The 71,755-nt window shown below is 44.0% G+C and overlaps 3 protein-coding genes across 4 annotated transcripts; all 3 read left to right on the top strand.

Annotated features, from left to right (window-relative positions):
* The first annotated feature begins 18,175 nt into the window (after positions 1 to 18,175).
* On the top strand, positions 18,176 to 21,405 carry cav2 (caveolin 2). The gene is made up of 3 exons (XM_077021996.1): positions 18,176 to 18,465; positions 18,753 to 18,940; positions 19,974 to 21,405. Exons 1-3 carry the CDS (start codon positions 18,316 to 18,318, stop codon positions 20,122 to 20,124), a joined length of 489 nt encoding a protein of 162 aa, XP_076878111.1. The 5' UTR covers positions 18,176 to 18,315; the 3' UTR covers positions 20,125 to 21,405.
* Positions 21,406 to 22,505: 1,100 nt separating this feature from the next.
* On the top strand, positions 22,506 to 29,510 carry cav1 (caveolin 1). The gene is made up of 3 exons (XM_077021995.1): positions 22,506 to 22,815; positions 23,527 to 23,694; positions 26,798 to 29,510. The coding sequence occupies exons 1-3, from the start codon at positions 22,783 to 22,785 to the stop codon at positions 27,137 to 27,139; spliced, it is 543 nt and encodes a 180-aa protein (XP_076878110.1). The 5' UTR covers positions 22,506 to 22,782; the 3' UTR covers positions 27,140 to 29,510.
* A 4,147-nt stretch (positions 29,511 to 33,657) lies between these two features.
* On the top strand, positions 33,658 to 71,317 carry LOC143527072 (hepatocyte growth factor receptor-like). 2 transcript variants are annotated; one of them, XM_077021992.1, is made up of 23 exons: positions 33,658 to 34,075; positions 34,357 to 34,489; positions 35,687 to 36,014; positions 37,229 to 38,402; positions 47,310 to 47,489; positions 50,176 to 50,310; positions 51,043 to 51,222; positions 51,740 to 51,900; positions 52,672 to 52,774; positions 52,954 to 53,090; positions 53,297 to 53,461; positions 54,518 to 54,623; positions 59,001 to 59,219; positions 60,505 to 60,651; positions 61,721 to 61,877; positions 62,350 to 62,490; positions 62,902 to 63,138; positions 65,697 to 65,777; positions 67,234 to 67,415; positions 67,544 to 67,653; positions 67,843 to 68,008; positions 68,785 to 68,921; positions 70,320 to 71,317. In XM_077021992.1, exons 3-23 carry the CDS (start codon positions 35,875 to 35,877, stop codon positions 70,528 to 70,530), a joined length of 4,269 nt encoding a protein of 1,422 aa, XP_076878107.1. In that variant the 5' UTR covers positions 33,658 to 34,075; positions 34,357 to 34,489; positions 35,687 to 35,874; the 3' UTR covers positions 70,531 to 71,317. The 2 variants fall into 2 exon arrangements, with proteins under 2 accessions (XP_076878107.1, XP_076878108.1); XM_077021993.1 differs by lacking the exons at positions 33,658 to 34,075; positions 34,357 to 34,489 and having other exon boundaries at positions 35,872 to 36,034.
* Positions 71,318 to 71,755: the final 438 nt, after the last annotated feature.

The following is a 71,755-nucleotide window of genomic DNA, read 5'->3' as shown; positions in this document are numbered from 1 at the left end:
TTACTTTCCAGTCACTATCATTAGCTTATTCACAAACACCAGTAACCACTAATTTGAAACGTATCATATTTCACCGACTATACTTTGTCGTACTGCCATCCGAATGCACAACCCAATTAGACGGTGTGTGTTTGAAGCAGAAGCTGATAGAGTTCCTCTCCCTTGTCTGAGCACGCTCTGAGCACGCTCCATCACGAGCAGAATGTGGACCAACCTCATGCAGGCAGCACAACCCTTATCCTGCCTGAATTGTTGACCTGTGGCTATGAGCCGCCTTATGTGAATCCTTGGTTGAGCAAGTTGAGCCTTCCACAGTAGAGTTGGCCAGGGGGCCTGTGGGCTGCTTCCCTGGTGCCTGTTTCCGTGACTCCTGTAGGGCCTGTAGAAGCAGCCCTGCCTCTCACACTCACCTCTTTCACTGCTCGCCTGGAAAATTCCTTTCCCCAATGCCTCTGCGTTTAGGAGGGATGCGCGTGTACCCATGTGAACCTGCAAACACACACACACACACACACACACACACACACACACACACACACACACACACACACACACACACACACACACACACATACACCCATAAACATATACATGCAGGCTCATACACTTGCACATAAACACATGCACAAGCCCTCACACATAGATCACACCCACTATGGGCCAGTATCCAGATAGTAGGGCAGTGGTTTTGAAAAATTGTTGTAGTTCATCTTTTCATAATTAAAAACCTTTGATGCTGTGGTCAGAGAGGCATTCTCATTCATCCTGAATTCATCTCCTGTAATATTTTAATTTTTATGAAATGTAAATAATTTGTGAAATATGTGTGACTGCAATGCTAACATTATACAACTGTGTGAAGTACTTTGATCCATATTAATACAATTAATATTAAGCACATTCAACAGGTTGTAGAGGGCACAACTGGTGTGAAAGTACCATGAATGTGTGAATAAAATGAAACGTACACTGCAACAACCTTGCGTTAAATAATCTCCACAATGTTCAACAGTCCTTGCACCTTTTTGTCTCTGCAGTTTGGTCAAACCCAGCCATCTTTCATGCAGACACATCAATAGCTGAAGCCTCTATCTCTGTCCAAGAGTTTGCTGTCCTTCCATGTAATAAATTTTAAGAGTCCACATTGAACTCCAAGGAGCACAAGCAGACATTGCATGGTATGTCCTTCCTACGGCTTTAACCAGAGACAGGACTCAGCAAATGAAACTTGTGGACAACAGAATTGGGGTGTGTGTGTGTGTGTGTGTGTGTGTGTGTGTGTGTGTGTGTGTGTGTGTGTGTGTGTGTGTGTGTGTGTGTGCGTGCGTGTGTGTGTGTGCGCGCATGTGTGAGTATGCGCAAGTGTGTTTGAGTAGTCTAAATGAGAGAAGAGAAATATAGAGAAATATTTCCAAAGCCATAGACAACACTTTTAAAACATCTTCCAGATGTAATAGGCAGATGCTTGCTTTCGAAACAAGGTTTGATTCATATCACCCCACCCCTGTGAAGCCTAGTATATTTTTTTATGTTTTGTGCAGACATTCCACAGATTCCATCAGACCAACCCCTCTTAGAAATAAACAGTATTAGTCACTATGGAAAAAGAAAAGCCTTTGTAATAAGAATGATAGGGTTAGGGAAATAATGAGAGTAAAGAGAATTTCCTCCTTACTGAATACCAAGGGAAATACCATATATTTGAAGTGTGGAAATTGCATAAAGTACACAGAGGACAAGTACAAAACACACACACACACACACACACACACACACACACACACACACACACACACACACACACACACACACACACACACACACACACACACACACACACACACACACACACATGTACATTTTTGATTTGGTGGTAATAACACAGCTGCCCCCTTAGGTAACCCCACATGCTGACCCATCTGTACTTCTGGGTTATGATGTGAGGTCATTAAAGCCGGGGCTCAAGTTCAGCTGCCCTGATCTTTGTAATGGGCAGAGTTGAAATCCTGGAGGAAAAAGAACCACTGCAGTGCTGGAAATAGCTAATCTTATTAATCCACCCACCTGACTTTCACCCCTTTAACAATCTTTCACCTCTTCAATCCAAATGCACAGATTACTTTCCTAACCAATTTCAGAAAAGGTACTACAAAGCCAAGCATCTTAAAGGCCGATTATGTGTCTCTGATGAGGATTGGCCCTTTGTCTCTCTTGCATATCCTTTCCCTTCTTTCTTGCCCTCTGTGCTGAGCTCTGACCCTGCCCCCTGGCTCTGATACACCACAAGCATTTGAATCTCAATGGGCCGTCATGTACTCCGTCGCACCTCACTGAAACGCTCCTTGGCCGTCTTTGTCATCTCTCTCCGTTCTCTTGATAAGCCTGTGCACACTTGCGTGGTACAGTATGCCATGACTGGGGCCGTCAGGCACGGTCAGCCCGCCTATCTCCGCGGGATCGTTTTTAACGCCGCCTGTCCGAAAACACATGACGTTGTTTCCTCGAGCTACCGCCGACCGCACAGGAGCACAATGCGAGCCAGAGGATGAGGGTGTGTCCGTACAGGGTCTCAGAGGGAAGATTTATGTTCTTAACTCCAGCTGTGTGGTGGACTTCCATGTTCAGAAGGAGGAATTTCCCCATGATATAAGAAAGAAGAAAACCGAAGCAACCCCCCCCCCCCCCACCCACACACACACACACACACACACACACACACACACACACACACTACTCCTCCACGACCCCATACACCCCCACTCCCTTCCAGCTCACACAGAAAAGCAGGGATGTCCTCAGATAATTTTAGCTCCCTGACATCACTTAATAATAATGCCCAACATCTGTTTCTCCTTTCACTTCCAGCAGACATAATTGGCCACATCACAGCCAGTCCTTTGTCCCATGATCAAACATACAGCGTGTGTGTTTCTGAGGGTGCGTACTACAGGAGACAACTGCAGGCTTACACACGCGCTAGGAATCCTACCCAGGGAGTGTTAGCGCTGCTCTGCTAGCACTACTCCACTAAGAGGCTGCTAATTACACTTAAGCCATCGTATCTGTAGGCTATCTGGCTAAATTTCTTTGGCATTTACTTTTAATGCTTGCCAGCAGTGTAGAGTGGCATAGCTGTTATGGAATGTGTTCGAAATGTGATTTGTGCTTGCTTACTTGTGATAACTGAATCATAACTGAATCAGATACACGTGCAGATGAGTCTGTTAACACTGTATGAAGGGTGTGTACGAAATTGTAGGTAGTTTCCTAGTACCTCGGAATGCTTACTTAAACGGGCTAAAGTACAGGCTATTAGACTGTACAGTACACATCAGAGAGGATATCCCCCTCCATGAGAGCTCACATTCATCACTGCTTGAATTTCCCACCTGAAAACTGCGGCAGGAAAGAGTGTGTCCCCCCAGCATTGCGTCATGGCTGAGCTGGTGTTGCCACAGAAACCCCAGAACAGCCAAACACAAGTGTTTGCTTGGAGAAGGAGGGAGTTTGAAGTTGGGGATGTTGTGGTCTTGACAAAGAGTAAGGTTCCTGCAAGCTAAACACTCTCTGCTTTCTCTCTCTCTCTCTCTCTCTCTCTCTCTCTCTCTCTCTCTCTCTCTCTCTCTCTCTCTCTATACCTCTCTCATTCACAGAAACTCTCTCTTACACTCTTCTTTTTCATGTCTCTCTTTCCTTTGGCTAATGCTGTGTCACTGTATAGGTACATGCGACTATACACCAATTTCAGATCCAGTGTGGATATTTGTAGGATCTCCAGAAAACCTCGAACTTCAAGCCGAGTCCATTAATCAAGAATGTGGCTTACAACATCAAAGCTAACCATACCCCTTCCTGTGGTCAGGGTCAAAGCCGTATTGTGTCCAGCCATTCAAAGACCGGCCATCGTCCACCAACGTCGTCATATCTCCACACTTCCCTTCCCATGTGAGGGTTTGTTGACACTGGAAGACATTTCTGCCTGTTATTTACACTCAGTCCATGTGCTGTGCCACTTGGTTAAAGCTTCCTCCCCTCTCCTCTCTCTTCTACAGAAGTTTTGACTGTACGAGTTCCTGCTATTCTACTCTGCTCTTCAGTAAATAGTCCTGAGCATCTCACCCCCCCCCCCCCCCCCCCCATTTGTGGCAGAAGGGAACTTTGTTTTTCAAGGCTAGAATGACTCACTTGCCCCAAACAAGGGGAAAAAATGGGGCTGACATTCTCTCCTAATGGTGTGTGCTATGCTGACTTAAGGACGTTGGGAAAGAGAGTGTGTAAATGGGCATTTTGACTATGTCATTACATGGTGGTGCTTGGAAGGGATTGTCAGGACTGTGTGTCCCTAAAAGCCAGTGACTGATACTAATAGGTACGGAGCATAGATAAGAGTGGTGTCCCGAGGGTGAGCCCCCAGGTGATAAAGGAGACACTGTCTACTTCACTCTGATTCAGCCTGGAGTGTGTTTGTGTGTGTTTCATTGTATCCAGGCAAAGGCGGCCGTGAAGTTTCCATCCCTCGGCTCGGAGCAGCACTTTCCTGAACCACGGCCAGGAAAATGTGTGTTCGCTTGGCAGCGGGGTTGTGGGAAGACCATGGGGCAGAGCACTGGGGGAGTTCTGAGGCAAAGGGCTTTATATAGCCTCATAGGCCCTTGGGACACCTTCTTTTGTTTGTGGGGGAAGGAGGGGACCTCAATGGCATACATACAGTGGGAGCTGAAGGAAGTTAGAGAGAACTGAATGAAATTTGGCATTGAAAGGTGAGGGTTTATGATTTGTCACTGATTGCTTGTACAACTGTTGTGGACTCCTGTCACTCTGGTAGGCTGTACTCGTATTGTCCATCAAATCCGGTGGTCCGGAGGATGGAAAGGTAATTAGGTGGTGTTGTTGCACGGAGGTCCGAGCTGGGCTCGATGTGCTGAATGATCCGTTTCCATGGATATGTCTCCAGGGACCGAGTGTCTGGAGGCTGCAGATAAGACCTTAATTTTGTGTTCAGCAGCATGACAAGAACAAATGGCACTTCCCGGCCTTTATTAATTATCGACCTTGCTGAGACTCTGGTTCAGGAGTTTGGCCAGGGACGCAGGCCCCTCCTTTCATTCGCTCTGTTATCTACCCTGCATAACTTCCTGAAGTTGGAGATGAACGCTCACTAAGGCCGCACCAAGGCTCAGTGGAACTTGATAGTAAAAGAGAAAGATTGTGACCCCTCGAACTGATGCTGGTTCTGGATCGTATCGGTACTGCAGAGACGTGAGTGGAAAGTGCACTATGATTAGCGCTGTGATTACTTAGATAACTAAAACATGTACGGAGGTTGCACATGGTGAGCGTCTCCGTAGTGCCATTACTTGTGGCAGGAACTGATCATTAGAGGAGAAATGTTGTTGGCAAACAAAGCGCTCTCACGTAGCGCTGATCTGACGCAATGTGGCACATCAGGAGATCAGCAAAAGCAGCCAGTGCTTCATATCTTTTGATGGTATGATGGTTGACAGATATAAGAGACCAGCACGTAATCGTATGGTTTTAAGCACTGCTTACAGACATATTCCCTGCCAAACATGTTCCCAGTTTTCCAAAGCTTTTATTTGCAGTTACAGTGTTCCTCTGTGACTTCCCTGTGGTCTTGAATATTCCACACTTCGCAATGTTTACAGTAACGACAGCCTGACCTGCAGTGCACAAGGCTGCAACAGATGCAAATCGTCTAGGTTTTCCTATGTACACACTAGTTCAACCTCACAAGCACCACGGCTGATTCTACCTTTTGATACTATCAAGCAAATCCCATCATTCCAGTTCAGTAAATACCTGAAAAATTATCTCGTCCTCAACCCATCTGAGAAATGATCCTTCTCTCCCTCTTTCTCCAACGCTGTGATGATTCTACATCCACGTTATTGTGCCTAAGAACCTGCCATGCTCCCGGGCTCTTGCAAAGCAATGGACCTGTGTCTCTAACGGTGAGAAATCCTTAGCTAATGTACCCAGGCATCACTCGAGGTCAGTAAGGAGACTCTGAGCTGTGCCATGTTTTAAACAGATGCTATGTTTTGGCTGCCATAGCAACCCTATATTTGACCCCTCCCTGTTTTGTTTTGTTTTTTTCTTGCTCTCCCTCTCCCTCCCTCTCTGCTGAGCGGTGCCCGTGGCTACAGCGGGGCTGTACGCCAGCCAATGACAGTGCGGTACACACAGGCACGTGAAGGCTAATCCCATTCTTGCTGCATGGCAGTTCAGCAGACAGGAGACCAGGATGAACAAAAGTCGCATGGACGGACTACAGCAGTTCCAACATTTCCAACATTTCTCCATTTGCCACTCTAGCTGATCACTTTTGCTAATCGATCACTGTTGTTTGGACTCTTGTAAGGTTAATAAAGTTTAACGAGGCTTAAGGCTCCACGATCCAAATAAAGCTGGAAGGAAAGAGCATTTACATCTCGACTGGGTTCCAAGACTATCCCAAAATCTCCTTAAATGGTTTTGGGAGAACCCAACAACCAGTTGATATGGAAATAGTATTCTGTCAAGTGGGGAAAAAAAGCTTTTGTGTACTCGCTGTTCAGAATTCCATGGTTTAACATCCCTGGAGGGCTTCTTTTCTAGCTCTTTGGATCCAAGATCAAACTTAACTGATGAGCAGCACAGACGTGTGGCTAAGAATAGGCCAAAGCTAAAAATATAGATTTACTCCCCACCCAAACACTCACCCCATGTGCAGTTCATCGAATATAGCTGAAATGTAATAGACGCTACGGAGCTCTGAAATCCTTCAGAGAGGGACTGTGACGTTAAAAATATGTTGAATCTCTTTGTTTTTGTGTATGTATATCTCTTTAATTATGGTTATCTGTCATAAGGGATGAAACATGTGAATGACGGTTCTGGTGAAGCTGGGATTTGGCAGTCAAGTTAAGGGAAAATGCCTATGTAATCTGAATGTTTGATGTGGGTTATTACGACTTGTCTCATTACACTGATGTTTTTATAGCTTTAATAGAATTGAAATGTGGTACGTGTTCTTGCTTGACTTTTTGCAATCAGATGTAAGCTACCATGAACCTGGAAGTATAAGCTCATTCTTGATTAGCAGATAGCTCAACATTCTCGTTTTGCTTTGCAGTATATCATTTATATTCACAATTCACAAGCCAGGCATTTTATATTTCTTAGAAGGAGAGAAAGCAAGATTATTTGTCTAATATACAACAGTGAAACACAGGCCAGACAAACTGCTACTGACAGGCCATTACTGATGACTCGAGCAAACCATTACTGATGTGTTATGACATATGACACCAGCTATTCAAACTCCTGAACAATGAAAGTGTTTGAACAGTGTAAGTGTTCTCCACCTTTGCACACTGACAGGGCTACAACCTGACCACACCCCTCACTCTGTCCGTCCAACAGGGGCAGTGTTTAGCCTGACGCTTGTTTTTGTAGCAGATTTGACAGTGCTGTTTGACTGTCAGCAAATTGTGAGCCAGTTCTCAGACTGGTCAACAGTTTTGCCCTCTCAGCATATTCCCCAGCTGACACACCACAAATACACAACAACAAATGTAAGTTCCTCGTCATTCTTATCAATTCCAAAACCTCCATAACCTCGTTAGCATTGACCATTTTAGCCTTGATAATAGCTACTAATTCCACCTTTTCCAGTGATTATCTTGTTTTTCTCATATTGTTGCATGTACTGGGATGGTCTGTGGGAGAGGCGATCCCATCCATCATCTGTCTTCACATCTTCATCACATCCCCAGTCAACTGGAAATGGAGTGCTAAGCAGCAGTCTCGTCACTCTGCCCTCATGGGGAGAGCTTCACTTTGAGCTCACTGAGCCCCAATGCTCACCCATTCACTTCCAGGTCAAAATTTATAATAACACAGGAAGTGTGGGGTCTATTGGCAGGGGTTGGTTTCCAGTGCCTCCCCCCCACCCCCCCATCAAAAGTCCTTCAGTATTACATCATCAGTGTGCACAGAGAAACTGCTCATTATTATGCCAATAGTCACATATGACAACACTGTGGCAATACTGACAATTTCAGACAGTGAAGGAGGAAACGATGATTATGAAGATGAGGAAGATTGCCCCAATCATTCAAACAAAGCCCTTTCTTTAGGTTCTTACCCAGGGGAAAGTCCATGCTGCTTGTATGCACAACTGCCATTTACCACAGTCCTATTTATCTCCACGTTAACAAGTTCACAGTAAACCAATGGCAAGGCAGCTTTTCCTCACATGGGAACAGGTGTAAGGTCTAACCTTACTGTATATGAGTGCCATCTGGTACTTGGTCAGTTAGAGAGCTTCAGATGTGCCTGGCTCAGGTGTGTCCCACAAGTATGCACAGATGCTGTAGTTGGTGCTACACTCACCTCACTACCTGCTGGGTGCTGCTTTACAGTAGTGGCAATTAGAATTAGAATTCAAATTAGAATTAGAATCTTAGAATCAGGCAATTAGAATTATTAATGGAACTCTTACATGTGTCTCACAGAACCCCACAACCTCACCGGATGACACCTTAGAATCAGCCTGGAAGCGCATATTCACATACGCATTTACTTGTAATGCCTCTATCATTTAACTCGTTAACTAGATTGCTATGCAAAGTTAACACATAACGTTCATGCAAATGTGAACAGTGGGAGCACCTACAGAAAAGTTTTTGTTTACATAGAAAAAGCACCCGATTAGCTAATCTTTTGTGGAATTACCTGCATCTGACATGCAGATAGATGTTAACATCATTTCACACATTTTCCTTATCTCCATTACGAACCATATTTTGAAAACAGTGTTACTGATTCTGGGACGTAAAGCACAAAAACACCAAAATGCCACAAAAGTTCTTAACATTTTTAACAAGCTGCAAACTCTCTTTGAAAGGGTTCTTCACATGGTTTGTGGTGTTTAAAGGTTCCTCACATGGTCTGAGGTGTTTAAAGGTTTCTTCACATGGTCTTATATGTTGTGGGCACTTTATGTATTTATTGTGTATTTATTTGTCTCCTTTATGACAAATAAATACACAATGATGTCCTTATAAAAGTTCCTAAAGTTCCAACCTGAAGGTTTTACTTCAGCCAGTTGTTGCCCTAATATTCATAACTTATATACCCAACACTGTTATCTAGGACATTCTATATGCACTTTTATTGTCCTGCAAGTGTGGCACTTTTATTTTCTTGCATTCTATAGGCATTATATTGTCCTGCAAGTGTGGCATGGTGTTCTGTCACCTGATCTGAAAATGTCAGTACTCCTTTACTGGAGTTGCATTTCAGTGGATCAACAGTGAATTCTGAAGCCTTAGACCATGGCACCACCAAAGCCAGCCAGGGGAAATCACACTCCACCCGTCAGTCCCTCCCCCTGCTACATGAAAGCGGTGCAGTTCACCCGATGGAGAATCCCCAGACAGTCCCTCTCAGTCGGCTCTTCTTAGCTGGGTTGGCAGGCTTCCAGATCCGGGCGAGGATAACAAGCACTGTGCTGTCGATCCAGGTCACCTGCTTGCGTTGTGCAGTTCACTCTGGGAGAGCCGCAGATAGCTCTGCTGATGGACAGAGCATCCACTTCACGTGAAGGCTAAATAAATGAGAGAATCAAGCTCTCATCAAGAGCCTGGGTCAATGTTTGTGGAGCAAAATGGAGGGTATGGAGGGAAGGGGAGTGCCCCTTCCCCAAAAATAGTCTCAACGGAGTCGTTTCAGCGCCACGACTCACGGGTGAAGGAGCAAGGTGTGCTGCCTGATAGAGTTGTTTGGGAGAGAGAGAGAGAGAGAGAGAGAGAGAACTAGTGAGTGAGGAGAGTGAATGAGAAAGAGAGCAGGAGAGAGAGAGTGAGGAAGAGACAGATGAGAGAGATAGAGGAGAGAGGGGAGGAGAGAGAGAAAGGGAGAGAGAGAGGAGAGAGAAAGAACAAGTGAGTGCATAATTAAAGGCAGAATTTAGCCAGGGGATCCTGTCATTCTCCTCTCTGCAACCCTAGTCAGGACTTACAGAGAGCTTGTTTGTTTGACTACTGCTGGGTCTGTTACCAACATGGTCACCACCCTGTAGTCACACAACAGGAAGAGAAAACCCTATGTCAAAAAGTAAAAGATAACAGGCCTTTTAAATCCATAATAGTGCTGAGCATTACCCATGGGCATTTTGTACAGTATTAGAACACACTAATGCTTTGTAATATCTTTGTTACACTGCTCCCCTTTTAAGGCAACAAAACTGAACTCAAAGGTCTTCTTGCATAAGGGTATCCCACATATCTCAGTGTAAACATGTCTGGAAATCTACAAACTCTGAGGTGGTTGCCACCGAGTTCTCTCCCACAGTCATGCCAGAGGTCCGCTGATGAAAACTTCATCAGCCCGTTTGAGTGACGCCACAACCGTGGAGACTGAAGTGGAATTAAGTTTTACATTGTTCATATTAAGAGTGAACAAAGAGAATCACACAGGGATGGGAAGTAAACTCACTACAGTGTACGGTTTCAGTCACCTCCCTCCACTTGCTTAATACACCGATTTCACAGTCTGACAGAAGAAATAGGAACACGGTTGCTATTGGAAACGAAATGCTTAAATGCTAACAGACGGGAACAGGAGGCGTTCAGAATACTGGGAGTCATTGCGGTTTGGATCGTCACACTGACTCCGACTTGGTGGCATTTGTTGCTAAATTCCTCTGGGCATTTTTTCTCATTTGTGCGTAGTGTATGACTACAGTACATCAGTATTTGCTGGAACATCATAAACAGCACAGAGGTTGCCTTACCACCATGCTACAGAGAAACCTTCTGGCAAAGAGCAGCTTCAGTAATATCTTAGTTTGCAAAGACAGCAACGTATGTGAAAAGCAGACTTATACCTCCACACAGCCCTGGCGTTTTGAAATGTTCATCTTTCCAAAGCTCGAGTCTGTGGAAAAATAGTCATCCTGCACTTTGTGAGCATGTACTCGACCTGTAAAGAGGATGAGACTGCCGTAAATAAACAGCTAGGCTGTCCCAAGACAAGACTGAGAGGGAGAGGGACGTCCCTGCCGCTGCTTGTCTCACCATGGCAACCATGTTTACCCTCGACATTGACTGAACTTTTCTACAAGTGATTATCACACCCAACAACCACAAGGCACTGCAGTGATTTCGGTGGGTTTCCCCTGCTCTACGTCTTCACATGCTGGGTTAGAACCCAGCACACTGTGCTGCTCCTGGGATGCATACAACATTACCTCGTCAGCCTCACGTCATGCAGGGTGGACATTTTCCATTCATTGTAGTTTACTTTCTGTACTATTACACAGTCTTCACATACAGTATTCTCTTAGCTCAGAATATTGTACATGAGAATTCCTCAAACCCTAACACACTGCTTCCTCTTGGGTAATCCTCCAGTATTCTGGATATTGCTGCATTCATTCTAAATAATATTTCCTGTGATGATAGAAAAACCATTTAGTGATGCCAGTCAGCCTGACAGCTGGTGACTCCACTCCGCGCTGAAGGAGAGGACGGGGAGGTTGTTTGTGTTCGCGGCCTGTGTCTGCACATCCCGTCTTCCTGAGCTGTCAGTGCTGGGGGGGTGTGCCCTAGTCTTTCTGTAGAAAAGCATGTACGTCTGTATATTTCCACTCTCCTTCATTTGCTGCCACACTTCAACGGAAGTCTGTAATCACGTATCTCCAGGCATGAATTTACCAACCATGGGTGTTACACAAACAGCCCAGAGGATCTCTGGCATGAACTCTCTACCTGTCTCAGGTTGCCGTGGGTGTAGCAGGGGATTAAAGTGAGAGAAGTGCTGGATTGTGAGCTCCAAATCCACAATGGTCCTCCACTGTAAGGTTCTAATATTCTACACAATCGTTCATGAGAAGTGGTAGGCTGGAATTGCACCAAAAATATTCTGTTGTATTTCCTTACATTTACTAGTTACTGATAACTTGATATCTTGACGTCTCTGTTTAGGTGGCCGAACTGGTTTGATTTACTGAAGCACTCTTTCATAGTTTTCTTTAAAAGTTAGTAACGAGTAATGCCTAGTGGAACAGTAAACCATTTTCAAAGGGACCCAAGTGTGCCAGGACTATTGTAAGAGGGAGGGAAGGAAGCTAACAGGAGCCCACGTGAGGCCCTCAAGCAGCTGCATGCCAGCAGGCTCCGTGGCCCTGTGTGCTTACATACGGTTGCCTACTCTGTGTGAGTTACACTGGAATGTGGAAGGAAGGGCCAGGCACGCTCTGAACTTTCCACCAGGCAGAAGAGGAGATTGTCAGAACTTTGACAGGCATGTTCCTAACATACCCCCCACACACACACCACAGAAAACCCTGTTCTTACAAATTCTACAGGCAAACTTTGTGACACTCTCATCGAACAGGGCTGACACGTGCTCCAGGTGTCACACAGGTGTGTTCACAGGTGCTCCAACACAGATGGAGAGACTGGGAACATTTTGAAAACTTTATTGTACGATAGACTCAGGAAATTTGACTTTCTGTGCCAGGAAAGAGGCAGATGGTGGCAGTATATTTTGACACATGCTGTCTGGTTACATGCGATTGCAAATTTCTAAAACTGTTGAAATACCACTTTTTTGTCTCAATGGGCTACGCAATTTATAGGTCTCAACTTTCATCTAGAAATTCAGTGACGAAATAGCCATATCTGGACCTGAAGACTCCTGCTATGACTGGCTGTACATGCCAACAAGTGCCCATTTGAGCAGGAAAAGATATTTTTGGCTGTGTGAATGAAAGAACGCAAAATGGCTGACGGTGACACAGGCCGCAAAGCAGCCACACTCATCTGTCACTGTCACAGAAAGTGGAAACTTTCAAAGGTCACTCCAAAATTCAGTAAAACTGAAGTGGGTATGAAGGGGTACCTTTCATTACCTCAACAAAGGGCCTAAAGAGTAATAGTGAAACTCCAGACACTGATCTGCACCAGTGTTTTATGTCACTGTATATTCCTCATACAGGTAAACTGTTTCACTTATAGTCCACAGATTCTCAGAGCAGGGCTTGAATGTTGTGTCCAGTCAGGAAGTCACAGCTGATGGGGACTTCACTGACAGTGTTGTTTTCATCCTCATTAGGCAAGAGGAAGCTTGCCTCTGAATTCCACAATATTGGAGTTGATCCCACAGGGATGACGCACTGACTACGGAATTTCAACCTTTGGCTAATTTATTAAACATTGTCAGAATGTCAAGAAAAGCAGATAAGGCAGACATAGTTTCAGAGATCTATACTGTGTAGATTATAATTATTTCAATGAGAGGCTTATAAAACCAAACTGTACAACTCAAACTTTATACCACATAGCGCAGTGTGGATTATAACATGTATGACAGTTTGGCTTCATTCTATGATAGTGGGTTTATTCATTTAATTCCTTATTAAAGGGTCTTTGTTGTTCTGAATGAAGCAAATTCAGTGTCAGTACTGGTTAAGAATATTGACAAAAATATATATATTTAGCCTTTCAATCAATTTTCAACACACACACACTGTGCGCTGCAGCTGTAGTCCTAGTGGGGTGTATCCCGGGGGATCCTGCCTCTGTGGGCGTAGTCCACTGCTTATATTTCGCCTCACTGTCCTGAGCTACAAAGGCCTCTCTCTTTTGTCCTCTAATTGTTTTTGACACATTGGGATTATTGTTTGGCAGATGCTATTTGCACCCGGGTATATGCAGCAGTATGTGTTATTTGCACCCGAGTATATGCAGCAGTGTGTGCTATTTGCACCCGGGTGTACATAGCAGTGTGTGCTATTTGCACCCGGGTATATGCAGCAGTGTGTGCTATTTGCACCCGGCTATACGTAGCAGTGTGTACTATTTGCACCCAACATTTTGATTTATCAAAGATTAGTACTATTTTTTTTGTGTTCCATTTTACTTACAAATTATTTTACAAGAAGTGAAGATACTTTTATTTGGGGTTATGGGGTAGACCTGTTTGAATTTTGTTTTTCACTTGTGAGTCTTTTTCTTTACCATGCTTAGAATTTAAATAGCAATTTAATTATCCTAAGTCGCTTACCGCTAATGGCAGTAATCACATGGTAAATACTACATGTAATATACACTGCCAGTGATAAATAATGTTAAAACAAAATGTAACACAAGTTAATATCCAGAGGTGGGACCAAGTCAGTGTTTTGCAAGTCTCAAGTAAGTCCAAGTCTTTATCCTCAAGTCCCGAGTCAAGTCTCAAGCAAAGACAGTCAACTCAAGTCAAGTCTCGAGTCAAGACAGGCAATAGTCAAGTCAAGTCCCAAGTCTGAAACTTGGAATTTCAAGTCCTTTCGAGTCTTTTTTTAAAGGCACCAACGCTTTACGAATGCTACGCTGATGCATTTCTTTACTCGTTTGTTGGTGTCCTCCAGCCAAAAGATGACAGATCATTTACATTTTATCTTCTCTTAATTACATAAATGTACTTAAACAAGAATGTTTCGTTACATCATTTTACACGAAAATAGCAAGCGTCATCGTAAGCAAGATGCTGTCATGGTTATTCTAAACATTTGGATAAAATGTTTAAATATAGACTAATAAAAGGTTAGGGGGTTATTTTTTCATTGTTTTCTGTTATTGTGGGGTCACGGTGTAGGCTACTATTGTTACCTGGAGATTCAGTGGGGTCACATATTCTGATGGCTGCTGTCAGAATTGGTGACCCCAGTTAAAAAGGCTCACCTGTACATCCCATTCATGATTTCTTTGTTGGCTGCAATGGTGAGGGGATGGTAAATCTTGTTTAAGTACATTTATGTAATTAAGAGACGATAAATGTAAATATAAACATCTGTCATATTTTGGCTCGTGGACACCAACAAAACGAGTAAAGAAAGTGCATCAGCGTAGTTTACGTAGCATTCGTAAAGCGTTTGTGCCTCTGAACAGAAACTGTGAAATAGCGCCCCCTGTGGTCACAAAACTCGTCGGTCACAGAATCTGGTGTAACGACGGTCTGCGAAGGACGGAAATGAAATTAATGGGGCGCACTTTATAAATATGCGTTTTAAAATTTAGATTTGGGGTAAAAAAAAATCAAGTCTTTGCAAGTAAACAGGTTCAAGTCCAATTCAAGTCCCAAGTTATTGGTGTAAAAGTCCAAGTCAAGTCAAAGTCTCTGAATATTTTTTCAAGTCAAGTCAAAAGTCTTAATATTAATGACTCGAGTCCGACTCGAGTCCAAGTCATGTGACTCGAGTCCCCACCTCTGTTAATATCTGTCTGTAGCACCCTGATATGTACATTGTATGTGTCACGTTATGGTCCCCGACCCCTCCCTTTGGGCGTGTGTTTACGTCGTCTGCGTCAGTGGATCTCCGTGGGTGCAGTTGCGTCCTGTGATAATTAGTCTCACCTGTGGTTCGTCTCGTCATCACGTGGGGTTTATGTAGTTTGTCTATTTAACGTGCGTTCGCGCAGTGTCTTGTGCTCGTCGTTGTTTGAGTCTACGTGTCTCTATATGAGTGTTAAACGTGCACTGTCTGCGCTATATGTGTAAAGACAAATAAAGTAACGTCTGTAGCGAACAGGATTCTGTGTCTCGTCCTTCACCCAGTCGCCAGCGTTACAGTATGATGTATACAAATATTCTTCCTGCCAGTACATTATCAGCCTCTTTAATTTTATTTAATTTCACAGAATGCAGAAGACAGATTTGACTTTTTAATTCATTTTTTCTGGATGGTTTGTACATTTTTTAGAAATAAATTGGGGTTTTTATTATTTACATCATGTTTAAATAAATTTTTAATTTTGTGCATTGGATGGTAGCCCTCTTCATAATCTCAGTGCTCTCTGGAATTCCTCACAACTGTCGAAGGAGTATCCTTCACAAATGTTCTTTAGCTTTTCTTCCTTCTTGGGAGAAAACACAAATATTAGCTTATATAAAATAGTCATTACATTGTAAGTCTGGCATATTGACTCTGTCATGCAAAAACCTTAATTCAAAAGGACTGTACATCTTTTGTTATACACATTCATGTCCTTTGTGTGTACTGAAACAACACAAAAATAGAGAACAAAAAGACAAAATTATATAATTTTACACAAAACTCAAAAAATAGACTGGACAAAATTGTTTTTGTAAGATAGGAATGCGACTGTCACGTAGGGCTACGCCCCCCTCTCTGTCACTTCGGGTTCCTGTCCTCGTGTCTGTGTTGTTCCCTGCGTGTCTGTCTCCATGGTTTCCCCTCGTCTGACACGCCCGTGTCATCAGTGTCTTCACCTGTGTGTCTAGTTTAGTTCTGTGTGTGTCTAGTTTAGTTCTGTGTATTTATAGTCCCAGTGTTTCACTTATCGGTTATTGGTTGTTTTGTTCTATTTGGTTAGTTTGTGCTCTTGTTATTCATGCTCTTTGGTCGTGTTGTGCTCTTGTTATTCATGCTCTTTGGTCGTGTTGTGCTCTTGTTATTCATGCTCTTTGGTCGTGTTGTGCTCTTGTTATTCATGCTCTTTGTTCAGTGTTCTACGCTTCCTGGTCTGTGAGTTCTACTCATTTCGTTGCTCAGTCGTCTGTGTTTTCTGTAGCCTGATTTTCTAGTTTGTATGCGTTTACCCCGTGTTTGGTTTAAAGTGTTCGTTCGGTGTCTTAGTTTAATTCTTAGTATCGTCATGCCTGTTTATTTGTCAAACCTGGATGGCTCGCCCGTTATGACCCCTGCCTGTTTGAACGACTTTGATCATGATCATTCCTCTTAATAAATCTCTCTCTCCTCAGCGTTTGTGTCCGCCTCCAAGCTCTGTAGCGCCAGTTAGTGTTGCCACCTGTCCCGGTTTTCACGTCGCTGTCCCGGTTTGTCCCGGTTTTCCTTCATTTTAATATTCGGTCCCGGCAAAAAATAAAAATCATTTAATGTCCCGGTTTTCACTAGGTTAGTTCAAACGACCATTTAGACTGTTTCTGCACACTTGAAATCTGTCTTTTTTTCTCGCTGTGTCCATTTTACACCCCCCACCCGGTAACACTTTACGTTCGCCACTATTATGCTCCTATTAGCTCAAAAATATATCAGTGTTCGTTGGATAATAATTCTCACACTATTTCTTAAATATATATCTTAAAATGTAAAGTTAAATTGAGTGATGGACCTTTATACATAACTATTAACCAAATTCTGCTTACCGTTTCCTACTGTCTCCGTTTCGGTTCCTTTGAATTTGCGCCTTTTCGCTCCCGCGCGTTCATTGGTAGACATGCGCAGATGGGTTCGCTTTCTTTTTTTTTAATTAAGGGGTGAAAATAGCCTCGCTGTGTGGCAAATGCTACTTGTACCCGGGTGCAAATAGACACTCCGTTATTGTTTACCTTTCAGTCAGTTCATGCCGACACCGACTTGAAAGTACCACAAGGTCTTGTGCCAGCACACAAGCTGAACTCACTACTCATAAAAATACCTAAACAAAAGCGCAACTTCCAGACACCCTAATGTGAAACAGCAATGCAATGCTCGTTGCTTTTATCAGTGACCTGACTGCTCAGTTCTGAACACACACATTACAGAGCTGAATACAAGCACGAGATCAACCCACACAGACATCAATCCAGAACAGAATACTGTAATGCCTGGAGTGGTGCACAAGTGTAATGGCGACTATAACACAGATAATGTATGGGACAAGTGCATTAAAGGGAATGCAGAATAAGGTGAAACACCCAGATCTTGTGGTCATGGCAACCCTGATGATGTGGGACATATCGTTTTGGAATTCTACCACTGCACATCTTTATATATGTCATATTGAAGCAATTTAGCATTAGTGGTACTGTGTATCACAATCATTATATATTGGTAAGAAATGCAAATTTGCAATTAGTAATTATAGGTCTACACATTTTTAATGTCACTCATTAAAGTGAATCAAAATAATACACTAGCTTACCACTTTCAGACACTCTTATTCAGATAATTTGTTATTAAAACTGCAGATCTCCATTTTATCCGTTATTGTGTGGCCTGATATTGTCTTGCACGAATTGCCTTTGCATGCAAAGTTTATTTAATGAAATATGTAACTTATTACAAGTATGCAATACGTTTTACGCTGAAAGCGACTTCAAAGGATATAAATCATTATCGGTAGCTATCATACATTCTGCAAGTGAACCGTGCAGGTGAACGCGCAGATCTTCGCCTGAGTCTCCGTCTATTACGCTGCTGTCCGCGCGGGGCGTGGGTCTGTAGTCCCATGTGCGCGCACAGTCCGCGAGCACTTAGCGCAATTGAAAGGAGCGCGCTGTGTTGCTCGGAAAACGAAAATGGGGATTGCAAAAGAAAAGGGCGAAACAAGTGTCTTAATGGATGAAGATCTGTTCAACAGATCGATCGAACCCTTTCTTACAATGAAAGAGAAGGTGTATACACCGGTTCCGGACAGAGACCCGAATAATGTTAATGCGCACTTAAAGGTAAGCGCACAATTTTATCTCAATGGCCGAAAATGAATCTAGCAAAAATGTTTTACTATGCAAAACATTACTTATGAAGCATGTTGCTAAGCCTGACGGACTCATTAGTGTTATAATAAGAGCGGTAAATATTGTACAGTAAATTGTCGAGCGCCTCCCTCTAAGCGGTGAATAACTACTGCGTTTATTTTAGTATGTTAAGTGTTTTCAACGCACAGTGACACTAATCGCCCATTAGGAGTCCCGTGAATACTCCGCGCTCTTTTGGGGTTTATTTTATTCAACAGGTTGGCTTTGAAGACGTCATCGCAGAACCCAGCTCCACGCACAGTTTTGACAGAGTATGGATAAGCAGTCACGCTGGTTTCGAGCTGGTGAAGTACGTCTTCTACCGGCTTCTCACCACGCTCCTCGCCGTCCCCTTGGCATTTGTTGGCGGGATTGTTTTCGGCATCCTCAGCTGCATACATATTTGGTATGAAAAGGCTCCTTGTTGGTTAAAGTGGTTTGACTCAGGGGGCATGTTTTCCACCACCCCATTTCAGCATATTTACCTTGGCTGCTAACCACCTAGATAACGAGCACCCTTAGAAAAGAATAAAGAAAAAACAGAACACTTTTAATGTATATAAATTATAGTGGGTTATATTAAGTATGCAACAAATCACATGTTCTTATGGATATGAATACTTCTTTATCAGTTGAGAGGTGGATATTTATTAAGGTGTCCTGCAGTGATGCACATTCTGTGACTAAAATGTGTGGCCAAACTGAGTAGTGCAATGGGACAGAACTCTCTTAACTCTCAGCATCCTCCAAAGCTTTTACACACTTGAGCACAACAGAAGGTGACTGTCGTTCAGGAGGTGACCACCTCAGCGGTCCTGGGTTATCTTCACCCACTGCAGCTGTTCAGAACCTACTGGGAGCAGAAACAGAGCTGTTTCCGTAAGCCTAGGCTTAAGCCTGGGAGAATGGGCCAGATAAGATCAGGGCTCAGTTTGTGTTTCAGCAGTCCAAAAATGGCAAGGGTGGGAAAAAAAAAAACCAAATGTTTTCACAAATGCTTCCGCGCTCTTCAAGCACAGTGTAGAACCTGTAATGGTGGTAGTCATTACACTTTATCACATGGTTGCAGCGTGTAAATAGCCATTCAGATACGTTAAATGCCGCTTAAGAGGTGCTGCATGTACAGCCATGCAGTGTTTTGTGCACGGAGAGCTCACCTTTGACAGTGAGGACTGGCAGCACACGCATCGGTCGGGCTGCAGATAGAACACGATGGGAACTAGGGATGCAAACTCAGGCGTACGACCACCAAACACCATTAGTTATTCCCACGCACTGCAGATGAAGACAGCTCAGTACACTATGCCCAATCCGCTGTGAGCATATGGCTTCACATACAGTGAAATGCTCTTATAATCCCTGTGTGGTTCCTGACGTTAGTGATGGATCGGAGTGACGGCGTGTGGGGTAATGAGACTTCTTTCCTGTGTGGTATGCAGGGTCGTGATGCCAGTGGTCCAGAGCTTCATGATGGTGCTGCCCTCCACCCAGGTGATCTGGGCCAGCATGACAGACCTGTTTGTTGCACCCTTCTTCCACAGCATCGGCAGGTGCCTGTCTTCCATCAACATCAAGACCGCACATAACTGAAGACCACTGTGTTTTGGACCAGGCCATTTATTTGCACACATGTTCTCTCCATGACTCAAGAGCCTGACGTGGGGGTGGTGGGGGGATTGGGTGGGACCGGGGGACCCAAAACCTTTTCAATCCACTTGAAGCTCCCGGGACTCGGCTGTTAGCTGAATCCCCTGTGTTTGCTTTGGTGTGGGATAACGGTTCATCCACAATGGCTTTAAAGTAGGATGGCATAAATCTAACTACAGAATGCAAGGGTTTAAAAAAATCTGATTTTCATTGACATATTTACCATTCCATAATATACATTTCATTGTTCTGTAATTGAAAGTATGTGACTCCTATTTGACTGTGTCAATAGGTAAAAGGTTAAAAACACAGCTCTGGTACGTCACCTGGTACAGCAGGTTGCACATGTGTCAGTAGCACTAAATTCATGGGCTTGTTTCCCAGTAAGTACATGCACTTTGCATAAGTGTTTGTCAAATGCTATAAATGTTTATTTAATATATATGGGTGTGTGATTAAGCTTTTCTGTTGTAACTTCAAATGTACTGACTAAGGCAAATTTGTATGTTTATACCAGTGTGTATATTATTGCATAAATGCTAAGCGTCAGCTTATCACATCTTTGCTGGCCTTTCATCTGACCATTTAAGGATTTCTGTTTCTGCATAGTTTTAGCTAACATAGTCAGTTAGCTGGAGTTATAACTACTTTCTGTTGGATAATACACTTTTTTATATTTGCTAAATTAATATTTATAATTAAGAAGGTGATTTGCTTTCATTATATTTTGGTTAAGTTAACCTTGTTATTGAGGTTAGATTTACATGATTTATCAGTGTATGCTATACTGCCTCTGCCTCTGGACATATGCCAGTATAGCAGAATGCTCTGGACACTAATATGTCTTCTCCACTGCTATAACCAAGGACAATGATTCATTTAAATAATATATTGCTACTGAGTTTAGCAGTGTACTTGCCTCGCAAGGCTACATTTGAAATGCTGTCAGCTCAAGACATTTTTTTTAGCAGCCTCGAGGAATAAAATGGACAACTTGTTTGTTCAGTGCACAGGAGGCCTTCAGGTGTGCTCTCCTCCTCCCTGCTGAATGATGTAATGTTGCAAAAATCCTCTGCACAGTGGAGCTCCCCAAACCCGGCCTTTGTGATCAGGACAGACGTGTTGTTGGTTCACCAAATGAAAGATGATTTCTCAAAGTAAAATTCCTGTTTGTGTGCTCTTCTGTGGCTGCTGGAAAATGTGCAATAAATTAAGAGGCAAACATGAATGTCTCCAGTCTTAATTTTGCCACGGGCTACATACATCTGCGTTATCTGTAGATGGATGAGACAAGTTCTCCTGCTGTTAGCCCAAAGGGAATTAGCAAGATGATAAAGGAGATTGTTACAATGTATAGAGTACCATGTAGACGCTGCAGCTGTGTTTAGGGTCACTAAACTCACTAGTTCACTAGTCTAGTCTTGATGCAGCATCAAAGAACTGAATTCATATTCACCATGGCTGTCTGGTCAGCTAACAAAAAGTTTATTAGTAACAAGGATGGTCAGTACACCAACTGTGAAGGTGTGCGAGTGTGCACTAGACCATCTCTAATGGCACAATCAACATTTACATTTGTCATTTGAGTCTAATTTACCCCTGGGAAAGGATTCCAGCAAGGGTACACTGTGTTCATTCATCAGTGTTGCTTTTATGGTCTTATTCCGTCTCTTGCAACATGGCCTGCTCAGAAAGACCCAGCCACATCGCGTACACACCCTCCCTTTGACAAAAGCCAAGCTTTGCATACTGCCTCACATCCAACCACTAACACTGGATAAAAAAATAATGCCGTGTGTGTGTGTGTGTGTGTGTGTGTGTGTGTGTGTGTGTGTGTGTGTGTGTGTGTGTGTGTGTGTGTGTGTGTGTGTGTGTGTATGTGTGTGTGTGTGTGTGTGTGTGAGAGAGAGAGAGAGAGAGAGAGAGAGAGAGTATGTGCGTGTGTGTGTGTGTGTGTGTGTGTGTGTGTGTGTGTGTGTGTGTGTGTGTGCGTGCGTGTGTGTGTGTGATGAGCAGGAACACTCACTGAGTATCTGTCTTTTAAATGTGTGCCGTCAACATGAAAGATACGTGCTTCAGAAACATTTCATCCTATTGGTGTCTGCGCCATTAGGTAAATAACACAGGAATGAAACCAGTTTTAGCGTAGTCGTCATGTTCCAGGCTCAACGTGTTTTTAAACCGAGGGGCTCCCACAGCAGAGGTTGCTACAGAGCCAAATTATGTGCCCAATTGGGGAAAATTCACGTCAGTATCTCCATCACTAGCGTTGAACTTTTTCTTGAGTGGCAGGCTAATGAGGGGTTACAGATTCATTCATTATAGTGAATGCTTGTCTGTACAGGTGACTGCGAGCGATCTGTCCGTTTAAGAAACGTGACTAGTTCTTTTAATGTAAGTCGCACAGATGTAATAGCTACAGGCAGTGCGTTAAGAGTGCTAGCCTAAATCGAGGACATAGATTAGTTTTCGGTAGTGTTACTGTCAGTGTCAGTGAAGACTCCCTAACCAGTGCCAACGCCTCCCACAAACTGCTTCCTCCGTCAAGTCATTGTACTACTTCGAAAACTTCATCTGATTGCACTTCACGCGAGGGACAGCATGACCGGCGGACTTAAGGATAGCGAAACAGAGGTAACACTCATTTCCAAACATTTCCAAACAGGAATACTTCATGCATTTCGAAATTTTATTACACCAGACTAGCCCTAACTATTTCAGTGCTAAAGTGAAGTATTGCCCTTTTATTTCTATCTAATCGAAATACGACCGAATCCACATCCCAGGATGTGGAGTGCAGCGTATTTGCACATCTATCAGCTACTGGCACAACTCCGTGCTCACATCTCGAGCGTTATCACTTTTGGCACGTACTCGTGAACACCCTGCGTGAAGCCTTTGACAGGCTGAGTATCACTCCCCTCTAGCTGACTGGTCACGTTAACATTATCGCATGTCTTTTCAAAATATCAGTGTAATGTTTTCTTTTTTTTCGTGCGACCACAAAGCTTAACGAACCCATTTCAGTTTTTATAAGCTGAGAACGTCTTTAGGCTTCGCAATCTACGCATGCGTACGTTTAACACTCGTATTTTTATTAGAGTTTAGAGGACATAAAACAATTCTGCGTAAAGTATTTTTCTGACAATTCTGTACTGTGATTGCCTGGGGGAGCTCGTGTGCAAATCGATTGATGGTGACCCCTTGCGGCGGGTCCTCTGTTAGAGGGGTGTGGTGCTGCGCTTCTATCCACTTATAACCATCCCATGCCTGGGTAACGTGCTGAGTCGCTCCTTCCCATTCCTCCTCATTTGAACTTCATTTGTGTTTTCTTGGGACCTGCAGGAATACATTCATTCGCCATTCATCAGAAAACAGGGGAACATATATAAACCAAACAACAAAGATATGGATAACGACAGCATCAACGAGAAAACTCTGCAAGATCTCCACACTAAGGAGATAGACCTGGTCAACCGGGACCCAAAACATTTAAATGATCATGTAGTGAAGGTAAGTCATTAAAATATACTTCGAAAGAACGTGTATCACAAATTAGCTCGGACGATGGCTGATGAGTGAAAATAATAATATTTATTTTTAGAAAGTAAAGCAGTGTGAAAATTATTTTATATTGATATGTTACACATATTTCTGTCAGGTATAAATACTTTCGGTTACAGAAGCATGTAAAAGTTTACAATAAGTTGTATTATTCTCAAACAACAACTAAAACTGTTTAGCAAATGTAAAAGCCATTCGCTATTCCGGCCATGTCCCGTTGCTTCTGGAAATGATGACTGTTAGAAACTGGTACTGAGTCGCGAGATGTTTTGAACCATGTCACGAGCCCGTGAAACCAGCGCTGAAAGCATCGCGTGCGACCGAAGCGCGCAGCAGTGTTCCTCACGGTCTGGATGCCGTGGCACGGTCTCTACCCTGTTTCAGCGCGCTGCAGTAGCTCTGTCCAAACTCAGCACAGCAGTCAACAACCGTAGCTCTCTTTTAAAAATAGGGAATGCATTTAAGTTGAATGATTTTAGCGGAGTTGTTTTTCTGATATTCTTAAAATAAAATGTCCAGTGTGTAGTCATTCAGACAGTAGGTATACCTGAACTACAAAAAGCCCAGTTAAACCTGTTTTACCTGTAAATTCCCTATTGAGTGTTTTTAAAATATGAAGAGATCCTATATCACTCAGCGCTGTTACTAGGGAATAAGTTCAGGGATGCCCTCTGACAGGACATATGTCCTCTAATTAAGGAAAAAGCACACATCACATGAGGAACACCCCCCCCCCCAATACTCCCTCTCTCATTTTTTCTCTCCCTCTATGTCTCTTTTTCTTTTTTTCCTCCTGACCACTGTGATTCTGAGTCATATTCCCTGAAGTCAGGCAAAACTGAAAGTTCTTACAATTTGTTCACAAACTCAATTTCTAAGCAAAACAGGCCGTTACATTTTGTCTATAAATTTTTAGTTTATGTATTTCACTGGTAAATGGAGGCAATAATATGTGCATGCTATCTTGTGGTCTTCGGAAGGGGAGGTGAGCAGGGAATTCCCATTTACATTTCCCTCACCGTATTACTTACTTACTCACTTACACACACACACACACACACACACACACACACACACACACACACACACACACACACACACACACACACACACACACACACACACACACACACACACACACAATACACATAGGGTGTTCCTCTAGGCTGGCATCTGGATCTTGGTCCCTTGTGGTTGAGCCGAATCCACTATCCACATCAGTTGCACCACTGAGGAAACACTTAAGCAGCTTTCCCTTCGAACAGAACATTTTCCTCTCATAAAAAATAACTTTTTATAGCACACTGCCGGAGGATTTCTCCCCAGGCTCCATTTAGTGCACTGACCACGGGCAGACCAAGAGGGGGCGCTCTTGTGACCGTCTGCAAACACTGCCATGTGCTTTATTGTGTTTAGTTCTGTATAAGAATTAAAATCCTTTAGAGATGCTTTATTAAAGTATGATGTGTTAAAGTAAACTCATGTGAGAGTGATGTGAGCACTGTTACATTTTCATTGAGTGTTTTCAAAATCATTAATCAAATTCTATAAGTTATACCGTTACTAAATCTAGCTGCTCTGAAGTACTTGCCAACTTGTCAAATAAAGTTTTAGAGTATTAGAGTATTAGAGTTTGTAAAATTACTTTACTTTTGTACCAATTTATTGTTTAGATGTCAAAACGTGAAAATCCTTTATTTGCTCAGGGGCCATGTAGGCTACTGCAGTTTCACTGAGATCAATAGTTTTCAAAGGGTGTAAACTGTACACTCATCTTGTCCAGATACAAGGCAGATTTGAGTTTGGAACAAAATGTTTATATATAGAAATCAAACCACATTGTTTTCATCTGCTATACAGAGCTGCTTTAGCCACAGTGGTTTCAAGAGGTTTGACATATTGTAATCTTTCATTCTGGGTGTTTTCCACTTTGAAGCCACTCCCTTTTCCACTCATCTGGACTCTTTTTCCCCAAACACCAGTGAAACATAATCTGCTTGTCCAGGTCATACATAGGAACTATGCAGAGAACTCCCATTACCAATGTAATGTTGTCTCCAAAGGTCCACAAACGGAAATGCACTGTACCAACAGACATAAACAAGACATTACAAGATCTCAGTTGAATTATAAATTCCTATTGTTTATGAGAGCTGTGTGAATTCATTGTGTTCAAGAAAAAAAAAACTGTTGGTTTAGCTGTCATGTATCTTGACTGCTTTAAGTCTGTAGGTGATCTATAAGTGCAGCTGTAGGCCAGAAACCCCTCCATCCATACAACACACACTCAGAATGGAGCTGTTAGGTAATATAGCAGCGTAGCCGCATCTCTGCAGGTTCTGAAGGACTGTGGGTGTCGGAGTGCATTTTCTTTTAGGTAACATGCCACAGAGCCTTTGCTTATGTGAGGAAGCAGGTGCACAGACCTCTGGATGGCTAGTGAGGTCCAGGAAAGCTTTAACAGAACCATGCGCCTTTAGCTGGCCCCTGCCTGACCGTGCGCAGATAACTTCTCTACATGTTAGCTCTTAGTGTCAGGCACATGTTCAACTTTGGTGTGATTTATGAAGTGCCATGCTGCAGATGGAGCCCTGAGCATGAGTCAGGATGTAATAATCCCACAAGGCCACTGCACTGTGTAACGAAGCTGTCTCTGTGGAATGTGAAGCATTCCTGGGCTCTATACTAGATACTGGTACAGAGATATTAGTTTCCTCACCAACGTGTTCTAGTTTCCAGGCCTTTGATCCCACATTAAAATGTATTTTTAGCTGCTATTTTTCATGGGTCACTTAATTGTATATCCCACTATTTGACCAGTAATCCAAGCAAACTCGTATCTACATATTCTCTTACAGACAATGAACTTTATGCACGTCTACTCCCCAAAATTCAGTGTTATATGAAATCTGTTATGTGTCAGGTACGCCTTACTCAATGCTTAATAATTCATGATCACGATGCGTAAAAGTGCACTGTAGAACCTTGATGTCATTGTACTGTGTTTCTACGGCCACTGCCACTGTTAACTGGACTTGCCACGCCCCTCCAGGTGGACTTTGAAGATGTGATTGCAGAGCCTGCAGGAACCTACAGCTTCGACGGTGTGTGGAAGGCCAGTTTCACCACGTTCACCGTCACCAAGTACTGGTGCTACCGGCTGCTGACGGCGCTCGTGGGCATTCCACTGGCGCTCATCTGGGGCATCTTCTTCGCCATCCTCTCCTTCCTGCACATCTGGGCGGTGGTGCCGTGTGTGAAGAGCTACCTGATCGAGATCCACTGCATCAGCCAGGTGTACTCCATCTGCGTGCACACCTTCTGCGACCCTCTGTTCGAGGCCATGGGGAAGTGTTTCGGGGGCATGCGGGTCACCACCACGAAGGTGGTGTAAGGAGGCAGGTAGAGAAGTGGGAAGCCAGGGGGCGGGGCTGAGGGCGGGGCAGACGCGCAGAAGGAGGGAAGTTTAAAACAAAATAAAGAAAAATGAGCTTCTTGTTGAAGAGGTTTAGCAGAGGGGAATCAGGACGAGGGGCAGCATGCCATGTCCCTGTGGTGACGTCCTCTTAAAAGTCACCCCTGTCCTTCTTTTTTTGTCTCTCTGTCCATTATCTTTGTCTCTAATTTGGGATTGTCCACCGTTGGCAAAAGATGTATTGAAATGATGTTAGGTATAATCATGTTAGATGTTATGTCACCAAAGGAGCACCTGATCGGCCTGTCTTATATTCAGTTTGGCTTGCTGGAGCTGTGAATCTCTAAGAGCTTTTATCCCTCATCTGTTCATGCGTTCATTTGTCAATCAAAACTTCTATTGTCCTGTTGAAACTATGTGTCTTGCCTTTTTGACCCTTTCGCTTGTGCCACATCAACTATGTCACTATAGTTTAGCAAAAGTTGTGTGTACTTTTTTCTTTTTATTTGTGTGTGTCCTTTTAATTGGTGGGCGTGTTCCTGCTGACTTCGAGACTGCCCATGACACTGCACGCTGCCCTTGCTGTACGGGGGTCCTAACATGAGGCCACATAGCTGACTTCAGCGAGCCTGCTGAAAACACACAGGAAAGACTGTGCACTTGACTCTGTGCCCCATCCAAACCCCTTTAACCAGCCATCGTGAAAACAGCTATTTTTTTTCAAGGCAGAGAACGATATAATATTCGGCCTACACAGTCGCCTCCTGAGCCCAGCCGCTTAGCTTAAGCACACCTGAGACGACGGCCACGCGTCACATCTCGGCATCAGAGAAGTGCTGGGGTTTCGCATGTGTACGCAGCACCGTAGCCATAGCAACACCCGCTTTCCTCTACGCTCTCTGAAGATGAAGTACTTTTTGTTTGTTTTGGATCTTTGTTGTTGTTGTTCATTAGGTTCTCTGTTCATGACATTTTATAAACAAATTAAGGTGCATCATGGCATAACCTGTCTGTTTGTTTGTTTGTGTGTTTGTTTGTGCAAAAAGCTCCACGTAGCGCCAGCTCTCTTTGAGAAGTCCCACCCTTCTGTTTCCCTGTATGTTCACTGTCAGACTCACACTGGCAAAGACTGGCAACAGACTGAAGTCTCTGGCCCCACCACTGCATGGGGACATTTTTATTTTATACGGTTACTGAGCTCGCTTCAAATCAGTCACCTTTCTGTCCACCTGCTGTCTGTGAGCATGGTATAAAAAAAAGAAGATATGTGATTGAATGAGCCTCTTCACATGAGAGGCTATAGGTTTCCTTCCCTGCTTGAACTGTATACATCACGCTGTGCACATTAAAGACCCAAAAGAAACCTGTTGTTTTTTATTGTTTCTAAATTAAGTCATTGTTTATCAATGCATTTTTTAAGGGGTGTGTGTAATCTAGCAAAGGTAATTCAGGGCAAGGGGAAAGTGTATGATTTAATTGATTTGTATTGATAATTTATTTTAATGAGTGCTTGGTGTCATTCTTCCTAGTGTGTGTTGTAACTTGTCTGACCGTGTTGTGAGGCACCCTCAGAGTGACACTACGCTTTCACTCTGGACACTTTCTCCTGAAACCTGCCGGCTAAGATGGCTCAGTGAATACCGCTACATGGAGAGTTGATCAGTGTATCTGAGGTATACTGCAGCATAGTCTCCGTGTTGTTTCTTGATGTTATTGCAGTGTTTTTCATTCTCTGAATTCCAAAAGGGAGATTTTATATTGCAGGCAGTACAGGGCCTACATTTTACATTTTTTGAAATCACTTTGAGAAGGTATTTAAATCAAGTTGTAGCACATCTAAATTATCCATTTAGGCCAAGACAAATAAATCCTGGATTTAAAACTTGGTAAATCCAATATTACATTATCTTTGAGAGCAAACAACAGAACAATATATCATTCATTAATATTAGCAATATTTCTTTTACATTACCAATGTGACAAAAGTCTACAGTATGTAAACTTGAGTATGTTGATCTCAACTGTTGGTTGGACGTTTTTACAGCATTCTCATCCAACAAACACTAATAATCTTCCAAAACGTAATGCAGACTAAGCATGGCCTGCTTCACCACAGGACATCAATATTACTGTATTACATACAGTAGAAAGACTTTTCACAGTCACACTATCTAGATGCATAAATGCTAGATAATATGTTCTGTGCAGACTGTGCAACCTTAGTAAATGTCATAATTTTATAAATGTGTCACACTCAATGACCAAATTAATGTTTCATGGCAATGTTGTAATATATTTCTTTGTAATTGCTGTCAAAAATATATATTAGGCCTGGTTTTAAACCTTTGAATCTTTTGAGCCTGCTTCCTGATTCTTCAAGTGCATGCTTGATTTGTTTTTAATCGTTATACAATGGTGCCCCCTGCTGGTAGAATAGAGTATTTTCAGGAAAGACCAGCTTGCACCACCACCACGGTTTGGCACACACAACCGTGCTATCCCAGCTTTTAGTGAACTCGAACTTGGATTTTCATGGTAAAGAAGTAAAGATATGTTACTGTTTTAACAGTAAATATGTGAATCGGAATGAGCAATTACAAATGTTATATTCAATAAATGCATTTGTATTAGTACAACGTAGCCTAATAGTAATTAAACGCTCCAAAAACTCCTGGCCACTACCTGCAAATAACTATGAGGACGTGTTAGATTGCGTAAAGGTTGACACTACACTTTAGTGGCGGTGGGGAGAGACAGCAAGCAGCATCAACGTGGATTAGTCGTACGTATGAACCATTTCAGTAAGATTTATTCAGTTATAAAGAGGCTGAAGTATCCACGGTTAAACGGTAATTGCGACAGGCCGCTTTTAGATGGGAGAGGTATCTCAAGATCTTCTAGCAAATCTCGACAAAGCAATGTAGAGTAATGCAGTTGATGAATTAACATGTATAACAATTATACTTTATATACTCAACGTAACTTTGTTGCAAAAGCAGTAACTAAACAGAAGATAATCACTAGCTTGAAGCGGCGGCTGGCCAAAGAGAGGGCGCTATAGCCAATCAACCAAGAGAGGGCGCTATAGCCAATCAACCAAGAGAGGGCGCTATAGCCAATCAACCGAGAGAGGGCGCTATAGCCATTCAACCAAGAGAGGGCGCTATAGCCAATCGGCGTCCTCGAATCCAATTCCTAAAGGGCGCTTCATTAAGCTCCATTAGAGAGAGTGGCAGGGTAGTGATGTGTCTTTGTGGGTGATGGCGAAGACCGGAATCAATTAGATGACTCCGCGAAAATCCATTTGACATCTTTTTGTTGTCGAGAAAGACAAGTTGCTGAATATCTTGCTAAATGGTTGGCTAGCTAGCAAAGTTGCGTATTTTGTTGTAAGTTTTCATTTATAGTAGCAACGAACTGCATGTAGCTGCATGTAATGATAAATGTCATTATTAGTTTGTTGCATATTATTGCCAATGAAATCATTAATTGGCTGTTTCACAGAGCACTAAAAGTTTGTGTTGTGTTGGTGTGGCTGCTACAATATGTTTCACCAGCTACCACTGGTAGCTAGGTGATCTCAGTCAGGTAACACAAACAACCCCCAGTCCTAACATGCAGCTTGCAACAACAATACACCTCAGACTCATTGGTTTGTTTTAGGGCTGCACGATTAATCGTATTTTTATCGTTATCGCGATGTGAAGTTTCACGATAAACACATCGAAAAAGCCACGATAACTCCTTGAATAACAGCAAACTCAAATTGCGTTATCCTCGTCCAGCAATAGAGGGAGCTATTCGCGCTGCAGACTATGATCACGTGACGTAAGTAGGCAAGAGGCAGAGTGAGGCAGAGTTGCCAGGTTCGCGGTTTTCACGCCAAATTGGGCTTGTTTGAAAATCCAGCCGCGTAAAAATTCTGGGGCCGCAGGGTGCGGTTTTTTGGGCTACTTTTGAGTTGGGCTACTGCGGAAGTTACAAGTCAACACTAAGAATCGATCGCAATATAATACTTAATTTGTCTCCATTTCACACTCGCAACCCCCACCCCGCCGACAACTTACACTCGCAGATTTTGTGTGGAAAACTTTTGTAGGACCTGGCAACCCTGGAGTGGGGTGAACACGCTCATCAGACACGCGATTTGGTTTAAGCCTGGTTTACACTTGATGCGGCGCGAGGGTCCGGGAGGCGAAAATAGCGTAATCGCGGTGGCTTCGCCCGTGTGCAATTGCCTCGCGCGCTGTCGATTCACGAGGTCGTGCACCTCTCGAATTTTGTAAGTTCGCGCGCGCCGCGTCTCGGCGCAATGAGAACAGTCATGTTTGCAGGGTTCATACACCTATACAAGGTGGAATTCAAGCACTTGTACGTCACTCTCAAGGTCCATTTCAATAATTCCCAGCACGTTATTGAATTAAATATTTATACATATACTCTAAATGATTCGAAATAATTCGCTTTTTTATCACATTATTTAATGTTATTATTTATTTAAAGTTCTCGCGCGCCGCGTCTCGGCGCAATGAGAACAGTCATGTTTGCAGGGTTCATACACCTATACAAGGTGGAATTCAAGCACTTGTACGTCACTTTAAAGGTCCATTTCAATAATTCCCAGCACGTTATTGAATTAAATATGTATACATATACTCGAAATGATTCGAAATAATTCGCTTTTTTATCACATTATTTAATGGATATTTATTTTCAAAACGCCCAATCTTAACGTCTTCACGTTCTCTCATGTTTCGTCCTGGAATTACAAGAGGCTCGTATATGTTAACGTAATACAAGAGAATTGTTCAGTCAGACAGATATTTGTTGTGAAACGAAGTAGTTACAATTTCAAGCCTTTTCAAATACTTTAGCCTAAATTCCAGCACTTTTCAAACCTGAAACACAAAGCAACATTAAAATTGGTCAGGTAAAAGTTCATTCCCCTGTATTTGAGGGGTGTTTTTTTATACTACTAGGCCTACATATCGTTTCGGACAACACTGCAAAGAATGTGACACGGCAAGATTAAACGCTTCCGCCGTTCGCGGAGGTTTACGAGGTGTGCGGAGTCGCTCACTCGTGAAAGTATAAACCTAGATTGAATCTATTGTTGAATAAACCTGCAAAATATTTGGAATTATTCTGGATTCATTACACAGTAAAAAACAAAACAAATTAACGTGCTGCTGTTCAGAGAGACACTACATTTCTGTATTTTAATCTTAATTTATCGTGGTTCACATCGATATCGGGATATCCAACAATGTTATCGCACATCGCAATTCTAGTCCATATCGTGCACCCCTAGTTTGTTTTCAATCCATGGGTTGAATCAGGTGTAACATAACAGAGGAATAAGTGGAGTTTAAAAAACAGTACACTGTGTTAAAGTTAAGAAATACTCTGTTTGTCTATCACATATCCTAGCTTTTTATTCTTCCATTACCTCACCCTGCAAGTGTGCAGCCGACTGAAACATGATTTATAGCTGGGGTGAATCCTGTTGTTCCCTCACACCTCCATGTCCTGAGGCCATCATAACAGCTGTTTGTTTCTTTCAAATCAAATGTAAAAGCAGACGGAAGACAAGGTAGCCATCAGTGTGACGAAGATGGAGAAACAGCATACAAACAAAAGTGGAATTCTGGTTTTTGGAATCCCACCCCCCCCCCCCCCCCCCCCCCCCCCCCCATTATCCCCTGGAAATCCATTCCTTATAATTTCTGGTGCAGTTGCATGCTTATATCCGAGAAGCTGTGGGGGTTGTAGAGCTGTCCACCAATTTGAAGACCTGTACAGGTGAGCAAACTTTGAGCAAAAGGTGGTCAGTGTAAAACATGGCCTAAGGGCAGCTTGTCATGTGGCAGAGTGCTGTGGTTTCGATCTGTAGCAACTTCAAACATATTCTTTGGGTCAGATCTGAAGGTTGCCTGTTCAGGCTCACTGTCATTTAGCACCAGGTGCTCAGCTCTAGCTACTAAATCACTCTTAGCAAAGAAACAAACTACAAAACAACTTTTTGGAATATCCCTCTGGCATTATCAGCTGGCCAGAAAGTCTTAATCAAAGGAAATTCCTTTAACATGCAAGCCTGCTCTGTTGTGACCTTCCCAGTGAAGTGATGAGTGTGTTTGTAATGACGTTTTGATACAGTGGTGTGTGCATGCAAGCGTGTCTATGCAAGTGTGCCTGTGCGCAGAGATTATAGTGGGATGAGAACATGTCTTTGGAAGGGTTCCTTGTCATGTCTGTCAGGTGGGATAACCTTATCCAGAAACAGAACTCATGCTCATGCATGCTTAGCTGGTTATACTGCTGTGGTGAACATCTCCTCGTTACTTGACCAGGACACACCACCCCTTTGGAAAGGTCTACCTTACTAAGGTAAGACTTAATTCTCCTGACGTTATCCATCAAGGCTTTCCTCATACTGGTTAACATCCACTGGCCTCTCCTGTAGCTACAACACTTGTACTCTGCTACAGCCAAAGGTTCGGATTCCTTGTCATCTTCTGTAGCTCCACTTATGCTGCCGTACACACTAAGTTTGTGGGACCAGGTAACCTGTATTCTCCAGTGGCCCTGTCACTACAAAACCTCATGTAGTTTTCATGTCTCTCTCTTTGGGCTGGTGGTTCCTGGTCCCTTGGCTGATACGGATGCCCATAGCTGAACTTCTCAATCCCCAGAGGTTGATGATGACTCCTAGACTCCAGCTGGACTGGACAGGCAATGGCCCTGAGGAATGTTGCTGGTTCACGTAGTATGATGTTCTGGAACCCACAGCGTTATCCCACATTACCATAGTTCCTGCCTGGACCATCCTGCTCCTCGTTTTGGAAAGCCGTCTCCCTCTGAAATCTCTGTTTGCTGAAGTATCATGTTTCTTGCTCGTACTTTCACAGCACAATGGTGAGTTTAAGTGTATTTTGGCTTAAAATTAGCCAAAACTTTAGATCAAATCATGCCATTTGGGACACCTAATCAGTGTTGGGTGGAATGAGTTACCAGTTGGAAATTAAGGTTCTGTTGATCTAAAGCATTGATGGCAACTTGAATAACATTTAAACTTAATTCTGACCACTTATAATGTGTCTGTTACAGTATAATGATAATATAATAAAAGTGCCCATAATTTTTGTCCAAAGAGGTTACTATAATTACTAAATACTATATATTTTTTCTTTTTTTAGGTATTTACAAGGTTATTTTGGTTTTGTAACCACACCTATGGATTGTCAGCATGTCAACTTACAATCTGAACAACCACGTGGAACAAAGCTATTGACTGATGGAGAAGACAACTAAATTACTGTTGCGTTGATGGTCAGTTGAGTTAAGTGCGTCTCCGTGAATGAACCACGGTAGCCTATAATGAGTAAACCATTTATCAGGGTTTACAGTAACAGAATGACCCAAGTCAGCAGTTACCTTGAGGGTATTGACCTCAAAGTAATAAATAAATTCAGACAGTATGTTAATCCCAGTTGAACAATGCATTAACTCATATTTTACACTCAGCCTTTTGTCAAAGGCCACATATCAATCACTTGAGTTCGTATCAAATGCAGATTTAGTAGGCCACTGTCAACAGCAGGTGTTCGCATCACCACTAGGTGGCACTAGGTAGTTTGCAGATACTTGTGAATAATGGTAAGGAGTAAAATCTTTTTTAAAATTTAAACAGAATCATGACAAGCCAAAATAACCAAGTTGAACTATTTTTAATTTAATTGTTAGCGGTTTGCAAAAGAATGCGTTAAGATTCAGGGCAGGAACAGGTGGTGCGATGAGTGTGACCGAGTAAACATATTTACAGAGTGTGTCATAGCTTGAATTCCCCGTACGCGCAGGGTTGGGTGAGTACTGGGTGCCAGAGAGAGGTTTTAGCGGCAGCGACCTTCCCCTCTGCGCTTTGACTAAAGTATCAAAAGTACAGTTTGAGAAGAAGAATACTCGGTCAACACAACTAGGCTCTGTTACACTGGAAAAGAGACTCATTGTCTAACATGGTCAGATACGCATTATTAAGGAGAATGTATTATAACAAAGAGACAATGTGCCAAACAGCGATGTCTCTTTGTGCACGATTAAGTGGAATCACACACAAATTCACGTTATCAATTATATTTTATTGGTTTAGCAGTGGTCTATTTTGTTCTTTAAGGAATGTTTTGTGGATGGATTTCCGCTGGTCAGTGAACACGCTCGCATCCATCCGAAGGCAACTTGTAACGACCTTTTCCTATGGGATTTATTAACCTGAGCTAAAACGATGCTTAAGTGACAATTGGAATAACTCTTGATATAAGGACCAAGAAACAACATATTATAAAATATTTGGGGAATAAAGTGTTCCGTAATTCATCTCCTAATGGAAAATTGCAGTAACATAGGCTAGTAAAAAAGGTATTTGCAGATAACTTATAAATGTATTATTATTGTTGTTGTTGTTATTGTTGTTATTATGCTTTTGTGGTACTTGTATCAATAATTTGAAACGAAGACCACCGTCTCCGCCAGTTTTGTCCAATCAGCGAGCCCCGTTGTTCCGGGCGCAGTGACGCAGGACACTTGGTTCACCTGAAGCGTTCAGCACATCGCGGGGTCGCCTCACTCACCCGAAGGTTCACCGACGGTACGAGCCCTTTCAGCCGAGGGGCAAAGCAACGCACACCGGTGCCACCAAATTCTCATTCACAGAGACTCTTATGCGGCGCGTTGAATTTCTACGGACTGTGAAAAGCAACTTATTTAGCGTTGGGAGAAACTTGGCGCTCCGACGCCGCTCGTCCATTCACACCGTGTGTGGTGAGAGACCGAAGGAAGATGTGATTAATCCCCGTGACAGGTATCCGTTCAGCGGGGAAGGTAAGGGAGCTCTCCCCCCTGTCCCTGCTCATAGTCTATTTGACTAAATTGTTCAGAAACGCTTTTTTTTCTTTCAAGGGAACGTTTTGAGATTTTATGTGAAACATTCTAAAGGTTGAATGGCAAAACTAACACGGGATGTAACGTCCACCGGTAATGTTTAAAGGTATTTGTAGTGAATAGTGGAGCGCTTCCCCTTTTGACTTTATGACCCACTGTTCGACTCGCGTTTGCAGTTACACTTCAGGTAATGTCGATGCTATGTTTTACAATTAGTTGTGGTATTTGTTTTATGCAATTTTCAGCAGGTTTCTGGCGTTCCTAAGATTATCCATTTTACTCACTATGCTTAAATTACATTAACAATGTGTTGTTTAAAATTAATTGGTCCTAGTAAACGACTACCCCTTAAAATAGCTTATTTAGTTATTGCTTTTTTAAAAAGGGCTGTACATCTGTGTGCTTAACTAAATAATTAATTGTATGCTAAACACCTACCTTTTGTTGATATACCTCCCTGTTGTGAGGCACAGATAAGTGAATTCACATCACTCCAGTAGCCTTGGTGAGAGTAGACAGAGTGATGCGGCTCTATCTGTCTTTCTGTGTGTCTGTCCTCTTCAAAGCAGCCTTTTAGGGTATAGGTACACCAACTATAAATCACTTGTCCAGCGTCTGCAGTCTACCCGCCTTAATTGAATTTATCAACCACTCCCTTGAGAACGCTGTCTAAAGTTAGCCCCATCACCGCAGTGCATTCAGAGTCTGCAGTCGTGATTCATTCCCACCGCTGCACAACCACAGAATTGCTGTTTAGACATCAGAATTCATCCGTTTTGTTATCATGTAGTTTGTGGTCCATGCAGGTCTTTGGACTATTTCAAGGACTGTTTTTGGTTAAGATACCCCTTAGCTTATAATAGCTACTAGTGATCTCATTGTCATTGTGGTTTGGGGGAGGGCTTTAACCATGCCATTTAACCAGGGTAGTTTATCTCAATCACCAGTCCCAAAAGAATTTGTGTGCCTTCTTGACTTTTAATTATCTAATGGGCTTTGTTCCAGCACATAGACTCTTATTTCTAACATTTTCCTCTTTCTATGGCAGTCGTGATATGGTGGGTAAATTTTTTATTGAATGCATTTTTGATAACAGCAAACTGTGGTTGTGTGTTTCTGTTTTGCCATCTGCAGAAACAAAATGAGAATTACTCTCGGTGTTGCTGCTCTCCTTCTCGTCGTTCTCCAGACGTTGTGGTTTGGCATAGATGGGCAATGCAAGGAACCAAGAGAAACCTCTAAGCTCAATCTCTCTGTGACCTACGACCTCCCCCACTTTGTGCTAGATGCACCTGTCCAGAAACTTCTAGTTTTCAATGGAAGTGTATACGTGGGTATTACCAACAAACTTGTTGCCTTATCGGGAGACTTGAAGAAGATTCAAGAGTATAAAACTGGACCTGTCCATGAGGGTCCACAATGCAATGCTTGTGAGGGCTGCAGAGACCGGCCCCCCAACGCCAACAACACCAGCATGGCCCTGCTGATGGAGACCTACTATGACCCTGAGCTCTTTAGCTGTGGGACAGCGGGGAACGGCGTGTGTAGCCGCCACTTGCTGGAAGATGGTGAGCTGGGCGTTGATGTGAACTGCATGGGCTCACACAATAACGACGGCAGTCGCTACATCGCCGGCCCTGCAGGAACCCAGATAGTAAACGTGGAAGTCGGCGGTGTCGTGAGGTTCTTCGTCGCTAACTCGGAGCCTCTGAACTCCTCTCTACCTTCATATCCTCGTCTCCACCACACAATCTCCATACGGAAGATGTGGGAGACCCAAGACCGCTTCGAGTTTGTCTCTGAGCATTCCTACATGGACCTGGCCCCGGGCCTGCGAGGGAATTATCCCCTGCACTACGTCTACTCCTTCCAGAGCGGCGCCTACGTCTATTTCCTCACCGTGCAGAGGGAAGGCGGCACCTCCAAAGCCTTCCACACGCGCATCGTCCGCACGTGCTCCTCCGACCTGGAGCTCCTGCACTACGTGGAGATGCCCTTTGAGTGCATCTACTCCGAGAAGGGGAGGAGGAAGCGCTCCACCCAGATGGTGTTCAACATCCTTCAGGCGGCGCACGTGGCCAAAGCCGGAAGCGACCTGCGCAGGGACATGGATCTGAAGGAAGACGACGATGTGCTGTTTGCCGCCTTTGCGCGTAGCAGGCCGGACTCTCCTGAGCCCACAGCCAGCTCGACAGTGTGCGTGATCTCGGTTGCTGAAATCAACAGCTTTTTCAAGGACTTCATTCAGAAGGGCCACACCAAGCCGCTCTACCACTTATCTGGCACGGAAATGAAACCCTTCAACGAGGTAGGACCCATGTTCTTATTTAACTCTGACTGCTGTAGATTAGGCTCTACTAATTCAAGTCTTATCTTCTACTTCTTGGATGACTATAAATCACTGAGTTGTCAGTTTCTATCTTTCTCTCTCATCCATCAGCATGGAATCAATTGGTAAATCATAGCAATCAATAGTAACAGGAATTTAACTGCATATCACTGAGTAGTCTGTCGATGAATGCCTCCTAGAGTCAATAGCTGGACAGGATCAACAACTTAACCATTATGCACATATTTCATCAGGATTTGCATAGGTAACTGTAAATGTTCACAGTTTATAAAGAGCATACAGAGACATTCAGACCAGGAGTTGCAATGGGAGAGCATGCACAACTAAAGGTCTGTGAGCTGTGGTTAATGTTGACAGAAGAATATGGTTCTGGCAGCCTGGTGGATTATCAGCCACTGCATGAGGCAGGAATCTCAGCAGGCTCGTCCCTGGATCAGCCTTAACTCGATCCCCACCAGCACAGAGGTCACTGCCTCCCCCCACACTGCAGTTAGCAACGTTTAATAAGGATTGCAGTTTTCTAAAACTACTGAATTAATTTGCATTACAACACAGTGGTGATACTTGGCAGAAATAAGTGGTTATTGGCTACAATGAAATGTAGAAAATACTTTTTGCCAAAATTTCGTTCGTACGGATTATCACTAAGGATTGTTTACTCTGGCTCTATGAACATGGATTGCTTAAAAGGCCATTCCCCAGACTTGAAAATCCGTCTTGCTTATCTGATGTGAATCACCCTTCTAACGGCACACCAAGACCTTAGTGACCGTGACAGGTGTCCTTTGTTTCTCTGAACTGGTTGGTTTAACAGTTCATATGGTCACAGGGTGAATTTGTTTCCCTCTTCCGCCATCAGCTCCACGGCCGTCTGCTCGATCATCTGTTATAGTTGTTCGGTGGGTACTTGATCTGTCCGGACTTACAAAGTGATCGTAATTTCTCACATCTGAAAAGCCCCAGGCTCTACTCAGACACCTCAAATATTATTGTTCTGCGGATCCCCTGGTCTAAACAATGTCATCCATCCTCTATCAACGTAGCTTCTATCAGTTTTCATTATATGGCTGTACCATGGCCAAGATGGCTTTTAATGTCACTGGCAGAGTGCTCTGTAGATAGGTTTATAGGAATGTTCACTGTTATAGGAGTGTTAATGTTTTAAAGCTTGAAGGCATATTTTAAAATGGAAACTGAAGTGATGTGGACAGACACGCGCTCTCTACCTCCCCCTGGTGTCTCAAGATGCTTTGGTTCCAGTGCTCCAGTAAACCAGCAACACCTTGTTTTTATGGGAGGAACAGGTTCTTCGTGCCATCAGTTAGATTTATGATGTTATGTCCAGTAGCATATGCTACACGGGCTCTTATCGCTGCTTATCAGAGTCGTATACGCAAGGGTTTAAACCTAGAGGTGTAATGCAGTGGTCGAAATAGTTGCAGCTTTTCACAGTTGGACCACTGATTTCAAAAACCACTGCCACAATTTTATGGATTATTGTTGTTGGAAAAAAATACAAGAGGTCTTGTTATGAAATCTTGAGTGTTCCAGGCACATGATTACAGAGTCATTAGACTATCACTGTAGATAAAGGCAAAGGGTCCTTAAAAGACCCCTTTAATTAATGAGAAGAAGAACCTCGTAAAACTATTGATCGCTCAGTCCACCGCCGCTCAGCAGTATCCGTTTGTAATATGGACAGGCATGTAAGTCCTATTAGTGTCGTAACTGAGGCACTAGAGCTATGTAAAAACTTGCCATAATAAGAAGGGGCACTTGTGGCTAAAAAAACATCCAACCACATTTAAAGTTACAATTATCATCTGATTAGGATTGATTAGTGTAAGAACTGGTAAATGCTGATTGCCTTTAAATTTAATTTAATGCATGATTGATGCCACTGTGTAATATGATTTCAGTGGAAGGATTTTGATCGACAGCCGTTTTAATTATAGCAGTGCTTGTGGCTGAATGAGCATGGATTTAAGCAGTGAATTTAAAAGTATCGTGAAAGAACACTCAAGAGTATTGATTTTACATTTGTGAAAATCCTCCTGCGTGTCATATTGTAATGGTGCAAGCTCCCACCGTCTTCCGCGGAACCACGGGTCAGTTGGTGGTGGTGTTGGATACCGCGAGGTTGGCGGTGTGAGTGGCGGCGTGCCGTAGCCTGCGCTCCTGCCGTGCTGTCTGCTCATGTTGGAACAAAGTTATGAAACTCCATTTGGGTCGTGGGTCAGGCCTCGGCCGTGGGAGGCTTCCCGCTATCTGTGAAGAAACAAACTCCCAGCGAAAGACAACATGCCTGTCGTATCTTGTCTGCCTCTCTCTCCCTCAGCGGAGCCCTGATAAGCTATGTACATGCTTGAGTTGGGCTTACTGTTGACAAATACGCACACACACACACACACACACACACACACACACACACACACACACACACACACACACACACACACACACACACACACACACACACACGTACACACACACATTGTGGAGCAGGTCTGAGCGGGAAAGCAGGTGGATGTTTACAGCTGCATGCTTTCTCACAGTGTCAGCCTCCTGCAGTGAGGCGGTTGTTGGCAGCTCTGCCCTGACAGACGCCCCTGCGTGACTCTGGACCATAAGCAGAGCAGGTGGGGTGTGGGCAGCCGGTGCCCAGGTGCAGGGCCCTGCTCTGTCATCTCCTCTCACAACCCAGCATGCATCAGGGCAGGTCCACTCGCTCTCCTGGCCCCATTCTGCTGATTTCGCACATCAATACTCTACGCTTCACCGACTACAATAGTACCTATTCAGCTTTGCGCTAAATACTTACACGGAGAGTTACAACGTTACAGAGGCAACATGCGAGTGTTGGTGGGGGGGGATTCCATAAAGATAAGCACCCGGCTGTAACTGATAATCCTCGTCTACGCTCGCAGTCTGTTGTCTGAACGAGTGCAGCTGGGTAGCGCTCCACTATTCTGTTCATTATTTACGATGGCAGCCTCTTCCTCTTTTCGGCATGCTGTTACCTGAAGAGGAACTTGCGTGGTGTTCTTGTCCAGGTAGACGTCACACCTTTATGCGCTTCTCCATCCAGGTGCTGTTCTACTGCCTTCCAGCAGTGGATTCCCATGGGTGTATTGGAGGCTCAGCTCGGGTACATGTGTAAAGAGAGCGGCTGCTTTAATCAGTGCGATGAGTCTGCAGCCTGCAGGCATGTTTGGTAATCAGTCGTGTTCGCCTCTCACTTCCTTGGTTTTGGCCCCTGTCGTAATTTCCTGCTTTCGTGGATCGTGAGTTTAGCTGAAGCTCTCCTATATGCATCATCAATTCCATGTATGTGCATGCGCGTACACACACACACACACACACACAGTATCGTTCATTGCCACTCCCCGCTGTCAAGTTAACTCAGCCCCCTGCTTGTGTCTCAATCATGAAAGTCACTGAAGCAGGGCATGACCCTGAGCTGGCTGGCTGCTCAGTTAACCCACACATGCCATCAAAGCGATATCTAACCACGACGGTCATGCTGCCTGATTTCGGCTCTTGACTAATTAAGGCATCAGCCGGTGGCATTTTGTGTTAAAGAACCGCATTTAAATGTCAAAAGAAGCGTTTCTGAAATTAGACAAAGGCAACTTTTCTTCATTGTTTCCACTTTTATCAGTTCACTAGAGTAGTCAGCGCTGCTCTAGATCCCCGTGACGTTCATTCCCACACAATGGGCCTGTTGGGTCCTGTGTGAATGAGCAGTGGAGGAGCTTTGGCTTGCCGGCCACTGTTCGCTTTTATCACCTCCTGAACTCGAACACAATGCAACAGCAAATAAGAGCTTATCTGAGCTGTTTCTGACTCCTCATTCGGGGTGTCACTCGGCTCTCGGGAAGATGTATCCCTTAGCAGTTGCAGCTTGTCAAATCTCGCTGTGTAAAGAGAGAAGACGCGTTCCCATGGTCCCCTGAGCTGGGGATTTAGTGTAACATCAGCAGGCCCTGTGTGGAATGAAGCACAAATAACACGTGATCATTGTGACTTCAAGCAGACGTGGCTTTTTTTCTGTAATTTGTGAATTAATCCAGTGTTACTGTAACTGTTAATTCCATCTGTTCCCTGCTCCTAAGAACACATAAATAAACCTAAAGTGAGAACTGCGACTTTTTCTGTTGTGCTGAGTTCAAGGTGTTTTAAACAGGGCCTTTGCTCCGGCCAGTGGCCAAGCAGGGTTGGACCCAATGATGCGTTACTCCTAACGCCAAACACCACTGAAGTATGAGAACATGCATTTGGTTTATATGTGTGCACATCTTTTAAATTAACCAGTTTCTTGATAACTCTGCACACAATACAACCATGTTTGTTTTTCCCTTTGATGTAGGTTTAAGCACTTAATATAATGTCTCATGTTGTTGTGTCATAAAAAGTAGGAGATAACACTTGTTTCATGTCTTTTTTTTTCTTCTAAAGAGTGTTATATTTTAAGCCGAATTTATTTGCAGTTAGTCATTCCAGTAACTGTACTTTGATTATGTTCAGGAATTTTACATGTGAAAGTGCATGAATCTGGCTTGAAACTCAATCAATAAGTAACTCACTCACTCACTCACGTTTAAAATTCTCCACAAGTGGTCACTGTTAGCACTGAAATAGCTTTGCGGCTTCACACGAATGATGTTGTTTTCTTGTTAACATGTATATACACGTATGAATTTCTTTTTTTATTTGTGTTTCTGAAGTGACGCAACACATAGCATTTACTGTGGAACTCTCATTACTCTCAGCCATCGCAACACAGTAAAACAAACAATTAAAGCCATTTAAAGCATGTGTTAAGTGTCCTTTACAACACTGTGATACATGAAACAATAGACTGATTGTCAGATTCCCTTTAAGTGGCCCTTGTTTGGTTTAGATAGCTGCCTTCCTAATAAGCTGTAGTATTACAGGGGGTTATTTAGAATACAGTGCCAGGCTGAGGTCTATTGTCTCTAAGAGTTCAGAGCAAGTCTTGCTAATGTAGTTTAATTTTCAGGATGAGTGTTCATCAGCTTTTTTGGCTTTTCTTTGAAAAGTCAGATCCACAAAGTCAAATTGAATTAGACCAGAAATTAGACCAAATTGACAACAGAAAATTTGTACATTCCTATACAAGCTTATTAGAAAAGCGAGTGGAATCAATTATTCTGGAGCAATGAGACCCAGACACTTGGAGGGTCCTTTCTTCCTTTCTTTCTGGTTCTGAGTCGGTGGGGTGTAATGCTGCTCTAATTTGAGGGCTGAGATTTTGCCCCTACGGTCACATTCATTCCTCACCCTGCCTGTACCTATTTACATGGTAGTGGAAAGAAGGAATCCTTTAACATTACCTCATCTTGTCTGCTATAATGAATGGGTATGTTCCACTAATGCTTTGAATAGAGCCACACTGCAACAGCAAATGATGAGAGACCAGGTTTTATAGAGCTGCTTTAAACACAAAATTATGCCGTTTTTCACTGTCTTTTATCTTAATTGGATGGATGTGTAATGTTCAGGAGAGCTTCTGTGAAGTGTTCGTATTTCTGTTGAGGAGTCAGACGGCATCGCTAACTGCTGAAGCTTGTAGCACAGGTTCTTCACCGGGACATTTGTTTACAGTTTTGTTCCCAACGTCTTTAAAGATGTTAATATCTGCATTGATCTTTTTCTTGCTCTTTGTTGGGTTTCGACATGTGTTAGTCTGAAGTGTTGGCACACGTTTAGACTTACTCCTTTCAGCATCGCACGCTGCTCAGGAGATACGAATAGCCTTGGAAGCCTCATTGCCAAGCCTGCAGTTGAATTATGTGATTATGTGCCATGTTGAGCTGTTTAACTGGACCGTGACGTGTTACTCAGCAGGACTATAACTTCAGGGAGGAACAAAGCTTCCTGCTGATGAATCACTCCAACAGGCTGGAGTCAAGCATGAGCAGGCTGGAGTAAAGCAGGATAAAGAACGGAAGGGGAGAAGAAAGGGAGAAAGAAAGGTGCGGTAGAGGCTTGGTGCTGGTCGGATGGACCAACTAGGGAATGTTGTTTTCCATAGAGTAAGACGGTGGAGGAGGTGTTGCTTTGAAGGTTTGGTCAGAAGGTCGAGGTCACATGTAAAGCCAAAGAGTGATCCCGCCCCCTGCATGGGGCTGGCTTCTAATCCGACATTATAGCTAGCGTGTCTGATTACCCCCTCACTGCTGATCCCCTTGACTGAGTAATCTAAGAAACGTACCAACACCAGAGTCAGGTTGCTCTGTGGCGTGCTTCACAAATGTGCAGGTGGGGCACCCCGTCCCCGGCTAAAGCCACAACTACAAACCACTGCACGCAAAGAAATATACACACGTACACAGCAGAGTGGACTGCACATGCTACATGGGGTCAAAGGTCTCGTTATTTCAGTCAAAGGGCAGCTGATTGGCCCAAGTGTTGAGTCTCACTCAGAAAGCACCCAGCCTTGTGCACTGCTAAGAAGACCCACTGCACCGTGCCTGGGGGAGAGCTCTGAACATGTGGAGGTGACATTTTGGCCTACAGATCTCCTTACAATCATACCGGGCCTCACCAAGGTGACGCCAAAGGCCATGAAGTTGTAAAACGCATTAGGTGGGTCTCGGTAACCCTATCACTCTGCCATTGTGCTGGACACAATGTGAGCGGCTTTAAAAGTTAAACCAGAGCCAGGTTTGGGTCTCCCCTGCCTTTACCACACCTCTTGTTTTTCATCATGGTAATAACAGTTTGCTGCAGGATAGAATATTTTGGATTTGGAAGTAAAAAAAAAAATCCACCTGTGAGATGATACTATGGCAGGGGTAATGATCTTAGCTATTGTGACCTCATTCTTGTGCGAACACTGAAATACTTTTATGCTAAATATGATGATCTCTTTTACAAGGCCCTGATGTGTAGTTCTGCTGTAACAACACGAGGCCCTCCAAGACGAGATCTATAGGCCTGTGGAGAAAGGATCGGTATAATAGATGCTGAAACCTGTCAAAACACTGCTCAGGTTTTCCTGTCCTTGATCCTTCTTCACAGTGTCTTCACAAAGCAGGGGAATGGCCATCTTTTCATTTTGTCCTTCATGTTTCTCTGTCCACTTCTCCAACCGCACTATAAATGTTGCACAATAAGTGTTACAATAAATGTTACATTTATTGTCTATTAATAGAATCCTCTCCAAACCTTGTTTTTAAGCCTTAAGTCAGGTGTGTCATCTTGCGAAGTTCTCAGCTGGTCATCGGCCAGTCAGACGGCCCTGAATGGAGGTCTGATTTTTTTTTAAAGTCCTTTTGAAAGAGTGAAACAGCAGTGGTTTTGCTGTATGACTGATGAGCAGCTGTTTTGTATAAAGGCCCAAAGTAAACGTGATGAGGCCGAAGACACGTCAGAGGAGTCCGTCTGTCTCCCCTGTGCGTCCTCTCTCATTCGTCTCCACTTCGTATCACATAAAAGCCAGAGCTCTTCCCTTCCCACATTCCTCAAGTCTCATTTACAATGCAGTATCTGGTTAAGCAGCCCTGCAGTCCACCAGGAGCTGGACACGGTTCCACCCCAGTCAGTCCATACTCCCGTCCTCTTACCTGACTGTGGGGCGGTGAGTGTCCCCCTGGCTGCTCCTGCCTCAGAGAGGAGGAGACCACTCAAGCTCGTGATGGGAGCAGAGCCCAGTGGTCCTTTGGCCTGATTTATCACCCAGCTGTATTGTTCCCTGGAGCTTCAAAGCTTCCCTTTGAGACGTGAAGCTTTCAAATGAAGTTGTGAGTTTCTGCTGCGAGTGCAGTCATGGTTGTGACTCATGTGTGTTACTCAGCGTGAAAGAGAGAGTGAAAAGAGTCTTCTGAAAAGAGGGATTGGTGGTGTAAGTCCCGCTGCCCTGTACTGAAATTCTCCCTCCTCCCTCTCATACCCTCCTGTCTGGCTTGGTGTGAAATGTCTCTTCTTTCCTTTTGAACTTGCATGTCTGTATGTATGTTTCAGTGTAGTGTAGTGTGTTGCCTCTGTTGTATACAGTGTAATAATACACCGGCTCAAAAGAGTTCGTGTAATTTCCCTTTTAATCATTAACCACCTGCTCCCTGGACTGAGTTGGGCCGTTTAGTCATGGCCTTTAGTGCCAGGGTCCAGTTTCATTAATTATTGATGACTCCTTGGCCTTCATGCTGGGGTCTTTGTGCCTGAGATCCTAACCAAAGAGTTAAGAGTTAAAAGTGGAGTGTTTGAAGGCAGATGATTTGGGGTCTTATAAAATAAACATGAACATTAAGTTCTAGTTGGAACAGCCCCTCTAACTTTCCGTTTCTTACAAAATCCACTTAGCGTAGGCTGCCAAAGACCAGACTGCTTCAAGTCTCTCCACCACATTGTAGGAAGCATTAGATCAGCCACCAAGGCCCACAGGTTGTGGCGATCACAGCCAAAGAGAGCTGGACCGAACGCTCTGGAGGAGCAGCAGGAGAGATCCACATTCCCTCCCGTTTCTCATGAATTCCTGCCATCTGGGAGCGCAGCCGTCCGAATGTGGCAGGGTCGATCTCAGCTTGATGGGAGAAGACAAATGGCGAACCTCCGCTATGCTCTGGCCTATTAGAAGCAGAAGATGTTGAGCTTCAATAAATGTTTACAGTGGATGGTATAAGTCCCTTGTTCCTCAAGCAGTCTTGAGCATGAAATTCCCTTGGCATGGGAGTGGGGGAGGGGCCCCAACAAAGACACTTGTGCTGCTAGACACTTACACTGTATAAGGTTTCTACATAACCAGCTCCATTTTGAAATTCCTGATATTCAAGAGTTAGCACTGTTTGCTGGATATTCAAGGTGTATAACAGATTCGTGTTTAATGTTTTTTTCTTTAAGACCTCCTTTGGCTGTGGAAAACATGAGAAGGGCTACAGACTGGAGGTTACCAGGACCCACCCACGGAAGGACTGGTTCAATGGTCGCTTCCGGAACGTTCTCCTGACCTCCATCGCTGTAGTGCCCATACATGACCACACGGTGGCTTCCCTTGGAACTGCAGATGGGCGGGTCATCCAGGTGAGAAACGACAAACGACGAAGGTCTCTTTAAACATCTGTTAAGGCCCTAGTATCATCTCTCTCTGATATGTCTGTGTGAGGTCAGTGCCGTGTTCGGGCCTAGAGATTATGCACCGTAAGATTAATCTACAAAAGCAGCATAAAAATAAGGACAAAGCCAAACACGTCTGGCAGAAGTGTGCAGTGGTCCACAGTATTTCCCTGCTGTATTGTGCGTCTTCTGTGAACGGGCAGGATGTGGGTACGTGACCAGGGAAAATGGCCTGGAAGAATGAAGCTGCAGGTGCCAGGACCAGGTTGGAGAACACAAACCTTTCCTGTTTGCTCCACATTCATCTCTGACCTCGCACCACCACTTTACCAGAACCTCCAGTTCATCATGAATCGGTTCCAATACATCTGAATTAAACCTCCAGAAGAGGCTTGATGTACATGTACTTTAATTCTCAAATGTAAGCAGTCTGTATTGTGTCCATACTCACTAATCTGACACTGATGCATATGAAGAGGAAAACACCCCACGAATGTTATTAATTTTTATTAATTTTTATCTTATTAATTTTAAGATTTTGTCCTTCCAGAAGGTTCCATTCATGTATTGTAAATAGGATAAGAGAGTGTTTGAGAAATGTATAGTGCAGAGAGAGTGTGACAGCTGCGCGGAAACACAGTGGAGAAGTTGAACAGTGTGTTAATAGTAAGCACTGGGCTTCGATGACATATCCTCACACCACATTTTCCTGGAACGAGTGCAGCTGTCGTTTGCCCTCTATTTATTATTATTATTTTTTTTTGTGTGCATTTTTTCCTCTCAACCTTTTCTCGGCTCTTTTGTCGCGACATGGAGTCCTGGGAATGGGCACGCAGTAGCACAGCTGTCCCACTCAAGGACTGGGGGGGAGGGGGGGGCAAGCTGATTGGACAATCAGGAATGAAGGCAAGACGAGGGCCGAGGGGCAAATATCACCATGTTAAATGTTAAATCAGCAAGCTCTCATAAATGCTGAACTTGTCTTTTGTGGGGGCCCTTACTCTTAAAGTGAGTCACTGAGCCCTTACTTCTAAAGTGTGTGTTGAGAGAGGGGGTGAGAGAGAAAGAGGGAGAGGGGCTGAGAGAGAGAGAGAGGGAGAGGGCTGAGAGAGGGAGGGAGAGAGAGAGAGAGCCCTAGAGACTCCTATTCTGTAAGAAAGTAATTTTGACTCTGTCAGAACAGAATCTCAGTGTGACAAACTTAAGATGTAGCTTTGTGTTTGTGAGCCAGACTTCCTTTACCAGCCACAGTAAAACTAATTCACACGGTCATTAGTCCTTGTCCTCTGAGTGCACAACATTCTTCCCACAGTAGCCACTGGCCACTTTCTGGATTATCTAGGCTTAATTTAGTAAGGTTTAGTTGGATTACCGCTGGGATTCTCTTGCCGTTTACAGTCTGGTGGTACTGAAACCTTCACTTCAATGTGTACTTGATTTTTGGCAAAATTGGGAGTCGTCCAGGATACGCAGTGCTCTAATGTCTCTGAAAAGGTAAATTAATTTCTTGCCTGTAGCAGGAGAGACGTTGGAGGGCCCAGTCAAACACTACCCACTCTTCTAGTGTGTCTGTAATCAATAAGCCACCATTTGTGCGATGAATGTGTCTAACGTGTGTGTGATGAGACAAATTCTTCATAGAAAAGACTTCATAAAGTCTGCTGTGCCCCGCTGTGGCCTATCAGAGGGAGACCGCTGACCCGACACCAAGCAAACTCCCAAGAACAAAATGCTACTTGACTGATGGAATGTTAACACTAGAACCTCTACGGCTTACAGACTTAATCCTTAGAAAATGCTTTCTAATTGTACATAGTACCACCTCAATCACGACAGGCACTCTTTTTCTAAAGTCACGCTCTTTCAATTCACTAAATGCTACACATCTACAGCAAACTTGGCTCAGCACACACTTACTCCAGGTGTGTTAAACCGCAGATCCAGGTACCATTAATGGAACGCACACTGTAATACCCTATTCAGACCCAGGCTATCTTAGAGGCCTGTAATTGCAGCCTGACCATGGATGATCAGTTTTAGTCCAGGTGTGTGTGTCTGGAGCCAGCGCTCTGCCACCTCCCAGCAGCGTCTTTACGTCCTCGCTCCGCCCGAGGCTGCTGGCTTTGTCTGCTGCTTCAATCTGTCATCTCCTCCTGACAGAGAGTCAAACGGGCGTTATTACATGATCTCTGGCACGCGGAGCTTTGTCACTGTACAATGACGCTGCCTCTGGATTCCACTAGCTTTTGATTCTGATAATGTCCTGAGGACACTACCACACACAACCTGTAATTTGACATTTTATAACTTGCTTCTGGGGATAAGAAAAAATTAGTTATGAAGTAACCTGGGCTAAAAAACTTTTGAAATGTTGGCAGCATGAAAGGCTGTACCTGAAAACAGGAAAGTACTTCTCTGTTATCCCATTCAAGAGGAGGGATACAGGACAGAGGATGTTGATATGCTTGCATCACTGCTTGAAATGCTAAAATTAACTGCAGTGTTAAAATGATTCACTTTTACAGTAATAGCATCAACATGGCATGTCGCCAATTACCGTGAATAATGAACATGCTTTTAAAAATTTCACTATCCACAGCAAAGGCCTTAAATGTGAGAGGTCACTCACGTTGTTTGTTCGTGTCCTCTGCAGGTGGTGGTCTCCAGATTTGGCAACACAGAACCGCATGTGGACTTCCTCTTGGACACGCGCCCCGTGTCCTCAGAGGTAGCTGTACTGTCTCCACAGCGCCAGGACGCCTCCTTACTGCTGGTCACCGGAAACAAGGTGGTGAACTTTCTAAAATGTAAAAAAAAAAAAAAAAATTATCCCCTTGCTGGCAATTTTGTAATATTGTTAATCACTTGAGGCCCAAGAGGAAATATCAGACAGCAAGAGAGAAAGAGGGCAAGAACAGAATCAGATTGGACTCAGTGAGGACATGACTGGTGTAAAGCGCACCAGAGTTATTTGGATCACACTTGGTTTAACCTTGCTAATTTGTCCCCTTCTGTTTCTAAAACTGGTGCTCTTCTCCTTTTCCTGTTTAAAGTCTGTTCTATTCTTACACAGCCTTCACTTTAGGACAGTAACATTACACTGAAATCAATTTCTTATTTCATAAGAAGCAGATTTCTTATTTTCATCATAGCATGGTCCTACTGTCTGTGCTAATGTTTACATGGTCCAGTTCACAATACTTGACAGTATGCAGCCCTATAAAAAAATTGTTAGGTCAACTTGAAATTAGAACCAAATTTAGTAGCCCGTATTTACAGGCCCAAATGTTTAGAGATTTTGAGATAAATTACAAAGCTAGGATATTTCTGATTTCTTAACTCTTAATTTTTTTAATCACTCTTGGGAAAGATTTCCTAACTTATCCGTACTTCAAGGCAAATTGTATGGGATTAAGATAAAAAGGTTTATGATTTTTACACACTCACCTAAGCTAATTCTGTACTATGTTTAGCAGTCTGGATTATGTGTATGTGACAATGCTGTGTCTGTAACGTGCAGGTGTCCAAGGTGCCCGTGATGGGTCCGGGCTGTGAGCACTTGTGGAACTGCAGCACGTGTCTCCTGGCTCCTGCCTTCATGGGCTGTGGATGGTGCAGGAACAGGAACCTCTGTTCACGCTCAACACACTGCACTGATTCACACTGGAGCCAGGATTCCTGCCCCCTTCTCATCACCGAGGTAACTGGCCTTGCCCGGCTACAGGCAATATTGCCATGGTTACAAAGTAGCTGATTGCAACTAGTTAATAAACTTTCTAAAATGACAGTCGGTTGGATAACCACAGAGGCAATACCTTTCATTACTCTGGGCTTTCTTTAAAGTTTATATCAGCTAATGACTGAATGTATGTCCATGCATATGTGTTTGTGCATGCGTATGTGTCCATGTACTTTAATGTCTACCCAATGTTAGCCCTACAGGTTACTGAACTCACAGTAAGACAAAGATCTATGGTTCTTAACCAGTGCCTCTTAGAATGGCCATTTTAAAAACCACCTTTAATGTCAGAAAAAGAAATACTTGCAGTCATAGCATTGAATTGTTGAGTTTAGTTACCGCTCCCTCATACTAGAAGACTCCCACTACCTTTCGAGATGTGCCCTTCTGTTTCATGTTACCTTCCTAAAACCACATCATGGGGCAGTAGAGTGAAAGATGTCAGTGTGGATGAAGGTCTCTCTCTTGTTTCCTGTAGGTCTTTCCTGCCACCGCCCCACTGAAAGGCCACACCAACATCACCATCTGTGGCAAGAACTTTGGCTTCAGTAAGAAAGAGCGCTTTGATGGGAAACTTATGGAGGTTGAGGTGGCTGGAACGAAATGCAAGCTGAGCAAGAAGGACAGTAGCAATCACAGGTAAGTTACTGGGAGATAATGGCATGAATCACATCAAATCGGATAACATTGATCATATTAGCTAATCTATAGAAGCCATAACCTTTAACATAGGGACATGTCATCTACGTAAATATGAAAAGATAATTAAAATTTCAAATGAAGCAGATTATAATTGGTATCTTAACTACTTATTATTATTATTATTATTACTTCTAGTAGAAAGGATGGTTCAATTAAGGTAAATGTCTAGGTCAGTTCAAGGCACTGATATACGTTTCGTCTTTCGTGTTGCAATGTAAGCAATCAGTGTTTTAAGTAGAGAGTTGATGTCCAAACTGAGCAAAATCAACCATGCTGATAAGTGAAATAATTTTTGCTTTAAATCTCTCTTTGTAAGCTGCAACCCTACTGCAGTGATGTTGCACTGAAGGTTTGTTCATTTGCCCCAAAGCTGCAGTGAACTGCAACTTCAGAGGAGCAAGCTATGTTTGCAACATTCAGCCTGCTGTAAAACGCAAAACTGCTGCATTGTGCAGAATATCCAGCTAGCTGAACCAAAATACACCAAACTCTACCCACAAGCGTTTGTGCCTGGGCATGACCCGCTACAGCCATACTATTGTTGAGAAAGTTCCCTGAGAGAATAACTCCTGTGTTGTACGGGCATCGTAGTACGAGCATTATTGGTAAATTAGCTTGCGCGAATAGTCTACTTACTCCACTAGCATACAAACCGCAGGCTGTTTATTGTCTGAGTTGTGTGAGATGTTTTTTTGTCTTTGTGTTCAGGTTGGTTTGCGGCCTGGATCATGTGAACATGTCCAATTCTGGTAGCTGGGTCAGAGTGCGCAGTGGGAAGGAGGAAGAACGGTTCTTGGGCTTCTCATTTGTGGTAAGGGTCCTTACAGATCACAACACCATTAAAAGATGAATGTTAACTTTAGGAGTGCAGCGTCAACTCTAATATTTTAGCAATGTAGTTCCTCAACACTTATCATGTTTAGTTGAGGGTTAGACTATCTTAATTAATCTTAAATTTTTGAGTTGACTATCTTAATTTTGCCTCTCCAGAACCCTGTGATTAAAGGAATCTTCCCTGAGTTTGGACCCAAATCTGGGGGAACCAGGCTGACCATCAGGGGCTCCTACCTAAACAGTGGAAGCTCAAGGAAGGTTACAATTGGAAGTTCTACCTGTGAGCTTCAGAGGTGAGTCACACATCTGCACACACAGAAACGGGTAATAACATCAGACATGATGAGCAGGAGTCATTTGTTACTACATCAGTATAATTGTGGGGTGCAGGTGTCTCCTGCTTTGTTGAAGTTCTAGTTACTAACGATTTGGGCAAGTTTTGGCAAACATCGTTTTGTGTGTGTGTGTGTGTGTGTGTGTATGTGTGTGTTGCGTCCAGTGAATCGGCCAACATGCTGACGTGTCAGACTCCGACTCAAGACTCGCCCTCCCAGCACAGGGTGAAGCTGCATATGGATGGAGTGATACGTGAAGCTCCTGCCAACTACACCTACAATGAGGACCCTCTCATCCACCGGGTCCAACCCACACGCTCCTTCATCAGGTGGAGCCCACACTCCACTCCCGCTGCAGACACTCCCACACAGGCTGGCATTTCAGTGACATTTTAGAACATCAATGATGCATCGACGACAGTGAATTTCATAAAAGACAGGAGCAGGTCTTTTTTCACCCTGTTACATTATTGTTCAATTTCAAAGATAGAGCTCTGAATGCAAGAAGCAGCAATGAGTGTAATTAGTTAAGCTTTAAAAATTCATAACATAACCATTTACATACTGATTCATAACATCAATCATTCTTACACTCTTATATGTCGAGCATTTCCCATCAGTCATATTCACATGGTGCAAAGATGCAAATGCGTCTTCAAGTGTCATAGTGGATAGGGGAGTTCATTAAATTGCACTTGAATGTGGGATTAAATGAATTTCATGAGAGGAGATTGGGCAGACAGACATCTATTTAAGAAAGAGTGGGTGTAAAAGACAGGATAAAAACTGGCAAAGCAAATAGCTGACCATAGATGGGAAGGAACAGGTGGATAAATTAGTCATGTGGTGGTGGAGGGGTGACAAGAAATGTGTGTATGCGCGTATGTGTGTGTACATGTTTAGAGTGCATCTGACAGCATGTTTGTTCTATGCATTTATGTGTGCGTGTTTATGTGTACATGCCTACAGCGGAGGCAGCACAGTAATAGGTGTGTGTGTGTGTGTGTGTGTGTGTGTGTACATGCCTACAGCGGAGGCAGCACAGTAATAGCAGTGTGTGTGTGTGTGTGTGTGTGTGTGTGTGTGTGTGTGTGTGTGTGTGTGTGTGTGTGTGTGTGTGTGTGTACATGCCTACAGCGGAGGCAGCACAGTAAAAGCGGTGTGTGTGTGTGTGTGTGTGTACATGCCTACAGCGGAGGCAGCACAGTAATAGCGGTGTGTGTGTGTGTGTGTGTGTGTGTGTGTGTGTGTGTGTGTGTGTGTGTGTGTGTGTGTGTGTGTACATGCCTACAGCGGAGGCAGCACAGTAATAGCGGTGTGTGTGTGTGTGTGTGTGTGTGTGTGTGTGTGTGTGTGTGTGTGTGTGTGTGTGTACATGCCTACAGCGGAGGCAGCACAGTAATAGCGGCGGGCGTCTACCTCCACTCAGCCATGCAGCCTCAGATGGTCCTCACTGGTCCTCCCTTCAACAAGGACAAAGAGGTTTACGTGGTGAGTGCGTGTTTCACTGCACCCACACACCATCAAACCCCCCATGGCCCACGTCTCCCAGGTGCTATAGTCATCAATCCCAGTGTTGGGGAAAGAGCTCCTAGCGTGAAGGAGAAGAACGTGCAGGAGCTGCAGATGTGGAGCGCAGATGGAAAAGCCACACGTAGCTCTCCACCCAGTCAGCACCTTCAGCTCCCAGTGTGGAGCACAACCTGTTTGTTCTCCTCATATCTCACCAGTGTCTCACAGGATCTCTGCAGCTTCTCAAGGTGATATAAAGCGCTAAAATGCACTTTGACATACCACACCAGTCCAACTATAGCACGAATTGTGAGCTTATACTAAGTAATTTGCACACAATTGTACAAAAAAGTTTGAAGAGGTACACATAATCATACAGAGGAGGCATCTTTTAATACAAAATAGTTCTACAAGTCCAGTCATTGGTATTTATGATGAGATGCATTAGATACTGATCCTAAACAACACAGAATAAGAATAATGTATTTTTTAATTCCATGCTATAGTAGCTGTGATATTCATTTGAAGGAATTAGATTGGCTTCCCAGCTGTTGCTCTGTAAATTCCTAAACCATAAACATCGAGGTCCAGTACTCCCCTCCTGAAAGAACAAGTGGATTATTGTTTTTTGTGCTTTTATTGGGAAGCTGTGTGAAAGAAAAGCTTTTCCTGCCTTGAGTCTGAGTTGCACTAAGTCTGCCTCAGTGGCGTAACCTGAGGAGACCTGTCATGCTTTATGCTGAGGTCGCTTCAACGATGGCGGAAACAGAAATGCGGTTTGGAGTCTCGGGTTTCTTTCTTGTGGGCTGGAGCCTTGTTCTGGTCACTGACAAACCTCTCGTGCATCTGGAGAACAGGAGCTCTGTGGATCCTCACAAACCATCAATGAGCTTTGCATCCTATCATAATCACACACAGGAGAATCCCCCAGAGACAAAACTGAGTGAGAGTAAAGGAGCAGAATCATGGACTTCAGCAAAATCAGTGGGGGGTGAAATCTCTCTCCCATATCTGCTACTGCCATCTCGGCTAAATCCTGAGCTCATCTAGTCTCACTTTCCCACCAACATAAAAGACATTTTTTACAGGCTCCAGCATGTTGCTAACTGCTGGCATCATCTGGAAGAGAAAGAACTTAAAAACACAGGAGACTTTGCTTCCTTCCGGGTCTTGACGTGGAAACGAGCACATCCTGCTTATTTGCGCTACATAGAAGGTTTGTGAATGCCCTCAGATGCATTTGAGTGTGATGAGTACGTGTTTCTTCTCGGCCTTTAATCGAGTGCAAATAAGTGAAGGACCACCTGTTTTAAGGAATCAAAATGGCTCAAGATCACACACACAGCACTTTCTCCACTCACTTCTTCATGAGCGACATGTGGCGCAACTGTCTCTTATTCCTGTCCGCAATAATAGTGGTCAAAAGGTCGTTTGGTCGTCTGGATCCCATTTTCTCTTATCCCCTCCACAGGACATCTTCATGATGGATATCTTTGATGTTAAAGAAGTGGTGCTTGTGTACATAGCATTTCTGCCTGTTTCAAGACACTGATTTGAATGTGTCTCTTCGACCTCTGCAGTTAAAGATGACATGCTTCAGTTGGTGCTGTTTATATGCTCTGTTATACTGACCGTTGTTCTAGTGCTGTAATGGTATTTCTTAAGGAACATGTTCTGAGAGTATCTGTAAGAGAATCTGCTTAATTTTGCCTTGTCTCGGTTACATTCTTCCTTTTCTGTCTACCAGTATTAAAAATATTTAAGTGACAATCTAATTCAAGACGTTTAACACTGTTTTTATCAGTGAAATCAATCAGTTTGGTTCTTGTTCATGTCACCCCACTAGATTATGGCTCCTCAGTAAATCATACTAAACACTGGTTTAAACCATTTTACAACCAATTTGTAAAGTTTTAAACCATTCCAGTACCTATACACCTTGTTCATTTGTATTGACAGTTCTACGACTTTCCTGTGTTTTCATGAGAACGGGGCCAGCTGTAGGTTTGCTCTCCATCTGCGATATTGCACAATCGTGAACTGGCAAGGAAGGATGGGGGGAAACTGTTGACAGGAAGTAGCCACCACATTAAACGAGGCTCAGCTTATTTCAGAACTGTGGCTATTCTGGGCATATATGAGACACAGGAGAAACCATGACCTGGCAGCTTACATGACTTTAACACTGTGACACAATATATCCGAACTTATATCAGCCTTATATCAGAACACATCTTTACCATGAAGGGATTTGTAATACTCCTGAAACATGTTTTACTTTTTTTTCTTCACTGGTCTTGTACTTTCTGTCTAATAATCTTTTTTATGTTCGTAACTCAGGGTCATGTTTGTCTCTGGTGCAGTAGATAAGTATGCTACATCAGTAGTTTTGACCACACAGCAAATATTTGCCATGGTCTGGTGTGGAGTTTACTCACCAGAGTAACAAAGTTGTTTGTAGGCAGTCACCACAGATCCACCAATCACAGTTATAGGACTAGACCCAGAGAACTGCAGAAGACCTGGAGAACTGCAGAAGATCCAGAGAACTGTAGAAGAAAATCCAATATTCTGGGAAGACTTTCTACAGGATTTCAGAGTGTGCCTGTGGGAATTTTTGCTCATTCAACCAGAAGCGCATTTGTGAGTTCAGACGTTGTTGTTGGACGAGAGGGCCTGGGTCACAGACTCTGTTTATCCCTGAGGTGTTGAGTGGGGTAGAGGTCAGGGCTCTGTGGGGCCTATCACAGTCTTCCACACCAAACTCACCCAGCCATGCTTTTATGGACCTTGCTTAGTACACTGGGGCACAGTCATGCTGGAGCAGAAAAGGTCCTTCCCCAGACTGTTCCCACAGAGTTGGAAGTGTACATTTGTCCAAAACATCTTGGTAAGCTGAAGCATTAAATGTTCCCTTGACTGGAACTGTGTAACCTATAACAAACCTTGAAAAAACAACCCCAAATTGTTATCCCTCATCCACCAAACTTGACAGTTCGCATATTGCAGTGAGGTACCAGCCACCCTCGTGGGTTGGCACTTTGTGTCGCTGTGGTTCCTAAATGCTTCCACCTTTCAACACATTCACTCAGTGTTGATGGCGAAATATCTTGGAGAAAAAAACTATTATTGACATCTGACGTTGTGCAACAGGGGCATCCTATTACAGTACCAAGGTTGAATTCTGCTCTTTAGAAAGACTCTTTCTTTCATAAATGTTTGTAAAGGCACATTGGCTAGGTGATTTTTTTTTGTGGCAATGGAACAGAAAGAAACGCCTTTATTCATTGAGTAAAAGGAGTTCCCCAATAAAGTGTCCATATATAGTAGGATGTTTGTCCATATAGTGTGTCCATCAGTGGGTGGATCAAGAGAACTTAAGTGGAATACCCAGAGAAGGCAGAAACTGCAACTATACCCAGAGAACTAGATTGAAACCTTGCAACTGTTTAAGAGCAGACATCACTCGACCCACGTATTTGTAAATAACTCCATCAAAGTTTCAGGGATGTGTTTCATGCTCCAGGGCTGCATCACGAACACAAGCATTTACATCAAGGAGGACAGATGGGGTAGAAGACAGTCCTAAAGCAAAACAGCCACTCACTGTCCAGGGCACTTACGGGGCCGAGGGGACACAGATAGGAGACACGATGGGCTGGAGAGAGCTGCCAAGAGATGGAGTCATCACTGGCATCTGCTGGGCCTCCGAGTCCTAACTCACACAATGCGCGGATTCAGACCCCCACAATCACAAAGGAGCCCTGTTCACTTTTCCTGAACATTATATACTGCATGCTGACACAGCCGAAGCAAAATGGCTCATATGGTTCCACTGTACTGCATATTGCATGTTTGATTTAATGCAGCATTATTTTGGTAACCTGTGAGCGTTGGGCACTTCGGTGGCTGTGGAATGTGTGCCGTGTGCAGAAGTATCCTGAGGCTCCCTTATATGAAGTCGGTATGAAAAATGTCAAAATGTCAGAGCAGCACGCTTTGGGCAGGAGCTGGTGCTCTGGTATGACTCTTCCTTTGAGTTGTAAATGAAGCCCACCATCTGACTGCAGTGTCTTCTAGGCGGACTAATAAATGTCAGCTCTTGTACTGGCCCAGTGAGTTATCACCAAGAGCTGCTATGAGTCTCCATTAAAATGTAAAGGACACATTTCAGTTGAGCGACACTGCAGAAAGTTCTGAATGCCAAATATCTGTAGAACACGTTGCTTTGCAAAAGAACTGAATTTGTGTGTGCTGACGTACGCTGACGTGAAGAGTGAGAGGGTTTTGCGCAGGGTTTGGGCACAGGACCAGAGGACGTAGCCTGACGTGAACATTTGTGCTTTCCACACTCAGACCTGCACGCAGGGTGAAGACAAGCTGGCCATCGTCTGCATCACTCCCTCCCTGAAAGGCCTGAACGTCCAGCCTCCGGTCGCAACCAAGATGAAGTTCATGCTCGACGGCTTCTCCACGCAGCAGTATGATCTGACCTACGTGGAGGACCCCAAGTTTGAGGAGTTTCAGAAGCCCACGCTCACCCCCAGAGGCAGTAAGAGTGTGCTGGAGATCAAGGTAAGAGGGTCAGACACACGCCACCGGCTGCCCCCAGGGAATCTGCAGACTTAAAAGCTCCACACACACACACACACACACACACACACACACACACACACACACACAAGGTTTGCTTTACCATCACATTCTTAATAACGTGGCGTTACATGGATACACACAACCACACATGTAGACAAATGCAGCTTGTTTCTCTGCACTCAGTGAAGTGGAAGGAAACAATAGTGAGACCAAACAGGAAGTTGAGGGGTGTGTTTCCCCTGCAGTTCTCCTCACGCTCTCCCCTCCATATTCTCTCCATCAGCCTCATTGTTCTGAGCACCTAACGCTCCCAGCCTTTCACACATTAATGGTGAGATCCTTTGCATTAGCAAGGGAAACTGGGTAAAAAACTGAACAATTTTAACAATGACACACAGCTTTTTTTTTTCTAGGTCTGTCATTCAGTAGTCAAGTGCAGCTGTTGAGTGTGTGTGTGTGTGTGTGTGTGTGTGTGTGTGTGTCTAGGGGGTTGCGTGAGATCTGTTTCATTCTAATGTGAGACCTCAAGTCTCTTCCAGTCACAGTATTCTTTTTCCATGTATGCACACACGTACATGCACACATGCATTGCCTAGATGCATTTAGCAGTTCACGTCTATTTTGTGCACATTGCCATGCTATTAGTTTTGTCCATTTTGCTTCTAGATATTTATAAAAGAAAATAAAATTAGTTATTTTATTTTTAGCACCTCAGTGATTGTAAATATGCCTGGAACCCAAATAAGGGGAATGCCTCCTATTCTATGAGAATTACATTATGACGGATCGCTTTTTGAACTGCATAAGAAATTATGAGAAATAAAAGAGGCGCATGTGTGCGTGTGTGTCTGTTCCTATTGGCTGATCTGTACTATGTGGGAACAGGTGCAGAAGTGAACTGTGTGTCCAATCTGTAAAGCCCAGGCTGTCAGGCAAGGAATGTGATCATTCTCTTTATTGCCTTCTACACACACTCTCTCTCTCTCTCTCTCTCTCTCTCTCTCTCTCTCTCTCTCTCTCTTGCTTGTTTACTCTCCTGCTCTGTCACTCTCATCCCCTTCCTTAAATCTGCGGGTGTTTATGTAGTTATTTCAATTAGCAGATCAGTTTTAGGGCAGAAGTTAATCGTAAATACTGAGTCCGGTGCAGTTGTTCATATCTCAAATCTCCCTCCCTTTTCCTCTTTCCTCTCGTCTCTCCGTGACTAACTGTCTCTCTGCATCTGTGTGTGTGTGTGTGTGTGTGTGTGTGTGTGTGTGTGCAGGTTCCTCGTGTGGATGTGGAGGCTGTGAAGGGAGAGGTGTTGCGCGTGTCTAACCGCTCCTGTGAGAGTGTCACCCTGGTGGGGAACACTCTGGAGTGTACCGTGCCCTCCGAGCTCCAGACTGCCACCAGTGAGCTGGAGGTGGAGGTCAGAGAAGCACTCTGTTCATTCTCTCTCTCTCTCTCTCTCTCTCTCTCTCTTCACCCCACTCCACCCCTTACCCTACCTGAGCAGTAGCAGGATGTGATTGCCTGATTAGGTCTGCGGTCACATTTTCTCATAGGCCTTGTTGTGCAGGATCATATTAGATAGGATTAATCCTCTTTCTGCCCTTTTATTGTTATTTTATGAAGCAGAACCCAACACTGATAAGACACCTTACATTTCCTCTCCAGCCACCGTCAGCTCCCACCAGCATTAAGCACAGTTCCTCGTCTGGCCACCGGGCCCAGATTATCTTGATCCGACGAGTCTAACACTGACAGAGTGCTTATCTCTCAGAGTGAGACGGCCTGTGTGTGTGTGTGTGTGTGTGTGTGTATGTGTGGCATCCGGCACTAATCTGACCCCGACACAGCGAGAGAAAGCTCACTTAATAACCCTCTCCTCCACACCGAAGTGGCTCTGCTACTCTGATTCAATTTCCCTGCCATGTGTACGCCATTGACCACTCGTGATTATGTCAGAGTGAGTGAGTGTGTCCACAGCATGTGGCGAGAGATGAACGGATGTTGAAACTAGTGCTGCCAGCCCAGTTCAGGTCCATCTGCACAGGTGCTTCCTTGACTTAAAGGTTCAGATGTGTTAGATTGAGGGCTGACCTGGTCCATCTTCAGGACTGGAACATGCCCGGCCTGAACATAAAATAAAACCTCTGTGGGTTCTAGAGGTCAGGGGTCACTGTGTATTTGGGTGGGAGGGGGGGTTTATCCTGCTCTGTTTCGAAGACACTGGTTATTAATATTCAAGTGTGTTGGAATGGGCCAATCACTTAAGTGCTTTGGCCCTCCAGGATTACAATATAAACGCATCGCTACCAGTGTGAAGAACAGCAATAGAAAGGAAATCTGTTCAACTATACATGTTCTGTACTGTTGAGTTTATCATTCACGTTTGATAATATCATTCACTCATAATATTCATTTAAATAATCATTTAGCTAATAATGAACCACAGTTATGAGCATGTAACAAAAGTGTGTGTGTGTCTGTTTCAGTGGATGCAGGCCTCATCCTCTGTGATTCTGGGACGTGTAGTTCTGGCGCAGGAGCAGGACTACAGGCCGCTGGTCACTGGTGTGGTGTGTGTGTCCCTCCTGCTGCTCATGCCGCTTGCACTGTTTGCCTGGATCAAGAGGAAGAAGCACATTGATGGTATGCAAGTGTGTGTGTGTGTGTGTGTGTGTGTGTGTGTGTGTGTGTGTGTGTGTGTGTGTGTGTGTGTGTGTGTGTGTGTGCGTGCTCTTCTTCTTTGCCAGGGACGACCCACTTGTGGCTCAAACTGCAGTTTTGTTGCTGGACGTCAGCTTCATAAATCATTGTGATTAGTTCTGAATGAGAACACGTGGCCGCCTTTAAAGGGCCTTGTGTGCTGCAGAGATGCTCTGATAATACTGTGTCTCATTCAGCAGGAGGAGGGACAGCAAACGCTTTCTGGGCGGGGCTAGACTGGCACTGTATGAGCATGCAGGGGAAACGGCCTTGGTTTCTGTGTTTAACCTCTTTGTCTCTCTCTCCCTTCTCCTTTCCTTCTCCCCATCTCTCTTTTACTCTCACTTTCATCTCCCTTTATCCCTCACTTTGTCTCTCTCCCTCTCCTACTGCCCTCCCCCCCATGTGCGTGTAGATGTATCTGAGCGGATGGTTTGGTATGACGGCCGCGCTCACATTCCTCACTTGGACATGCTGGCAAACGCGAGGAGCGTCAGTCCCACTAATGAAATGGTGTCTCACGAGTCTCTGGACTATAGAACCACTTTGCTTGAGGGTACGTTCTGCTTCCTCGCTGCTTCCTGCTCAAATTAAAAATCGCCCTTTCATGCTGATCTGTGAACAGTTTTTGCTGCTTCTATCATTCTGGCACAGGGAGCGATCTTTCTAGAGCTCAGCACACACAGTTTGTCCTGACCTTTGCCCTCAGCTCCTCTCCTCCTCCTCCTCTTCCTCCTCCCCGGTCCTCAGCCTTCTCCCTCGCTCTCTGCTTCATTTCTCAGTGGAGTAAAAGACTCTCTCCTTCAGCCTCTCATCTGTAAAGCCCGGTTTCAGGTTCCCTCCCACTTTGTAGTTGTTGTAATTACCTGACCTCCTACTGACCGTGTTCATTTAGATCAATCTTGTAGTCTCCAGCTTTAATGAGCCTGCGTTTGACCTTTGACCTTTTGGCCCCGTCGTTTCGCAGACCAGAGCTTGCCGACATCCCAGAGCGAGTCGTGTCGCCCTGCCCTGTATCCCCACATGCACCTGGACCTGTCGCCCATGCTGGGGGTGGCAGAAGGAGACCTGGCCTCTCCTCTCCTGCCTGCTCCTGCTCCTGTCGACCTGGGCAGTCTGCACCCGGAGCTGCTGAAGGAGGTGCAGCACGTGGTCATCGCCAGAGAAGACCTGCTCCTCCACGTCAGCGAGGTCATCGGGAGAGGTGAGACAACATACGTGTGTGTGTGCACTAAATCAAGTATGACTAGTCATGCATGATCGTTTAGTGTCCTGCATGTGTATGTATGAATATCTTTGCACACGCCACACACAGTGTCACTGGCACATTACACTGTAACATTCTTATGTCTGTGCTATGAAATCTTACACCATAAATTATCGATGCACATAATTTGCACTTTCAAGTTTGGCAAGTCATTTTAAAATGAACTTTTAGGAAATTTGACACCATTTAAAACGTGTCTGGTCGGGGCGACACTGTGGGGTATCTGCATGGAAAATTGCCCTCCTACCCATTGTTCTGTAGAAGTGGGGGTGTGAACTCAGCTGGAGCAGATTTAGTGTGGGGCTCTGCAGAGCACGCTGTTCCCATCCCTTACCCTTTACTGAACACAACTCCCTACAACCTCCTCTAACCCTGCTGCAGGCCCCTGTGTGTGTGTGTGTGTGTGTGTGTGTGTGTGTGTGTGTGTGTGTGTGTGTGTGTGTGTGTGTGTGTGTGTGTGTGTGTGTGTGTGTGTGTGTGTGTGTGAATGTTGGGGTGTATACATTAGTGTGTGTGTGCGTGTGTGAATGTTGGGGAGTAGGGGAGGAAACACTAGTGTGTGTGTGTGTGTGTGTGTGTGAGAATGTTGGGGTGTATACATTAGTGTATGTGCGTGTGTTGGGGTGCGTGGTGATTTGCCCCCGTGTTAAATTCCTAACTCCATTGTTGGTCTGTCTCGAGGCTCCGTATGGTAATCTGACTCGGCTGCCATCTGGGAGGACGTGATAGCAGCTCAGAGGGGAGATTACACCCATCACCCCAAAAACACCACAGCCCAACCCTTACTCACTATTCACTTACAGCACAGGCAGCTTTAGGGAGCACTCCCACTCAGCCTTTGGGTATTATTACTCAGCCTCTTTTGTTAAAAAAAAAAAAATTGAAAAAGAAAAAATGAAATTAAAAACTTTTGGATGCAGAGAACTTGGCTTAATGTACTTAATATCTTGCTTGTTTGACTACAAAACAGTGGGACAATAAGACTGCAAGAAATATTGTTGAAGTGGAACGATGATAATGATATCACCAAAAATAAGCAGTGTTGGGAACGTTGCTTTAAAAAAGTAATTAGTTATAGTTACTCACTACTTGTTCAAAAAAGTAACTGAGTTAGTAACTGAATTACTCTATAATAAAAGTAACTAGTTACCAGGGAAAGTAACTATTTGCATTACAGTTTAAAAAAAGTTATATGCCAATGAATAAGGATTTTTTGAAAAAGCAGTTTTCACGGTCAGTTGAAATGAGTAGATCAGAAAGATGTTTAACTTTTGATATTTATTGCACATCCACAGACCAGTGCAGGATAAAATCTTTTAAAATCCCAAATCTTTGTATATAAAAAAAAACAAAAAAAACAAGTAGTTACAAAGTAAACAGTTACACTACACAAGTGCATTTACATCTATCAAATTAAATTCTCTCAACCTGAGACAACTGGTTTGTTCACAGAAGTAAACTTAACAATAAAACCTCTATTCGTAATTAAATAAATCAAATACCCAGTCTGGTAGACATTCAGGAACTTCAAGTATTTTCTTAAATAATGTTTATATCGCCACCTTGAAAATGCTAACTTTTCTTCGGCTTGCTCCTGACTCGCCATTTCTGCCTCTTCTCTGTTTGTGTCGTTTGTCACTGGTGTGCTTCGGCACACGTATAAAAACACTGGCTCTGATTGGCTACCATAACGTTGCCTTAGCCAGTCGCTTACTGATTGTTAAGTTAAACAGGTGTTACACCGACAACTGTGACCTATCGAGATCTGTTACTCCTCACTAGCCTGGGCAGCGGTCCGCTTGGATTACTGTTAGTATATCAATATATAGTAACGCACCGCTTTTAATGACCAGTAACGTCAACGGCGTTGTAACAACAGGAAAAGTAATTAATTATATTATCCCGTTACTGACTAAATGATGCCGTTACCTAACGGCGTTATTCGCAACACTGAAAATAAGATACCAACTTTGTTACATCAGATCAAGAAGTGGGTCATAGGTGTTGAGACGTGAACCTAAAGGACTGCAGCACTGTTTCAGTCTTTACTCTCACACAACTGCCTCAGTAGGTCATTATGCCAGCCCAAACCCCTCAGTGATAAACACAACGCAGTTAATGTGTCTGATCTCACAAAGCACTCCATTATGGGAACCTTATCATTGAGATGTCTTCATCACCATCGTCATCACCATTACTGTGCCATTAGTGTTGTGAAAGTCCAGTAAGAAGAACCTCGTCTCAGATGGTTGGAGAGCCAGAAAGCAAGAAAGAAACGGAGGAATAAATGGAGAACTTGTGGACTGCTGTGGTGTCCCCACACTGGTCCAGCCTTGGGGGTCTCCATCGTTCAGGGTCATGGAAAGGTCATGGAAAGCCCAGCGAAACACAACCTTCCATGTGAGCACTCGCTGGGGCTGTAGAGCAGGTCTGATGGATTGATGTCCTAATGGCTTCTCTTTACCCCCCCCCCCCCCCCCCTTTGTGAATGGCAGGACACTTTGGCTGTGTGTTCCACGGGACTCTGCTCGAACCAGACGGCCAGAAGCAGCACTGTGCAGTCAAGTCCCTCAACCGTGAGTGTGTGTGTGTGAGTGAGTGAGTGTGTGAGTGTGTGTGTTCATTATAAAATAACCACTAATCTAGTAATGTATCACTGCCATGCTTAAAACTGTTCATTCAAGACAAATAAGCAGACCCAGGTATCTACAGTTTCTGTAAATGTTCCAGGGTTTTATGTTGAAGTGTAGACCACGCGAGACGAGTGTATTGGCTCATAGTTGTCCACAAGTCTCCTCCCATGACACAGGCTGTACAGTGTGGTGGTCCATGAGGTGTTGCTACAGAACTTGGTACATCACTGAGAAAGAAAATCAACTAGCAACAGTTGCACATTTAAAGTCCCAAACATAGACCACAAATTATTTTTTCTTGACTTGTCATTTCATAACTCTGATAAGCTGTTACTTCTTCATTTTTTCCTTGGCTTTGAGACATTATGGTATAATTAAAGCTGTTTAAACAGTATGGAAATGATGATAATGATGATGAATGGGCTGTTTAGTGACAATATCACATTAGAGTTGCCTGTAATCAGGTTACATGTCATTCCAAGCCCTTAGATTTATGTTTAGGTTTATGACATGATCCTTCCCTTCACTCATATTACTAACATTTGTTTTCATGGTTGGGTCCATCACAGAGGCTGAGCTGAACTCTCCTACAGCAAAGCTATTCTTCATAATGTACACAGGGTCCACAGGAGTTAGTGCCTTGATATTACTTGGAATGTTTAAGATGTAGGGAAATGAAAGTGGGTGAAACCTGGTGACCCAGATCTGAACAAAACCCAGTTTTTATGCACAGCTGGTACTGCAAAGGGCAGGTATTAAAGTGGAATCGTATCAGGTGCAGAACAGTACCAGAGTGCTGATCTATTGGTCATCTCCGTTCCATCTGTCACAAAACTTCACCCTAGAGCATAACTGTTCTCCCTTTCTACTCTTCTTTGCTCCAACTAAAAAAAAATCTAAACAGCTGTTTAATCTTCCTTAAATGTGAAAGTGCTACAAAATAGCAAAGAGGAGACATGGGGGACTGGGGGGACTCCAGATACGTCCACTAATGGCTGCCTCATGTCACGCTAGATTAACTCTCATCATTCAAATAGCTGTTCTCAGGGGTGAGATGTGTGTGTGAGGACTGATGTTATTTTAAGTGAATTTTCTAATGTCTCCTGGCCAATTGTCTTGTGAGCAATGCAGCTTACATACAGGGAGATCATGCAAAGGTTATTTACAGGATCCTGCAAGTGGTACTATATTAGTTTTTTGCAGACGTGCAGTCTAACTGTCCTTTAATGAATGTATAAGCATCTGTATAAGCATCTGATATATCTGTATATATCACATCTGTATAATCTCATCTGCAAGATTTTACAGAGCAGACACAACATAGACAGCTGCCGTCTCAGGCTGGTGAGATATTTGGTATACTTAAAACACAAGACATGTTATCGTCATGTTATTGCAGGTATCACAGATATAGAGGAGGTGTCTCAGTTCCTGAAGGAGGGCATCATCATGAAGGATTTCAGCCACCCCAACGTGCTCTCCCTGCTGGGCATCTGCCTGCCCAGCGAGGGCTCTCCGCTGGTGGTGCTGCCCTACATGAAGCACGGAGACCTGCGCAACTTCATCAGGGACGAGAGCCACGTACGTCCGGCCACGGTCCCCGCGGCCTGCCTCCCCCGCCTGCTTCGGCAGCACGGTGTTTTGGGTCGGAGGTTTTTTACGGGTTGTCCCTCATTCCGAGCGGTCTCTCTGTTGTCGTTAACCTACAGAGCCCCACGGTGAAGGACCTCATGGGCTTTGGCCTGCAGGTGGCGAGAGGCATGGAGTATCTCGCCAGCAAGAAGTTTGTCCACCGAGACCTCGCAGCCCGTAACTGCATGTAAGCCTCTCAGCGCCTCGGCGGACAGAAGCCTCCCGCGTGCTCACATGTGCTTTCATTTTCTGTCACGGCTGTGTGCAAACACATTCCCGTCTTTCAAAGATGAGATCAAAAAATACACGTGTGCTGTTCCTGAGAGTGTGTGTGGTGTTCTGAAATGCTTCGCTTCGCTCGTGGTCTCTCCTGCAGGCTGGATGAGAGCTACACGGTGAAGGTGGCTGACTTTGGCCTGGCCAGAGACGTGTACGATAAAGAATACTACAGTGTGCACAACAAGAGTGGAGTGAAGCTGCCTGTTAAGTGGATGGCGTTAGAGAGCCTGCAGACTCACAAGTTCACCACCAAGTCCGACGTGGTGAGTGCATCACACAGAGTCTAAACAGCTTTGAGATTACACATTTGTTTATTATTTACACATGTTCCATATACTTCTCTTTATTTTACTGACAATCAGATGATTATATAACTGTATTAACACACAGTGGTTTGTAAATAATATTTAGGTGAGTTAGTGCCACAGCAGTACCTAATGTGTTCATATCCATTTAGCGTGAGAGGGTGGTGCAACCCTTTCAGAAATCAGAACTCGCAGTGATCCCTTAATGGGTCTGATGGATGATTACATCAAACTTTATTTAATTCACTTCTGATCTCCATGTCTTTGAGTATGTGACTCGGCGATGATGGTTGGGCAATAAAAGGGTGGATAAGTACAGAAATGCTGCTTGTTTAATTTATAGACTCCACCTGTTTTTCACTGATTAACAAGAACTTTCAATGCAGCCCATTCAATGCAGTTTAAATATGATTCAGGAGGCTTTAGAATCTCATTCAGCTATTTACACAGAACGTTTGATTGGCCAGTGTGCTACATCACTCAGTGTCTCCCTTAAACCTGTGCGTACATGTCAGTTACAGCAGCCATTGCAAGATCTGCTCTGCCTCACATGTTGTCCTCTAAGATCTCAATGTTTGGCTGAGAAGGGGATGTGATATAAAGTATATTTGTGCTCTCTCTACACACTCAACATCCCTCAAACCACTATATATTAAATGTTAATGAGCTGTTTCCTTATAGGGGCGTGTGTGATGGCTGTAGCTAATTTCCAACTGTTTTTTTTCTGTGCACAGTGGTCCTTTGGAGTGTTGCTATGGGAACTCATGACCCGAGGTGCCCCACCTTATTCCGATGTAAACTCCTTTGACATCACTGTGTTCCTCTTGCAAGGCCGAAGACTGCTTCAGCCAGAGTTCTGCCCTGATGCCCTGTGAGTGCATATGCAGCATACACACCACACACACACACACATACACACACACATACACACACACACACACACACACACACACACACACACACACACACACACACACACACACACACACACACACACACACACACTCACACACACTCACACACACACACACACACACACACACACACACACACTCACACACATACACACACACACACACACACACACACTCACACACACTCACACACATACACACACACACACACACACACACACACACACCACACACACACACACACACACACACACACACACACACTCACACACATACACACACATACACACACACACACACTCACACACACTCACACACATACACACACACACACACACCACACACACACACACATACACACACACATACCCACACACACACACACACACACACACACACACACACACACACACTCACACACATACACACACACACACACACACACACACACACACACACACACACACACACACACACACACACACACACACACACACATACCCACACACACCCCTTCAAGCAGAGGAGGGTGTGCCTCAGTGCTCTCATTAGCTTCAAATGAGAGCGTATAAACAGAGAGTCTTTGTTGGACTCCATTAGACTCACTGACCTGGCAGTAGTACATCAGAAACCTCAGCCAGCTCAGCTCCACATGACTACTGAAGCTTCACACACACACACACACACACACACACACACACACACACACACACACACACTACTGAAGTTTTCTCCCTCCCCTTGAACATTTACAGCCCTCAAACAACTATGCACATGGTCACACAGACACACACAGAGACTACTGAAGTTGAACTCTACCTCCCCATCACAGTCTCAAGCAAACACACACACACACACACACACACACACAAAAGTAGGCAGTAGCAGCATTGTGTGAGTAACGGATACAGTCACGGTCACCACCTCCTATTAAATAAAAGAATATCAGAGTTGAACACCTCCTCCCATGTGGAGGTGCAGAATGATCTTACAGACCTTCCCTCCATTCATCCTGAATCCTGCTGCTCCTACACTTCTGCTCAGCAGATTAGCAGAATGGAATGTCATGATGTGTGGGCACTTTGCTCTGGACAAGAACTGTTTTGTGATGGGAGTCTTTTGTGTATCTAAGTGAAAGAGATACAATTTTCTGGGATTAATAATTTTAATTTATTCATTTATTTTGACTGCACTGCAATTAGCGTGTGCAATTTAAGGAGCATCCATGCTACAAGGTCCGTAATTTAAACCACAGTAATGTGCACATTAATATTGTTTCCATGTCTCTAAGCTTCTGTTCTTGTGATTACGTCTGGAATGGAGTTCTGAGTCTTCCTCGTCTCTTCCTCTCTCAGCTACAACGTGATGATCGAGTGCTGGCACCCCAAACCTGAACGCCGGCCCACGTTCTCCGAGCTCGCCTCGCGTATCTCCGCCATCTTCTCCAGCTTCAGCGGAGAGCACTACGTCCTCCTGAACACCACGTATGTCAACATCGACAAGATGACGCCCTACCCCTCTCTCATCTCCTCTCAGAACCAGCTGGACCGGGACTGCTGCACCTGACAGACAGACGGAGAGACGGTGAGACAGAGAAACGGAGAGACAGACAGACTGTAACTGTGGGTCTGCTCTTAGTCACCTAAGACTGAAAGACACTGGACTCTGTGCCAGGGACAGTTTGCACCATGTACAGAGGAGGAAAGCTGCCCACGGCCTCTGCTGAAGGCCATGAAGGGAGGCGGATTGTCTTTCTGATTGTAGATCGAGCAGGACCTTCTGAAGCAGGAGCTGTGGAGGCAGCTCTGTCCTCCAGTCCAGCCGAGACCAACCGACGTCTGCAGCAGGCGGGACGCACACGGACACACTTGACTGCATGATCCATGAGCGTACACCCAGCCCACGCTGCACGGATCAGACAGCGAAGCACACAGCAGCTGCCCTCTCTGAGTGAGAGCAGGGGGCCGAGAAGACCTGCACGTTACTGCCACGGCTCCGGCCTTTCCTTTCGAACATTTTCGCTTAGGTGAAATTTGATTAAGCTGAGTGAAAGCAAAACAGTTTGAGGGCATTGACAAAATTTGCACTCAAGCAGAATCTAGATCAGAGTCCGAGTGCTGATCTACTGAATTTCATGCTAAAAATGACCTTGATGAAAGGGGATCTGGAACTCAGACGTTCTGATTGTGTGTTTGTTCTGCTGGCTGGTGTGAATGTGAGGTGAGGTTTACTCTGTGAAAAGCCCCATCCCAAGACCTTGTGCATGTCTTCACTCTGACTGAACCAAGCACAGAAGCACAGGATTCTGTCAGCCTGACACTGGATACATTACATGTGACACTATGTATGATGAAGCTTTGAATGTGCTTCAAACTACTCTACTGTTCCATTCTGTGTTCAGAACAACAGAAATGTACAAACGTTTCTTTATACGTATTTTCTTTCAGCTGATTTTCATACAAATATTTGAATATTTGAGCTTAAATGACCAAACCCAATTGTTCTTGAAAAAGAGCTTCTCATACATTGCATTATGCTATATTTTTTATAAACTCAAAATGGCATTTGAAGTCACTCAGCTTGTATATTAGCAATGTAGCAAATATGACAATGAATGTGATTTTTAGCATACAGATCCACTGAGAGGTGTATAGTTTTGTTCTTTCATCACACCTGCTGTGCGATACATGTATATATAGAGCCTGTGCACAGTTTGCTGCAAAGAAATTGTCTGGTACCATTCAATGTATTAAGTGTTAAATGAGCAGTTTACATTTTATCATCGATGATA

The sequence above is a fragment of the Brachyhypopomus gauderio genome, chromosome 11 (genome assembly GCF_052324685.1).
Source record: "Brachyhypopomus gauderio isolate BG-103 chromosome 11, BGAUD_0.2, whole genome shotgun sequence".
In the NCBI taxonomy this organism is placed as follows: Eukaryota; Metazoa; Chordata; class Actinopteri; order Gymnotiformes; family Hypopomidae; genus Brachyhypopomus; species Brachyhypopomus gauderio.
The sequence above is the reverse complement of the archived record's forward strand: the minus strand, read 5'-3'. Positions and strand labels throughout refer to the sequence as shown.

Excerpts from the sequence above, each read along its gene's own strand:
- cav2 (XM_077021996.1), top strand. The coding sequence starts at position 18,316 with ATGGGGATTGCAAAAGAAAAGGGCGAAACAAGTGTCTTAATGGATGAA. Across the intron at positions 18,466-18,752 it reads ATGTTAATGCGCACTTAAAG|GTTGGCTTTGAAGACGTCAT; the intron begins GTAAGCGCACAA and ends TTTATTCAACAG. Across the intron at positions 18,941-19,973 it reads CTCAGCTGCATACATATTTG|GGTCGTGATGCCAGTGGTCC; the intron begins GTATGAAAAGGC and ends TGTGGTATGCAG.
- cav1 (XM_077021995.1), top strand. The coding sequence starts at position 22,783 with ATGACCGGCGGACTTAAGGATAGCGAAACAGAG. Across the intron at positions 22,816-23,526 it reads TTAAGGATAGCGAAACAGAG|GAATACATTCATTCGCCATT; the intron begins GTAACACTCATT and ends TGGGACCTGCAG. Across the intron at positions 23,695-26,797 it reads TAAATGATCATGTAGTGAAG|GTGGACTTTGAAGATGTGAT; the intron begins GTAAGTCATTAA and ends ACGCCCCTCCAG.
- LOC143527072 (XM_077021992.1), top strand. The coding sequence starts at position 35,875 with ATGCGGCGCGTTGAATTTCTACGGACTGTGAAAAGCAACTTATTTAGC. Across the intron at positions 65,778-67,233 it reads TGCAGTCAAGTCCCTCAACC|GTATCACAGATATAGAGGAG; the intron begins GTGAGTGTGTGT and ends ATGTTATTGCAG. Across the intron at positions 67,654-67,842 it reads CTCGCAGCCCGTAACTGCAT|GCTGGATGAGAGCTACACGG; the intron begins GTAAGCCTCTCA and ends TCTCTCCTGCAG.